The following is a 56,010-nucleotide window of genomic DNA, read 5'->3' on the forward strand; positions in this document are numbered from 1 at the left end:
AGACATCATGCAACCTAGCCAAGGTCACGTGGCTGGCAAAACAAAACAGACTAAAGCCAGGCTGCCGGCGTCCAGAGCCTGTTCCTGCACAATCCATCCTGTTCCCGAACTTCATTCTCCTGCTGGGCCTGGTCCCAGGACTCCAGGCAAACCTGTGCTGACTGGTAAGGGCCAAGAGGACCCCTGGGGTCCCAGTCTCAGGGCTCCCAGGGCCAACAGGGACACCTCATTCCCCAGCCCTGTCGTTGGGAACCTGTGCTTGGGCTTAGAGAGCTGGTGAGACTTGAATAGAAACTGGGATTTCTCAGCAAAATCTGCTAGGTGCGCTTTTCTGGAAGAACGAAGGCATGTTTGGCCATTAGTGAGTCAGCGTTCTCTAGTACCCGGCCCATCTAGCAACAGCATTGTAGGACCCTTGTCCACCCCCAGCCCTGGAGAAAATCAGGGCTCCCAGCACAGCTGGGCCCTGCAGGTAACCCACTCAATACAGACCTGGCGTATAAAGACCGGAACGTATGACTGTCAGCCATTAAGAAATCATACTCTGGGCCTGTGCCATGGTTTAGTAGGTTAGGCCTCTGCCTGTGGCACCAGCTTCCCATATGGGCACATGTTCGAGTCCTGGCTGCTCTACTTCTGATCCAGCTCCCTGCAAATGTGCCTGGGAAAGTAGTGGAGGATAGCCCAAGTCCTTGGGCCCCTAGCACCCACGTAGCAGACCAGGAAGAAGCTCCTGGCTCCAGATCAGCCCAGCTCCAGCTACTGCAACCATTTGGAGAGTGAACCAGCACACAAAACTCCTCCCTCTCTGTCTGTAACTCTTTCAAATGAATAAAATATCTTAAAAAATTCACAGTCTGAGGAACCATTATTAATTTTGTAAAATGGGTAAATGATACTGTAATCACGTTTTTAAAGTCCCAAGCCTTTTTCCCAGAAGGTGGAGGGGCAGATGACAGAATGGACAATGTGGACACTCTTCCAACGTGGAAACCCTTGTGGGTTCATAGTCCTGTTGTCTCTACCTGGGACTGGTTTTAATTCCAAAATAAAAAGTTTCAAAATGCAAATAAATCAAAACTACTCTCCATGCATCCCAAGATGCAAATGACCCAGCCAAGCAGGCCCCCCACACCGCACCGGGAAAACAGGTAAGAAGGCTGGGAACAGAGCCAGCTCTTGGCGGGCTCAGGACCCTGGCTTTAGTCTCGGGCGTGGTCTTCGGACACTAAGGCTTCAGGTCTCAGTCTTGCCCTCCGTGAAATGGTCACGCAGGGCAGGTGAGGCTGCCGACTGTGCGCGGCCGGGAGGGTGGGCGGACAGGATCATGATGGAGGAGGAGGAGGAGGAGGAGGAAGATCACCCTACCCCCTGGGGGGGGGGGCGGGACCCTGGCCCCCCGGGGAGGTTTTCGGGCGGAGGTCGGGGAGGAGCGCTCCCGGGGGCGGATAAGTGGGGCTCGGGGCCGGTGCAGCGGGGGCCGGCGCCTCGGCAGCCCCTCCCCCGCTCTCCCCTCGCCGCCGCCTCCCCTGCGCCCTCCCCTTCTCCGCCTCCTCCCCACCACCTCCTCCCGGTCCCCGGCAGCCGCGGCTCAGGGAGCAGCCGGCGGCGCCGTGGCCGCGCAGCCTTTGTTGTCGGGCCTCCGGGCGCGCGGGGCCCAGCGCAGGCGTAAGTGACCGGTGGCCGGGCCGCGGGGGACTCGGCGGGGTCGCGGGTAGCTCCCTGTGGGGCTGCTGGGCCGAGCAGCCCCGCCCTCCGCGCGCGGCGGGGGTTGGAGAAGGGCGCGGGGGCGCAGCGAGGGGCGCGTGGGCCCGCCGCGCCACCGACCGAGGCGGGCAGGGGCGCGGGCCGCCGGGCGCCGCAGCCTTGCGCCCGGGGACGTGCGGCTTGGGTGCGAATCCTGTTTCTTCGGGCAGAGGCCTCGCGGGGACGGAGGAGGCAGAGAGAGAGGACGGGCAGTGATGGTCATGGAGAAACGGGAGAGGAGCCGGCCGCGCGCCACCGTCACCACCACCACCACCACCACCATCGCTGGCCGCCACCCATCCCACTCCCAGCCTCACCTCCCATCTCATGGCCCTGTGCAGCCCAACTTTATCAGATGATTTCCGTGTCGTTGGGTAATACTTTGAAAAGGCGGCAGAGTGCGCCAGATTAGGAGTAAGTGCATTTGCCGGGGGACTTCTGTCTTGTTACCAAGTAGCTGCCCCTTGTCTTCCCATCAGGAAAAAGGGCACAGGGCTGCCTCGCCGCCAGCCTGAGATGGCTGGGGTCGCATCCGGCTTTTTCTGTTCCTGGCGCTGGCAGGGTTATGGAAGCATGATTGATGTATAGAGATATAAAATAGGATGTGTATGGTACAGATAGGAGTATATGCATATATTTTTAAGTGGAAAACGCGGTTACAAGACAGATTTATGTAGGTACACGAGACTTTGAAATCATGTCTGGTGTTTTCATAATATGCATTTTTTTCAAGAACTTTTCCAAGACCCCATGGACTTCAAACTTGTTTTGCGCCAAAATGAACTTACTTTTTATTTCCGTTTTCACGGACTTTTTAAAAGCAGGTGTCCATACATCTACCTTGCACACGGTGACGTAGAAGGGTAGAAGCCGGACAGGTAGCTTTGTCGGGACGTCACCCAGCAGAGCAGAGGCAGGGACTTCCTCAGAAGTGAGGAAACTGGCTGTTTAGTGCCATGTGCTGGGCCGAGGTCTTTATTGTGGGTGCGTGCAGGGTACCCTGGGTGTTCCTCACTGAGTGTTTTCAAAGCTGGCTTTTACCTGGCCCGGTTTGGGGGGGGGGGATGCTGTTGGATCAGAACAAGAGCATGAGAGATCACCCGGAGCGTCTCCTAATTTGGAAATAAAACAGCAAGCCAGGCCCTAGACCCTCCGTCTTTCCCCGTCCTGGTTAGAAAGTGAATTTTGAGCTTGCTTGATCTGTGTGTTAGTCTTAAGACCAACTAGGCAATCCTGAGCTTCCTGGCAAACTTGGAAATGGATCTCCCTCACAAGTCCTGGGGCAGGGCTGTGCAGATGCCCGGGGTATGGTCTCTCCCTACTAATGCAATGCACGAAGCAAAAGCGATCGTACTAAAAATGATATAGACTGGAGACAGCAATTGTCTAAGATATTTCACACATTGCTGGGTCCTCGTCTGTCATTAACTGAAACCTCTCTACCTGGTGACATGGGGCCTTAGTACAGAATGTGGAAAATTACTCAGAAATAATTTCTTGCCCTAAAAATATTCCAAGGCCTCACATTTAAGGCAGCCATTGTTAGCCTAACACAATGGCATTTCCAGAACAGAGACTTGGATTGCCTCACTCTTGTTTGTAACTGTGGAGTGCAAGGAGACCACCAGCCTCCTTCAGGAAGTTTTATACCTTTGCTTGTATCTTAGTCTGTGGGGGCTGCTATGACAAATATGTTAGGCTGGGTGATTTTAAGAAATTTACTTTTCTAGTTGGGAGGCTGGGACGCCACGGTCCAAGCGCTAGCAGATTGGGCGTGTGGTGAGGGCCCACTGTTTGGTTCATAGATGGTGCTGTGTGTGTATATATGTGTGTGTGTGTGCGCATGCTCCCTTAGGCTCCTGTACAAGCACAGATCTGGGAGGTTTTGAAGGAACAGGAATGTTCAGACCATATCGGGTTGTTCTGAGTCCCATTGCGATAGCTCACGTGAATTCTCCTAGCCCTTGTGAGGCTTTATGTCCCCATATATATTTTACTGTAATTCAGAAATCATGTACTTGCTTCCACTGAGGTGTGATTTACATCCGTGAAATGCACCATTCTCGATGGATTTACCCACGAGGGAACGGATATTTCCATTGTGCCAGAGCTGCCCCTCGTGCCCCTGCCCTGTTAGTGTGCTCTCAAGTATAACTGCTACTTGGTTTTATTGACATAGAAAAATAACTTACTCTACATTTATTTTAAATTAAATGAATCATGTATTTTAAATTTTCTCCCATAAAATCCATTGGCCTATTCCTTTGGCATTTATGCCTCAGTGTGAGTCTGTGCTCCATTGGGACATGAGTCTTGTCTCTGGAGAGGCCCATAAAGCAAGTAATTAAACGAGCAGAGCCGTTTGCTGTGTGCAGACCCAGGGTTACAGGGAGTCCTCATCTAACCCGGTTTGGTTTGTTCGGAGAGGGAACCGGAAGGCTTCCTAGAGGAGGTGAATTTGCAGTTGGGAATCTCTGAATGAGTGGCAGCTCACCAGCTAACAGCTGGGGTGGGAGGGAAAGGAGAGTGTATTCCAAGTGGAAGGAGCATCTTGAATCGTGGGTCACAAACAACAACAAGGAGGGGTCCAAGAGCCTAAATAAGCTGGGGATGACTGGAGTGTGGAACAAGGAGGCAAGGGACTGAAACACAGCTGGGGAGGCAGGAAGGAGCTGGCCAGCCTCGCTGGGGCTGGGGCTTGGCTCCAAGGACAAGGACAGGCTTTGACGGTGAGTGTGGCAGAGTGACATCCAAAGACTCAGCTCAGTGCTGTGTGGCGTGGAGATTACAGGAGGGAGAGTGGGGGAGTGGGGGAGGTGGTCTGGACGAGGGAGTGGCCATGGGAATGGGGAGAAATGAGTGGACTTGGGGTTTCTTAGATCTTACAAAATGGCGGCACCATTGGGAAGCCAGGGAAAGACTGGAGTTGATGTAGCATCTTGGATGTATTTCTTTCTGGATACGTTCAGTTTGGGTTGCCGGTTGGCAGGTAAGACTTATAGGTAGAAATATCTACTAGGAAGTGGTAACAAATGTTGACTGAGCGCATTCCGTATGCCAGGCTTGCTGTGCTACGTGGATATAGTCACGAACAGGAAGTGGAGCCTGCCCCTGTGAAGCGCCCAGGTGAGAGCTGCGACCTGACAAACCGCCAGGTGTAAGTGGTGGCTGAAGACTTCGACGTGAAGGAGATGGCTCAGTAAGAGCTCAGTGGAAGAGCAGCAGCCGGGCATAAGATCCCGAGGGACCCCAAGCAACTGAGAGAGCACTGGGGAAAGTGGCAGGGAAAGTGACAGAAGTTGGGGGTTAGAGGTTTAGGAAATGATCCTCCATTCATATAGTGCTGAGAAATTGAGGCCAAGAGATGGTCTATTGTGCTTCTCAGAGTGGGGTTCCCAGACCAGCATCAGCTCCCAGGAACTTGTTAGAAATGCAGATTCTCGGGCTCCACCCTGGATGCACTGAATCTGAAACTCTTGATGGTTGAACCTGGCAGTCTTGTATGTCAGCAGGTGTTCTGATGCCACTGAAGTTTGAAACCATAGAAAGAGGTCACTTGTTAGAAAACTTGATGAAAATAATTTTATAAAAATTATAGGTGTGTAGGCAAATTTTTAACATCCTTAAGAAGACGGTCAAAAGCTTTGTTTTATTTTTTACTTGGAAATTTCAGAAGTTTTATTTTCTTTTGTATGTTTGGTCCCTCCCCTTTTATATACTAGTTGACCATTTTCTTTTCCCAAAGAAACCTTTTATTTAATGAGTACAAATTTCATAAGTACAACTTTAGGAATATAGTGATTCTTCCCACCATAGCTGCCCCACTCCCACCCCACCACCTCCTCCCTCTTCCATTCCCAGTCCCATTCTCCATTAAGAAAAAACAAAACTGTTCCTCAACAATCAAGACATGTGCTGTTCAAGTCATTGCTTCTCAAAGTGTTGGCCATTGATTTATGTCTTGTTTTACCCTGTTCTGTCTCGGTTTTGAGGTAGTGCTTTTGTTTGCTTTGAAACAAGTCACTTTACAGGGTCTCAGAACAGTGGGGCACCTATGTCATTTATCCTGGTACATTGCCCTCCACTCTGAAAGTGAGGAATTGAAATATCCAACCAGGGGCTGGTGCTGTGGCACAGTGCGTTAAAGCCCTAGCCTGCAGCGCCGGCATCCCATATGGGCACCAGTTTGAGTCCGGGCTGCTCTACTTCCCAACCAGCTCTCTGCTATGGCCTGGGAAAGCAGTAGAGGATGGCCTGAATTCCTGGGGCCCTGTGCTGCGTGGGAGACCTGAAAGAAGCTCCTGGCTCCTGGCTTTGGATCAGCTCAGCTCTGGCCATTGTGGTCATTTGGGGAGTGAACCAACAGAATGGAAGACCTCTCTCTCTCTGTCTCTACCTCTCTCTGTAACTCTTTCAACTAAACAAAATAATTCTTTTTTTTTTTTTTTAAAGAAATACCCAACCAAAGTACAATCACAAAGTTCAGGGAATCTCGGCTCTGAATGGCAACCTGCGGAAACACCTAAATGTTTAATCAGCTCTTCCAAAAAGTTGCAGACCTCTATTAGGGATGTATTTGTAATTATCTGTACTTGTCACTCCTGTGAAACAATTGGAAGTGGGTTCTTTTCATCTCAAGTGATTCAGCAACATAACCGTAATTGTTGTTCTTCTAATGTGCTTATGAAGCAAGGAACTCTTCTTAACTATGCCTTTCCGTGGCCCTTTTGTTGTCAGCTTCCCAAGTATTTTATTGCCCTTGACAGGAAGAATTGCAGCGTAATAGATTGCTTAGCTATCAACAGGGAGAATGTATGGTCAGTGAGGAGAAATGGATCTAGATATAACTGTTATTGCTCTCTCTGCTCAAAATGAAAACATTGCTGTTTATAATAGAAATCAGTAGGTGGTTCCAGTACTCTGTATAGAAACAAGGACGAAGGTCTTTAAGTGTTGGGTGGATGGATGGACAGGTAGGTGGGTGGGTGGGTGGATGGATACATGGATGGGTGAGTGGATAAGTAGACATGGATCACTAGATAGATAGATGAAAGAAGTGGGTAGATAAATGGATAGATGTGGATACATCCATCAAAGGGCAAATAAAAGATTATATAGGTAGAGGGATGGGTAGGTGAATGGGTTGAATACGTAGGTGGATGAGTGAGCATACGGATGAGTCAGTGGATAGATGGGTGGATGGATGGTTAGATGGTAGATAGATCCATGGAAGAGTGGTTGGGTAAAAAAGATGGTGTGAGAGAGTTCTGCCTAAAAAAGGAAAAAGTCTTAGAAAAAAAAAGAGTTCCCCTGAAGAGAGGACAATGAGACAAGCTGCCCTGAGTTGGAGACTTGGAGGTTTTAGTGATGCTGCCCTTTAGTTCTAGGGTGGTCTTACACAAGTTTGCCACCATCTCTGAGCTTCCTATCTTGGTCAGGATGGCCTCATTCTCCCCGCCTACTGCTAGATCTGTGGTCCTGCTCAAATTGTCTAGTGATGGTAAATGTGTTACAACTGTAACCTTTAGAGAATGCAAATAGTTCTTATGATACATTGTGTGGTTAGGTAATGGATTATAGTTTGGGATCATATAGATATATGTTAGGACTTCACTTTTACCCTCCTTTTGGGATGTCCCAGTCACTCCACATGTGCACAAGGCATTGGTAGTCTCCCTTTTTGGGGAGAAGAGTCTACTCCTGTCTGGAATAAGCAATATAATGATCTTTGGCTTAATGTGGTGTTCCCAGACATGTAGTCTGTATGTGTTACTAGCATGTCAAACCGGTGATTCCTGTGCTATGACAAGATGAGAGCATACACAAAGTTAAATCTGATGTAAAGTGGATTGGACATTCCGCCTACCTGTTTAGAGGCTGGCCAACATGCATATTGGAGTATACATATACATATACAATATATACATATTGGAGTACCTGGGTTTGAGTCCTGATCCCCCTTCCTGCTGACACAGACCCTGGGAGGCAGCAGATGATGGCTAAAGTAGTTAGGTTTCTGCCACCCACATGAGAGATCTGAACTGCATTTCTACAAACATGGCTTTGGACTAGTCTAGCCCTGAGTGTTGAGGGCATTTGTGGAGTGCACCAGTGAATGGCAGAGTTCTGTCCCTCTTCCTACCCTCCCTCCCACTCTTCTTCCCTTCCTCCCTCCCTTTCTCTCTCTCTCCTTCTCAAATAATAATTTTAAAAACATTTTAAAAATCACTTTGATGTGAGAGAAAATGGTAGATACATTATAACAGAGGCGACATTCAGCTGTCTGTAGCAAAAACTGCAAAGGCAGGGGTGTGCCTTTGGCAGAGCAGTTAAGACTTCACTTGGGATGCCCGCATGCTGTATCAGAGTGTCTGGGTTTGGGTCCCAGCTGCACTTCTGATTCCAGCTTCCTGCTAATGTGCACCCTGGGAAGCAGCCAGTGATGTCTCAAGTCCTTGGATCTGTGCCATCCACGAGGGAGACCAGGGTTGACTTCTGGGCTCTTCGCTTCAGCCTGGCCAAGCCCTGGCTGTTGCAGGCATTTGGGGAGTGAACCAACAAGTAGAAGATTTCTCTGTCTGTTTCTGTCTCTCTACTCTTCAAATGAAGAAAAAAAGCAAGCAAGGGAAGGAAGGAAAGGAAGAAAAATTGTGACAACAGGCATGTGAATGACTAACTTTTGGACAACTCAAGCTGAAAGTATCTAAGAGTAGGATACATAAAATCAGTCTAAAGTTATCCACCATTGAGAATACAAGGGATCTGGCTAAAAAGCCCATGAGAGCATTTCAGGCATGGAAAGCCAAGACTCTGTGGCAAAAAATGACGTACATGAAAGATCTCTGTGAGTGAGGTCCTGGCGGAAAGAACAGGCCATCAAAGAAGGAGGTACCTTTCTCTGAAGGGAGGAGAGAATTTCTACTTTGATTATGGCCTTGTCTAAATAAGGTATGAGTTTGTGAACTCAAGAGGCTTCCATAGCCTTGGCAGCGCATGACAAGAGCCTCAGGTGATTACTGATGTCATAAATAAGAGTGTCAGTTGTTAAATCAACAATAGGAGTCACTGTTCACTTACTCCTCATGTAGGATCTCTGTCCTTAATGTGTTGTACTATGCAAATTAACAGTAAAACTAATCTTCAAACAGTACTTTATATTTTGTGTGTCTGTGTGGGTGCAAACTGTTGAAATCTTTACTTAGTATAGAGTTGATCTTCTGTATATAAAGATAATTAAAAATGAATCTTAATGAAGAATGAGATGCGAGAGGGAGTAGGAGGTGTGATGGTTTGGGGGTGGGAGGGTGGGTATGGGGGGAAGTACAACCAAAAGTTGTACTTATGAAATTTATATTTATTAAATAAAAGCCTTCTAGAAAAAATAAAAAAGAGAATACAAGTTTACTTCAAAGAGTTTGTAGAAAATGGAATTAAAAGGCAAGTTCATTTTGGTGCAAAAAGATTTGAAACCCATGCAATAGTTTTGTTTTTTATAGGCATTTTCCATGAACTTTTAAAAGAACCTCAGATATCATGAACATTTTCTTTTCCAAGCCAAGGGCAATCCAGTGGCACACAGTGAGATGCTCTCCTGTGCTTACGATCCTGTGAAGTGGGCCAGCTTATCTCCTTGTTGACGGAGAGCTTTCCCAGACATTTTCTGCGCACACAGATTCTGTTCAGTGGTGTTGCCATTGCCGCTTTCACAGGGGAAAGAGGAGTGCCGAGCCTTCCTTTTTGAAACCACAGAGCCAAGATCCCAACTCGGGCATTCTGACAAACACAGTTTTCTTTCCACCTGAGGATTCTCCATAATGAAGCTCCCAGCAATGTGTGTCTCATATCTCAGAGATGTTGGCCTCTGGGTCTTGTTTATGTGTTAGTTCTTTTAAAGAATCGTCGGATGGTGGAAATGGGATCAGAACTGCAAGTTGCCAGCATCGTGCACACAAGACTCCAAGGAAGGTGCACTCCCTGCGTGTACCAGCAACCCTGGAATAAGCGTGGGAACCTCCTCCTCAAGCTCAAGTTGAGTGTTTACAAAGCGGCTAAGAACTTTTCCCGAGCTAGCACGCCCTGTGAGTCTCTAGGCCACATTCATGGTACACACCTTTGCATTAGGGACATCCAAAACGTAAAGGAGGTGGGCTTTTTGGCAAAGCAAAGTGGGTGTTCTCAGGGATGCAATTTACAGTCAGATCCTGTAAATCTGTCTCTCTGAGCTGATTCACAAGAAGAAAACAGATGCATTCATTCATAATCAGTTTATTCATACCTCTTAGCATGTGTGGAATGCCTACAACATGCAAGAAGCCAAAGGAATCAGAATTTTTTCCAATTATCTTTTTGCTTTGTGTCCATTTAAACTTTTACAAAAAAGAAACTGGGGTAGAAATTCGATAATAAAGAAAAAGGAGTTTTCAAGTTGTAGGGATACTGATGGAAGCATCACTTTGACTTTTATGTTAATTATTAGCCTCAAACACTCTTTCAAACTCGCTTCACAGCTAGGAGAATTTTGTAAGAGCTTCTCTGCTCTTGTCACAGTAGCCTGCAGGAAGCCTGGTACTTGGAATTTTGTTTGGAAGGTGACAAGTCTTTGTGTATCTTTCTGAGACAGACTTTTGTTTTTTAAGATTTATTTATTTTACTTGAAAGAGTTACACATGCACACACACAGAGAGAGAGATGGGAGAGAGAGAGAGAGAGAGAGAGAGAGAGAGGTCTTCCATCCACTGGTTCACTCTCCAGTAGACCACAATGGCAGGAGCTGTGCCAATCCAAAGCCAGGAGCCAGGAGCTTCTTCCAGGTCTCCCACATGGGTGCAGGGGCCCAAAAACTTGAGTCATCTTCTGCTGCTTTCCCAGGCCACAGCAGAGAGCTGGATCAGAAGTGGAGCAGCTGGGACTCGAAGCAGCAGCCCATATGGGATGCTGGCAGTGCAGGCAGCAGGTTTACCCACTACACCACAGCACCAGCCCCCATAACACTCTTGGAATTGGTTTTCAAGCTATACCACAACACTTCCGATTGGAGAGTGTCTCCATCTAGGGAGAGTGGGCTAAAGGCAGCAGTGCACAGAAGTTGGAAATGGGCCACGGGCATTCTAGAAGAGTCACACTCCAGAGTGACATGAGTCCAGATCTGCATTTGAGGCCTGATGAGACCATTTCGCATGCTGGTTCATGGAGTGAGCCATTGTCCCATCTGTACCCTGTATGTCCTTAAGAGAGACTCTAATAGACACTTGGGAGGATATTGTAGGGGTCAGCTGGCCTCTAAGAGAAAAGACTTGTTACGCAGTAGGCACCATGCTAAACATGTCCCTGCTTCTTTTCACCTAATCCTTACAACACCCTATGAGGGAGACATCCATTTTGTGGATGAACGAACTAAGTAGGTACAGCACCACCGAGTGTCTCCAACAGATAGTAAGTGAAGAATCTATCCGTCTAGTCTTTTCTATTCCATTAGCTGACTGCCTGCTTGGTTTACCTGGGGTCCAGGTTCCTCAAGACAGTGATCCCTGCCCAGTGTTGGGCAGCAGGCTTGTGACACTTCCAAATAAAATGTGTTGAACTCCGTTATCTATTAACTGTCTGTTGCTACCATACTTGCCCAATCACTGAACACCACAGATGGGGATATCCAGCTGTGGTATTGTCTGCTTGGTGGGGCTGCTGATTGTGTCTGTCTCCCACAGTGGCTGGGGCCCAGGAGCCCTCCACCGATGGCCCCAACAAGAAGGCAGCGGTGTCCGTGAAAGAGGGTATTCTCTGAGCTCAGCTCAACATCCCCGACCTGTGTCCCTCACCTTCTCCATAGCCTCCTGATCATACCTTGAAATCTGACCCTGAGTGACTTTGTTAAGCAAGGCTGGTGAATCCTGGCTATATTTCAGGGGAGGTGGAGGGTTGAAATTAAAGCAAGAAACAGCATTATGTTGGATGAGCAGTGTGCTCCCGAGGGGCGTCTGTGTCTGTGGATTTGGAGGACAAGCACCTTACTTCTGTAGGGAATGTTTCCAGTCCTTGCTGTTCCCTGCCAAGTGACCGCCTGGCCAGATGACTGCCTCTGGGCTTCCTCATGGTTCTTTCTAGAATGGTGCCTATGCTCATCATAGGAGGACTAGGATTTCCCATGGCCCCTTGTTCGGGTTGGCTGCAGGCTCTAGCAATGGCAGGGGCATGTTTTGTTGGGCAGTGACTGGATAGAGTAGGAGTATAAAGAGGAACCCTGGCCCAGACCCCAGGTCACATCAACCCAGCACTGGATTTCTGGAGTTGAGAAGCAGGTGACAGAATCAGCAGGGATTCGGGGAGATCAGTGCTCACATCCTGTCTCCAGTGCCTTCACTCTCCTGTGGGAAGGAGAAAAGCTGGAGGAGGGCATGTGGATGACTTTGGCTGTAACTGTGTTCAGTACATTGAGGGAGAAGGGGGCATGTTTGTGTCAATTTGAACCTGGCTCCCACGTCCCCTGACTGAATCTGGTTCCCAGTTGAACACAACGACTCTTAGGGAAACCCATGTGTTCTTGGGACAAGTGTCCACTCTGGCTGAGTTTGTTCTGCATTGTGCAGGACAACCAAATGTCAACCTTGATGAGAGAACATTTATCAGTGATCCCATGCTCTAATGTGAGAACAGAAATAAAAGCTCACTTTAAATTAACTAAAACAAATAAACTGAATCTCATCCATATTTAAACAAAACCTTAATGTATGCACTTGCTAGGTTTTCTTCTCTCCTACATCAAGAAACAAAGTAGATATAACAAAAACCAAAAATATCTCGAATGTTTACTGCTGATTGCTGTTGACATTCAGTGGCCGTGACCAGCAGTGGAAAGATTGGACGACAGCTGAAGCTCACAGAAAGCAGGCTCTACATTAGCAGGCTTTGTCTCATCAGTCTACTCGCCACATGGACTGCTTTCTAGAATATTCTGCCTTACGCAGTATTCCAGAGAAACCTGATGGAGGGATCGGAGGGAAGGGCCTGGGAGTTCTGACTTCACTTCTATGTAAGCGCCTGACACTTGCAGGACATTCAAGCATTCTGAGCCTCGATTTCCTCTTTTTTAAAGGGAGGAGGCAGGGGCCGGCACTGTGGCACAGCAGGTTAAAGCCCCGACCTGCAGTGCCGGCATCCCATATGGGCACTGGTTCAAGTCCCGGCTGCTTCACTTCCAGTCCAGCCTCTGCTACAGCCTGGGAAAGCAGTAGAAGATGGACAAGTCCTTGGGCTCCTGCACCCATGTGGGAGATCCAGAGGAAGCTCCTGGCTCCTGGCTTTGGATTGCAGCCAGTTGGGGAGTGAACCAGTGGATGGAAGACCTCTCTTTCTGTCTCTCTGCAACTCTTTCAAATAAATTAAAAATAAATCTTTAAAAAAAAGGGGGGCAAGGTACATGATTGCTGGAACTCCTAGCCTTGCACCAGTGTGGCTCTGTGGTTCTGTTCTTCATGCCCCTTTTCTTGTCTCTGCTCAACGTCCTGAACTCCACATCCATTAACTGTATGTTGTTACCATAATTACACAATCACCGAGCACCACAAGACGGAGACTAAAGTCACTACTATTTATGCTAAACTGTTTCGTTATTTTGGAGGGAGGGCGGGAGAGGACTTCTAAGCAAGAAGCTCTAATTACAGTAATGCAGTGCAGATTATAGCTCTCTTTTGCCCTGTTTTATTGATGATCATAGCCCAGGAAAGCCAAGCCAAGATTTTTCTTTCTGGGTTTCCATCGCTCATTTTCCACATATACAATAATGGGCACGTGCTCCTGAATGAAGAGAATGGACTGAGGCTGTGAGCTTCCATTTACAAAGGATCGGCATTGGGAGGACAGCCCTTGCGTGCACTCTGCACAGCCCTCACCAGTGAGAAACACACTTTCTGTTGCTGGCTTGGGCTCTGGTCATCTGCATCTTTGGCTGAAGACCTGAAGGAACAGTCTGCCCCAAGCGCTATGCCAGTGCCATGAGGATACTCCATCCTGTGCCAAGGGAGGAGCAGAGAAGCATCTTCATAGAGTGCAAATCTTTCTTGAATATTTTTTGCAGAAGTATTAACCAGATACTTAAAAACCTCAGATTTATCCTGGAGTAAGAACGCAAACTTGTACAAAAATATAGCATGAAACAGCAGGCTTCAGAGACATTTCAAGTAAGTAGAGACTGCTTTGGGGTTACTATTCTACCCCTCCTGTTCAGGGCACTTTGATTGAAAACATTGTTGTTGATGGTCATTGCTCTCATGTATTGGGTGTCACGAACTGTTCTAAGCATTTTTATATGGACCTCTGTGTAGATGAGAAATCTGAGGTACACAGAAATTCATCATTTGTACAGAGTTTACACAGTTTCTAAGTGGCAGAGCTGAGACTTGTTAAAAGATAAGATTCCAACTATCTGGTTCAAGGCTCTGAATTTTGGGTTCTAGAACCTGGCAACACTTCACTCTATGACAGAGTAAGCCTCCCATTGAGCCAAGCAGAGGTGAGTGTCATAGGCAGATATGGGCTTGTGGAAAGTAAAAACCAAAACCAAAAAGAGGATTTCAAATGTACCTTGTAAGGTGGGGACCGGAGACAGAACAATAGAAAAAGGACTGGTTGATGTCAGGCTATTTCAGGTGACGTCCTTTATATAAAGATCAAAACAGAAGGAACTTTCTTACCATGCCAATTAAGACTGACAATGTGTAGGAAAACTGGCTGTTATCTCTGTAATCCTGATTTCCAGGAAGGTCACATACAATTTCTGGACTTGTACCACAGGAATTTAACATGAGTGACTTGATGTTTAGACTGTGGGGCCTAGTGCAGGAGCTTAATCCCCCAAAAATGGCTTCCCATAACTTTTATTTAACAGACTTAAACTCATGTGGCGCCTGTCTTTCCTCAGTCATCCTACCCAGCATCTACAGCCACAGGGGATGGCCTGTCCACATTAAAGATAGGGTGAGCAGATCTGAAGCAGGACAAGAGAGCTTTGCACTTGGGGCTCTCCAAAATTGCTTCCAAGACACAATGGTGGACTTATCTCCAAAGCTTGCTTCTCTGGACTTTCAGAGAAGCCCAGGACAGAACAGAACCTCCTAGAACTGATGCACCTAGAACCAAGCAGGCTGTTCACCCCAATACCTCCTGCCCCCAATCAGCCAGCCCAACCCTGCCAACTGTGGATGGTCTGCCTGACACTGAGCCAAGAAGGCCTCATTCTGTGCTAGGAACATATGTTCTGTCTTGTAACTATCACATCGATTGAAAATATGCGTAAAGAGAGATACAAGCAAAAGGCCAGGGTTGTCCATGGGGAGCTGACTTGGGCATTCAAGGAAGGATTTCTTGAGACAGTAGACCCTGACCCACGAGAGGGAGAAGGGACATTCCGAGCCTGAGAAGGCATGAGGGAAGGGCCGGGATCGGAATGCACAGTGTATGGCTGGAATCTGGAAGTGGATCATTTTGGCTGCACCATCATCAGATTGTGTTGTACGAGCAGGGGAAGATAAGGCTGTGAATGGAAAACTGAGACTTCATATTGATAGCTTTAAGGGATTTGAGTTTTATTAAGTAGCCACTGATGAGCTATTAAAAACTGTGGAGGAAGGGAAGCAAAGGATAAGATTTATGCTAAAAGAAACCTGGCTAATGTGCTTTTCTCCGGAGGCAGGAGAGAACTTCCACTTTGCTTATGGCCTTGTCTAGATACTAACAGAGATTGTGGATTCAAAAGGCTTCCATAGCCTTGGCAGCTCATGTCAAGAGCCTCAGGTTATCACTGACATCATACATAAAAGTGTTAATTGTTAAATTAACAACAGGAGTCACAGTGCACTAACTCCCCATGCAGGACCTCTGCTCTCAATGAGTTGTATTATGAGAGTTAACTGTAAACTTGTTCTCTAATTGTGTGTGTGTGTGTGCATGCAAATTGTTGAAATCTTCACTTAGTATAGAGTTGGTCTTCTGTGTATAAACTTAATTGAAAATGAATCTCAATGGAGAATGGGACTGGGAATGGGAGAGGGAGGATGAGGTGGGGTGGGAGGGCTGATATGATGGGAAGAATCATTATATTCCTAAAGTCATACTTATGAAATCTGTACTCATTAAATAAAATGTTTCTTTGGGAAAATGAATAAATAAATAAATAAAAGCCATTTTATAAATTAAAAAAATAAAGAAACCTGGCTATACTCTGGCCATAGAGTAGAGGGGACTGAAAGAAAGGGATAGATTGATTACTAAGCCATTAAAATCATTCATGCAAGAGGTGATGAGTTTCTAAACAGGACAAAGGCATGGAACAGGGAAAGGAGTGCAGGTTTAACTCAGGGTGTATTGGAGAGGTGGAGTCTTCACATATTGTCATATATTGGAAAGGGAGGCAGATGTGACTCTTAAACCAAGGAGGAAGATGGTTCAATGAAAACAAATGGGGAAGAAGTGGTTGTCTGTGGTGGAATGAGAAGGTGAGAAGGTCATGCCAAGATGGCCACTGAGGTGAAAAGGTCATGCCAAGATGGCCACTGAGGTGAAAAGGTCATGCCAAGATGGCCGCTGAGGTGAGAAGGTCATGCCAAGATGGCCACTGAGGTGAAAAGGTCATGCCAAGATGGCCGCTGAGGTAAGAAGGTCATGCCAAGATGGCCACTGACAACAGAAACTGTCTGGCAACAGGCTTCGGAAACCACATGACAACAGAGCCTGATTGACAATAGGCTGTGATTGGATGGTTTCAGAAACTGCCTGGTAACAGAGCCTGACTGGCAACAGGCTGTGATTGGATGGCTTTGGAAACTGCCTGGCAACAGGCTATGATTGGTTAGGGCATAGACCGCCCCTTGACTGGATTGGCTGCTTTGACTATATAAGCAGTTGTAGCAACTGAAATAAATGAGTCTGCTGGCTGCTTGCCTCTGGCCTGCTTTTACCCGACTCCCGGGGTCTGTGTGGTGACTCCGCGCCTCTTGCCCCCACCATGCTCCTCCTCTCAGAACGAATCCTCTCAGAAGAAATCAACTTCAACAATTGTTCTTACCCTGGCCATTAAGTAGAAGATGAACACAAGGTAACTCTGAAAAGTGGGGAGAATGAAGTAGTTCCTGCAGGGCTTTCAGGACCTGAAGAAGGACTTGGTGGTGAGCTGCCTCATCTTCTTTGGCCTTTTGTATCCCAGAGTCACTAACACGTTAACCAGGAAGATCCAACTACCAATCCCATGTGAGGATTCTGTCCACATGGGGGACAGCAGGGCCTAGCAGTGCCACCCACCAGCCGGAGTCCACAGACCTCAGCCCACTGCATCTGCAACAGATGTGGAGTTGCCAGGGAGGACTCAGCACATGAGGCTGGTCAGGACGATGCCTTACAGAAAGGGGGAAAGATGCAGCAAGATCATTGTCTGTACTGAGTGCCAATCTCCCATGGCAGCAGGTCCCTCCTGATAGGCACTGCACAACAATGGGCTGCAATCTGATGGGAGCCATATGATGTACATGCCTCAGCAGTACAAGAAAGTGCACTGCATAACCAGCACAAGGCAACGTTTTCTCCAAATGGAGAAGAATAATTTCCAGCCATGCTCACCACCAAACTTTCTTTTTTTTTTTTTAAAGATTTACTTATTTTGCTTGAAAGAGTTACCCAAAGAGAAGAGAGGCAGAGAGAGAGAGAGAGAGAGAGAGAGAGAGTGAGAGAGAGAGAGAGAGAGAGAGGTCTTCTATCCCCTGGTTCACTCCCCAATTGGCCACAATGGCCAGAACTGGGCCAGATGAAGCCAGGGGCCAGGAGCTTTCTCCAGGTCTTTCACGTGGGTGCAGGGGCCCAAGAACTTGGGCCATCTTCTATTGCTTTTCCAGGCCATAGCAGAGAGCGGGATAGAAAGTGGAGCAGCCGGGTCTCGAACTGGTGCCTATGTAGGATGCCGGCACTGCAGGCGGCAGCTTTACCTGCTATGCCATAGCACCGGCCCCAGGACCCAACTTTCTTATTAAGGGAATGTTCCAGACCTAGGGTAGAGATGGTGCCACCTCAGAGAGATGGAAGGTTATACAATGAATGCTTCCCAACATAACCCAACACCCCAAATACCAGGGCTTCCACCAGAATCACTCATCACACAAAGGTGCTGGAAAATGTCAACTTAAATGAAAACATCTACACAATATATGCCAAAACCAAGTGAGATAGACGTTAGGAGTGTCTAATAAGGATTTGACGGCAAACATTATTAAAAATACCCTGAGCAATTATGAATACACATGAAGCCAATGAAAAATAGAAAATCTCAAACAATAGCAGATAAAATGACAAACTAAGTGGAAACTTTAGAACTGTAAACTACAATAAATAAAAGATCTCAGTGACAAGGAGAGGAAAAAATCAGTGAACTTGGAGAAGACTAAAATTTATTCAATAAGAGGGAGAACATGAACTAATAAAGAAAAGATTAGAAGCTCTGGGCCCTGTGGAGTTACAACAAAAGATCTAACATTCCTAATATCAGAATCCCAGAAAAAAGGATTAAAAGGTCAGGGCTGAAAGTACTGAAAGAAATAATGGCTGAGACGGCCAGCACTCTGGTGTAGGCGGGCTAAGCTTCTGTCTGCAATGCTTGCGTCCCATATGGGTGCCGGTTCTAGTCCCAGTTGCTTCTCTTCCAATCCAGCTCTCTGCTGTGGCCTGAGAAAGCAGTGGAAGATGACCCCAGTGCTTGGGTCCCTGCACCCACATGGGAGACCTGGGGGAGGCTCCAGGCTCCTGGCTTAGGATCGGCCAGCTCTGTCCATTGTGGCCGTTTGGGGAGTGAACCAGCAGATGGAAGACCTTTCTCTCTGTCTCTCTCTCTCTCTAACTCTATCTCTCAAATAAATACATAAATCTTTTTTAAAAAAGAAATAATGGCTGAGATTTTCCACATTTAATAAAGATGCAAACCTTTTGTCAAGTGGCTGAAAAAATCCAATCAAGATAAACCCAAAGACACATGTACCAAGATACATCATTAAACTTCTGAAAAAATTGAATGGAAAGAAAAAATCCTGAAACTAGCCAGAGAAAATGATGCCTGACTTAACAAGGGAAACCAATCTGAATGATAGCAGATGTCTCATCAGAAACCATGGAGCCAGAACAAAGTGGCACAGTAGTTTTTGGAGTCTTGGCAGAAAAAAACCGTCAACCTAGAATTCTATAGCCAGTGAAAAGACATCATTAATGAAGGGGAAACAAGATATTCTCAGATGAAGGAAAATTCATACAATTTGTAGATATACCTTAAAAGAGAAACAAATTGAATTACCCTAAAGAAATAAATCCTAAAAGCATTATTTAAAATTTTGTTTGGTGGTAGAAACAAAAATGATAACATCCAATGTGGCTCTCAAATATGTAAAAGAAATATTTAAAACAATTATATTACAAATGGGAAAGGTAAATAGCCATAAAGAGAGATTTTTTTTATTCCTCAATGAAATTGGCACAATGTCAACACCAATAGTTTGGATTAAGCTGTGTCTTCAGCAGCCACTGAAAAAGTATCCACAGAGAGACATTCTAAAACACTGTAAATAAATAAAAATGAAATTCTGAACATGTTTAAGCAATTCACATGAAAGAAAACAGAGGAACAGAAAACTGAAAGCAAATCAATAGACTTTGGTCTTAACATTCCACAATTACATTAAATGTAAATGGTCTAAAGATACCGAATAAAAGACATTTGATTAAAAAGCATGATTCACTTATATGCTGTCTACAAAAAAAAAAATCCTTCAAATATAACAATTTAAATAGACCAAAAGTAAAATGATGAAATGTTTATGCCATGCTAATGTTGATTTTTAGAAAGAATCATTAAAATCATTAAATTAATATCAGATGAAGTAGGGTTCAGAGCAAAGAAAGCTACTGGTGCAAAGAGGGACAACAGATCATGATACAAATGTCAACCAGTTCACCAAGAAAATATAACAATCCTGCATGATGTGTATGAAACACATAACAAGGGTATAAATAAATGTGAGTTGAACAAAAGGTAATACAGTTGGAGACTTCAACATCTTCTATCAACAACAGATAAAACAACTAGACAGAAACTCAACAATACAGAACTCAACACCATCAATCAATAGTCTAACCAACATTTATAAAATACTCTGTTCAACAACAGCAGAATACACATGCTTTTCAGGCACACATGGAATATATGGGCCATAAAATGAACCTCATTAAATATAAAGGAACCCAAGTGTTGCTGCGTTAGCAGGGAGTTAGACTCAGCATCAGAGTAGGAATTGAACCAGGTACTCTGATGTGGGATAGGGCCATACTAGCTATCATCTTGATTACTAGGCCAAATGCCAACCCCTTAGTGGTCTCCTAAAAACAAACAAAAACCAGCTAAACATGCTTATCACCGAACTCAACAATTGTATGCCTGGATCACACTAAGGAAAACTGTCCACCAAAACACTTTATGTACACTGTTGTTCATCACAGCATTATAGCAACCAAGGGCTAGAGGTAGTCAAAATGCCTCACAGCTGGTGAGGTGCTAAGCGAACAGACACATCCATACCATGGGACTCTGGATATTAAACATTGAATAATTGTTTAATATATCCTAGTGATTGGATGAGACATGTACTCAAGAAATTGTTTATCTTAAATTCAGATTTTAACTGGACACTGCGTCTTTCTGTGAGCTAACTCTGGTAACTTTGTCTTTTTCCGTTTGGCCGGCCCTAATCTGCTTTCCCTCAACAACAGGTGGTCGGTTCACATCCCAGGGGTGCTGAGGCTGCTGAATGGTTGTGGATTGGAAGTACACTGCCTGGTGCCAAGGAGCCAGAATTCCTGGGCACAAGTTAGGCTGGCTTTTCAGTGTACTAGCTGTGTGATGGGACAGACCACTCAGCACCTCCAGGCTTCAGCTTTCTCATCTGTGAACTAAGGAGCAGTGAGGTTGAATGAGTTCCTACACATGACAACTCACAGAGTGTAATGTATGTGCCAGCTTGCCACTCTGTAAGGTTAGCTTGCTTCTGTAATGAGATACTGGAGTATTGAGTACTGCAGCATGAGGCAGGCTTGAGATGCCTGGATTGGCTTCAGACTTTTCTAGGCTAAGAGAACTGACATCCAAGGGAAAGGAACATGGCATACCAAAGTGACACCTGCACTCCCATGTTCACTGAAGCACTACTAATCCAAGATAGTATAGCCAGGATATGGAGTCAACGTAGGTGTCCACCAACAAATCAATGGAAGACACAATGCAACACTATTCAGCCATTAAGAAAAAAAACATGAAATCTTGTCATTTGCAGCAGCATGAATGAAATTGAAGGATGCTATGTTAAGTGAAATAAGCCAGGCATGGAAGGACAATATTGGACATTCTGTCTCATAGGTAGAAACTAGAAAAGTTACATGACAGAAATAGAGAGTAGCATAGATGTCACCAGAGGCTGGGAAGCATAGGAGAGAATGGAGGTAGAGAGAGATGGGATGTCAGGTACCAAACTACAGTTAGATAGGAGGCCTAAGCCCTGTGTTGTACAGCACAGTAGGTGACCATAGTGTACAACAACTTATTATATATTTTATAAAGAACTGGAAGAGAAGAGCTTGAAGGTTCCCTACATACAGAAATGCTAACTATCCTGATTGAATATTATATTGTACATAAGTATCAAATGTTCACACCATACCCCATAAATATGTACAAATATATGTGTCAATTAAAAATAAGAAAAAGAACCTCTGATCATCTGTTGCCATTGGTACCAGTCAGTGAATGCCACAGTAATGCTGCATAACAAACAGTCCTAGAATATAGTAACTTAATGGCAGCAACCATTTGTTCTCATGCTCATGGGTCCGCAGGGTCACAGTGGTTCAACTCACCTAGGCCAGGCTCAGTTGTGAGATTCTTCTGTAGACAGTGGACGGCAGGACTTGGCTCCCAACTTCTGGTCAGGTAGAGCTTTGTATCTGCCCCCTTGTGTTCATTTGGAGGCCAGGCTAAGGGTCACAGCTACCTAGGGCTTATTTCCTCAAGGCAAATCTCCGGAGCATGCTTCCGACCCCTGCTTACCCATGTCTGCCTACATTCCCCAGGCAATGCAAGGGGGCATACAGAGTGGGGAAGTGTGCCCCATCCCCAGTGAAAGGGGTGGGAAGTGACTATTTGCTCAACAGTAATCCATTCTTGCTGGGATTTGGATGTGGGTTAGGCCAACCTTTGGTTCAGGATGCTTGAAACAGCCTAATCCTACCCACTCAGACTTATCCTAATGCTGTTTTGGTCTCTTAATCAAATCTCAAGGCTGGGGGTATGGCCCAAAGCAGAGAAGTTCCCAGATTCCGCTAGGATTTGCCTCATCTGCTTCCTAGAAGACTGCCTGGCCTCGGGTCAGGTGCTTGCCACTGAGGCCAGGATGGTCACCTACCTGATGTTTCTTCATGGAGAGGAACACCTGTTACTTGCTCTGCCAGGTCCCATCCTCACCTCCACCCTCACCATTTTGCCATCCCCTCTTCCCCTGCTGAGTTGTATGGACTCAGCAGCAAAGGGTTGGCATCTGATGGAGTTTGGCCACTGAGGAACCAGCAGGAGATCAGAGTTGGGAGGAGAATGGGGTTGGATGTTTGCTCTTTGTGGAGTAGACTTGGGCTGACTGTGTCCTTCCTGCAGAGTTCTGCCCTTTTCATGACAACTTTCATGCCCTTTTCTCATCCATCAGCCATTCCACCTGCAGGTGGTAATAGGTCTGCTGTTACTAACCTGGATTTCTGAACTTTCTTCTTTGTGGTTTCCCAATAACCCTGGCCACATTTTTGTAGAGTCCCTATATTAAACCGCCTCCAAATTACCTTAATTTGAGTGTGGCATCTATTTCCTGCTAGAGCCTTGGCTGATAGAACTTTAGATTTAAGATTGGTCTGTAAAAAATAAAGGAACCCTCTACACAGGCCTTTTATGATTAACTACCTTCCAAACCTATAATTCATAGTATGTATGTGTATACGTGGTTTTGGCTTCCCTCAGCATGATAATTCCATGAGATGCCCAAATTCCTATGGGTTTTGTTCATGGATACTGCTCCAATGCCAGCGCCTATAAAAGCATTGACACATAGAAGGTGTTCCATAAACATTGAAATAGCTCTCGAATTGATGAAAGATGAATGGCACCACTTCTTGTACAGAGCTTGTTTGCCTTGTTTGAACAGGGAAACGATATGGTTGGCCCTCCAGATCCATGGGCTCAGCATCCAAGGATTCAACCAACTTTGGAAAAAAAATTCATAAAACTGGATCTCTACTGAAAGTGTACAGACTTTTTTCTTGTCATTATTTCCTAAACAATGCAGTGCAATAGCTGTTTACTTAGCATTTACAATGCATTATTTCATTTTATTGTATTACAAGTCAGCTAGGGATGATTTAAAGTATAAGGAGGAAGTGTGTAGGTTCCATGCAAGTATTATACCTTTTTATTCAAGAGACTTGAGCATCTACAGTATCCACAGATATCGAAATCCCTTATGGATAGTGAGGAAGTCTGAAGAGTGATTGAACTTCATTCTTTGTTGTAGAAAACAGTAAAATAACTAAAAGGGGCATTATTGCTAATTTGGAGATTCCTTTAAATTGTGGTAAAATACACATAGCATAAAACTTACTATTCTAACCATTCTTAACGGTTCAGTGGCATTAAGTTCATTCAGAGAACATTAAGTTCATTTGAGAACTTCTCCATATTCCCAAAGTGATACTCAAAGTCCATGAAATACCAGTTCTGCATCTCCCTCCCCCAGCCCCTGGAACCATCATTCTACTGTCTATGAAGTGATGACTGTAGATGCCTTGCTTACATGGAAATACATAGCAAGTGTCTCGATGTGACTGACTTCTCTTACTCTGCACGTGTCCTTAAGATTCATCCCTGCATAGCATGTCAAAATGTCCTTCCTTTTTAAGGCTGAGTGCTATTCCTTTGTGTACAGAGCCCATATCGGGTTTAATCCATTCACCTCTGATGGCCACTTGGGTTGCTTCCGCCTATCGGCTATTGTGAATAATGCTACTGGAAACACCATGCGTGGTATGGATACCTGCTTGAAGATGTTCCTGCTTGCAATACTTTTGGGTATATGGCCCCCACGTAGAATGGTTGGATTACATGGGAATTCCATGCTTACCTTTGGAAGCTGCACCATTTTTCCTTCAATGGTGCACAGGGCTGCAGTTTTCCCACATCCTCATCGACACTGTTTATCTTCTCTTTTGTTTGCTTGCTTGTTTGTCGTAGGAGTAGTCCTAATGACCATGAGATGCTGTGTTGTTGTGGTTTTGCTGTGTCATGTTGAGCACCTTTTCCATGTACTTACTGGCCATTTGCTCATCTTTAGAAATATATCGATTCAAGTCCTTTGCCTGTTTTTTTTTAAAGTTTTATTTATTTTTGCTTGAAAGTCAGAGTTACACAGACAGAAGGAGATGCAGAGAGAGAGAGAGAGAGAGGTCTTCCATCCACTGGTTCACTCCCCAATTGGCTGCAATGGCCAGAGCTGCGCCGATCCAAAGCCAGGAGCTAGGAGCTTCTAATGGGTCTCCCATGCGGATGCAGAGGCCCAAGGACTTGGGCCATCCTCTACTGCTTTCCCAGGTCATAGCCGAGAGCTGGATCAGAAGTGGAGCAACCGGGACTTGAACCAGCGCCCATATGGAATGCCAGCACTGCAGGCAGCGGCTTTACCCACTACGCCACAGTGCTGGCCCCCGTTTGCCTGTTTTTTAATCAGCTGTTGGTGTTGTTACTGAGCTGTAGGACCTCTTCATAGATTCTGGATGGTAAGCCCTTATTGGATACATACTTTGCAAATATTTTCCCTGGGTTACCTTTCTACTCTGTCGACGATGACCTTTGACAACACAAACGTTTTTTAGTTCTGAGAAAGCCCAATCTGTTTTTTTTCTTCTGTTCCCTCTGTTGCCTCTGTCATATTTGGAGAGTCTTTGGAGCCTCATTGGGGGCTCCACCTAGCAACCGCTATGGACCCAGCAGAGCAAGTGAGACGCAGTGTTGTATAAATTCTCTGTAGCGCTCCTGGCTCCTGACAGGCGGGGGATTGCCCCAGTGGCGAGGATCTTATCCCTGGATTCATCCTGGGGCCTTGCAAAGTGCTGCAAGGCCCAGAGTGGGGCTGTGTAAATGGTAGATAAGTAAATAGGAGAGTAACTGAATACAGGGCTCCAGGAAGGAAGAAACCTTCCGTCAGAGCCACAAGCACTTCAGACCTGGTTGTTTTCAAAGCTTTCTCTTCCCTCATTGTCCTGCGAAGTTGATGCCCAGTGGGACCTGGCTGTTAAGTAATTGCTTGCAACCTAGCAATATGGTTCTACAGTGCTCAGGCAGTGGCCTAATTCCTTTCCTTCTTTAATGAAAGGGACAAGTCACCTGCGGGGAATCAACGATTTACTGAGTGACCAAGGATTGCTTACCTCCTTAATAGAAGCCAGGAGAGTCCAGCTACCAGCTGCAGGTGGGGAAGGAACACTTTCAGTTCCTTCTGAAAAGGTTAATCTCATCAGCCCGGTGTGCCCTTGCTGATTTAGAGCAAGGCTCGTTCTGCTGTTCTCCCAGCAAACTCCCCGTGCAAACACATTTGTAATGAGCTTCATGCCTGCCACTCCCCCTGTGAGCTCCAAGGCTCTTGGGATGCAACTTCAATGTGAAATCAATGTTGGGGCCGGCGCCGCGGCTCAATAGGCTAATCCTCCGCCTGCGGCGCTGGCGGGTTCTAGTCCCGGTCGGGGCGCCGGATTCTGTCCTGGTTGCCCCTCTTCCAGGCCAGCTCTCTGCTGTGGCCTGGGTGTGTAGTGGAGGATGGCCCAAGTGCTTGGGCCCTGCACCCACATGGGAGACCAGGAGAAGCACCTGGTTCCTGGCTTCGAATCAGCACGGTACGCCGGCAGCAGCACACTGACTAAAGCAGCCATTGGAGGCACTGACCAGCAGCCAGTAGACAACCAATGGAAAAGGAAGTCCTTTCTCTCTGTCTCTCTCTCTCTCTCTCTCTGTCCACCCTGCCTGTCAAAAAAAAAAAAAAAAAAAAAAAAGAAAGAAAGAAAGAAAAAAAGAAAAAAGAAAGAAAGAAATCAAAGTTGGGAGATTTCAGTCCACAATAAAAGACTATCCGCACAATGGAGCATGAGTGGCTACTAGTTATCCTATCCTAATTTTTCATTCCTTTTTAAGACTGCCAGTGTCACCAGCAGATAAAGGGTAGCGGCATCAAAACTTGGGAGAAAATAATAGAAGATACGAAATTGAGAACACCCTGTCCGTGAACTTTTTGTGCGAACTGGAGAAAGGCTCTCGTTATAAATCATAATTTGATTTTAGCTGTTGGGACATCCCAGTCCCACTTGTACATCATCCGTGTCCTACTGGAGCAAGTTGGAAAACTCATGACATTCAAGAAAGTGCAGGGCTGTCAACTCAGACACCTTGCGGTGCCCCTCCCCCTCTCTCTGCCTGACCTTGTAGAGGTTCTGCAACTGATTTTAGCCTCTGTTTGCTCACATGCAAAACGGTGGTAGTAAGAAATGCCTACAGATCCGTTCTATGGTAGAAGGAAACAACATTTGCAAACATGTAGCATATGCTCAATGAACACCAGCCTCTTTCCTTCCTTTTCTGTTTGTAGTGTTTGAGGGGTTGAATTACTTGTTGGATTGTCGATTAAAATTAGGGAGGAGTGGGAGACCAGATGACCAGAAAAATTATTCACTTGTTTCCCTTTTTTTTTTTTAACAAGGTATCATCCCCATTAGCCATTATTCATCCATCAAACATTTGTGTATGTCTTGACAGAGGGACTGCTGGTGGTAACGTATTAAAAACCAGGCTTCTTCGCAGAAGCTTGGCTTGGTTTACAAGTCTGCTTTTCTGTCCATGACATTTGCAAAGTAACTCAGATCTTTCTAGTTGGTTGGGATGAGTTGTGCTGGCTGCATTGGCCCATGTCTGAAGTCTCTCCGTGTGTCAGCTTTCTGGGATATCAGCAGGAGCATCTTAATTTTTTTCCAGAATCTTGTCTCACACAGATAAGATTTCTAAGTGCAGGCAGGTATAAAATGCACCAAGTGGTGAGATTCGTTCAAACAGTGAGAAAGTGAACACACTCACATGTATGAGCATGGGTGGTCCCACAGAGAAATATCCACCATGAGTGGGCCAGAGGATTGCCCAAAGTATGGCATGAAGAGAGAGAGAGCTAGAGAGAGCGCTAGAGAGAGAGTGCTTCCCAGTTGTTGGCCTCTTTGATGAGGTAGGGGGTGATGCCTCTGCATGTGTGAAGCTGCCTGGGAATTCTCTTGCCCCTCCACAAGTTCCACGAGGAGCTTAACATCTATATGTTCATGGTGTTTCCTCCTTTTAAGTCCTGGATGAAGCAGGTGCATCCTGGGAAAGAGGTGTTTCGATTGACAGGTTGGGGGATATCATTACATTTGGAGGCTTGCAAGGAGTTCCAGCTCATGCAGACCTAAAGTAGCTACCTAGTCAACACCACATTGCATGGATATCATTCAGGGCTGCAACCCAGAGCCCAGCATACCAGCAAGAGAAACCTCTCAAAGGCCCTGCCTGGCACCGACCAGCAGCCAGTAGACAATTTTCGCCTCATCTCATGCAATGTTCCCTCTTTCTGGAGGCCCACATTAGAGACTGATAGAGCTGGTGCTGTAGCATAGCGGGTAAAGCCGCCGCCTGCAGTGCTGGCATCCCATATGGATGCTGGTTCAAGTTCCAGCTGCTCCACTTCTGATTCAGCTCTCTGCTGTGGCCTGGGAAAGCAGAAAATGGCCCTAGCCCTTGGGCCCCTGCACCTGCATGGGAGACCCAGAGGAAGCTCTTGGCTTCTGGCTTTGGATCCACGCAGCTCCATTGTTGTGGCCAATTGGGGAGTGAACCAGTGGATGGAAGACCCCTCTCTCTGACTCTCCCTTCTCTCTGTGTGTAACTCTGACTTTCATATAAATAAATTAAATCTTAGAGAGAGAGAGACTGAGGCAAGCCAAGGGACATGGCTGGTTTCACTTTTCCCTCCTTTGTTTCACAGGGGACAGGAAGTGGATGGAGTGGCTTTCTCTGGATGCTACTTCCAGGCCCAGAGAAAAAGCAAAGAGAAATAAATGGTAGCATGAGAAGAACCTTACAAGGTTAAAGCCTTGGTAAGAAATTGTCAACAGGCTGCACTGGGGACCCCAGTGGCCGCGAGGAGAGTTGGAATTCTGTTGCCACAAGAGATAGAAGCACTTCCTTGTGTTTTTTAATCACGGCGTTCTCTCCTTGTGCTCCCCAGTCTCAGTAGGGATATTTATAGTTCAGGCTGCCCGCGGGAGGACGCCCCCCTTCTGTGCTGTGCACCCGTGTCCAGCTGACAGAAGAGAGCGGAGGCACTGACTGTCCATGGAGCTGAGTTACACAAGATAGAAAGGCTGCCTGGGGCTTCCAGGAGGAGAGCTGGCTTCCTGTCTCCCTTGGAAAAACCCATCCTCCTCCACAGGGACATTCTCATCGCTCTGTTCTCTTCACTTTCAGAGACGTGCCAGAGCCAAGGTTGATGCCTTTTAGTTTTGTGGTTCCCAGGTTGGACCTCCCCCCAACCCCAGCACTTTGTGTGGAGGGATGTAGGGGGGTACCTGACTGCAACCGGGAAGCCGCCACCCTCCCACCCCGGGGCCTGGGTTGCCCTGTGCATTGCCACAGTGAGTGACAGCCCGCGCTTGCATGGCCCCTGCCACAGAAGCACCTGCTCACCCTGCCTGGCCTAGTTCTGTAAGGTCCTTCTCTCACTTAACCGAACGCCCACTGTGGACGGGACAGTTGCCAGCCCTCGGGGGATGGCAGATGACACTTAGCCATCCCAAGGAACTTGGTTCCAGAGGGCAAGAGGGCACAGGGCTTTGGGACACACTGCCCCCACAGTATGGCACCTTAGCGACTGAGCAGGAAACAGGAAGCAGGAAGGTCACTGTCACCTCCCTGAAGCCGGTCGTAAGGTGCTCTCCCTCAAACCAGAGGAGGAAAGGAGCAGCCTGCTCTCCAAAGACACAGAGAAGACGAATCCGTACCAGCGGGCCTTACCAAGTTCCCCTTGCTCGTTCTCCTTTGGATCCTGCCCCTCTGTCCAATCCTGCTTCTCCACAACCACCTGCTTCTTCCTGGAAACCACTGTGCAAGTGCACCTGTTCAGCCATCACTGCTATTCACTTCCTTAGGAAGGCGCTGTCAGTCCACCTTACAGTCAAGCATAGGTATATGTTTTCCTCTTCTGGTCACTGTCTTTGAGAGAGGCCTCAGCCATGGACTTTGCACGGGGAGGGACGAGTATTCTTCCTGCCCTGCAGAGTGACGTGGCGGGATGGGTCATAGCTAGGCACAGAGGATCCAGCAATGCCTTAGAGTGAAGGAAAGCTGGCAGAGGGGAACACTCCCGTGTAGAGCTCAGGGCTGCGAAAGGGCGCACCCTGGAGGCAGCTAAGGACCCGACCAGGCTGGGGACCCAGGTGCTTGGGGAGAGACATGAGTTCAGAGAGCAGAGAGAGCAGGAATGAGGCATGGCAGCAAGCAGCACTTACTGAACAGGCCTTGGACTTGACCCTGAAGGCTATAGGATCTGTCCAAGGCTCATAGCACACATGAGTTTATTTCTTAAAAATGTATTTTACCACGGAGGTGTGAAGGGGAGGTCTTAAAAATTCATGGAAAATGCATAGGAGAAAAACTATGTGTGAATTTCAAAATTTTGTACCAAAATAAACTGTATCTTTTGATCACACTTTCCACAAACTTTTTGAAGTGTGTTTGTACAAAAACACCGAAATGAAGGTGGCTGTTTGGCACAGCAGTTAAGCCACCATGTGGGACCCACACACCCTTTAGGATCCTATATATTGGAGTGCCCAGGCTTGAGGTCCTAGCTCTATGTTCAGTTCCAGCTTCCTGCATTAGCACACGTTGGGACCCAGCAGGAAATGCCTCAAGTATTTGGGTTCTTGCCACCCAGGTGGGAGACCAAGATGAGTTCTGGGCTCCTGGCTTCAGGCTGGCTCAGCCCTGGCTGTTGCGGTCATTTGGGAAGTGAGTCAGCAGATGGAGATCTCTGTTTCTCTGCCTTTCAAATAAATAATACATAAATAAAATTTTAAAATAGAAAAACCACAAAAACAAAAGCGTAGAATGAACCATCTCACACCCATTCTCCAGGCTCCTAAGTTATCAATCTGTAGCCAAGCTTGTTCATTTGTATTTTTCCACGGCTCCTCTCCCACTGCACTGGTGGATTGGTTTAATTACATCAACCCCCAGGCATCATACCATTTTATTTGTCAGTAGCTCAGGAAGTAAAAGAAAAAGACTCCTTTTGAACATGCTCATTATTATACTTGAAGAATGAACTACAGTAATGCAGTAACATCCACTGATGATCAGCCAATTGTCACATTGCCCCAGTGAGCTCAGAAGAGGCTTCCAGAGGTATTGTGCTGGATCATTGGGCTGATCAGCCCCTTAGGTCTTGAGAAATCAGTAGTAGGCCTCCCTACCCCCTCCATCTCCCTTCCCCCACCACTCGCCCACTTAGCTGTTGAAGAGACCAGGTGAGTTGTCCATTAGGGGTTTGGTTGCTGAGGTTTGAGCACAGATGTGCTGTGGCCCAGGGGTGCGGGCCAGAGCCACTCCCTGGGGAGGGTGCAGAAGAGAGAGAGCCCTGAGTTGGCAAGCTGGCTGGAAAAGAGGGGGTGTATAAGGAAAAGGCAGTAACGATGAGGAGGAGGCCACTGGACAGGTCCCAGAAATGTTTAGGGGGACCTGGAGCTGTGGACGATTGATTGCAGGGAGAAAGTCGAGGAGAGACAAGGTTGGCTGGTGACATCCCGGTTTCTGGCTTCATTGGATTTATTGAGAGGCAAAGGGATAATAGTATTCACACTTGGGGCCGGCACCGCAGCTCACTAGGCTAATCCTCCGCCTGAGGCCCCGGTACTCCAGGTTCTAGTCCTGGTTGGGGCGCCAGTTCTGTCCCGGTTGCACCTCTTCCAGTCCAGCTCTCTGCTGTGGCCCAGGAAGGCAGTGGAAGATGGCCCAAGTCCTTGAGCCCTGCACCCATATGGGAGACCAGGAAGAAGCACCTGGCTCCTGGCTTCGGATTGGCACAGTGCTGGCCATAGCGGCCATTTGGGGGTGAACCAACGGAAGGAAGACCCTCCTCTCTGTCTCTCTCACTAACTCTGCCTGTCAAAAAAAAAAAAAAATACACACTTGGGCATGAATACAAGCAACCTCACAAGGGACAATTGCCCCCGCCCCAGCTGGGGTTACCCCGTTTAGAGGATATAGGTGGTGCTAGCAACAGTTCCAGAGGAGGAGGGTTTGGGATGGGGCTGCAGCACACAGAGAGGTGTCCTGGTGTCTGTTGTCTGGTGCATAACAACGAGGGAGGCTCAGCTGCACAAAAGGAATGGGTGTGCCAGGTCTTCATCCACGTAGAATCGGCATACAAGGTGATGGGATGTGGGCACTGCACATGGCTTGGGTGTTGCTACCTCATTGAGTCCCTGCCTAGCCCACATCAGATTGGTTTGGGGCTCATTGAGCTTTGAGGCTAACAGAGATCTGTGCAACCCAGAAGAGAGGTTTCCGATGGGAACTTAGTCTTAGAGGTTGTGGATTTCATTAGAAAGCCTTCAGGGAGGGGCCGGTGCTATGGTGTAGTGGACTAAGCCTCCACCTTCAGTGCTGGCATCTCAAATGAGCACTGGTTCGTGTCCCAGCTGCACCTCTTCCCATCCAGCTCTCTGCTATGGCCTGGGAAAGCAACAGAGGATGCAGCCCAAGGGCTTGGGCCCCTGCATCCACGTGGTAGACCTGGAGGAGGCTCCTGGCTCCTGATCAGCCTAGTTCCAGCCATTGTGGCCATTTAAAGGAGTGAGCCAGCGGATGGACGACCTCTCTCCTTGCTCTCCCTCTGTCTGTAACTCTGCACATCATTTGTGGAATCAGTTGGAAGAAGCAAGTCTGAAACCAGATGATTTAAGAGCTATTATCATGATCTAGGAGAGTTTGCAGGGGAAATAGCAACTGATTAGACAGGAACAGAGAGGAAGGGAGGCGTGCAAGGTGACTCAAGGTGTTCAGCTTGAGTGTCTGGGAGCATGAAGTTGCAGGCCGATGCTGTGGCACAGCAGGTTAAGCCACAGCCTGTGATGCCAGCGTCCCACACTGCGGCACGGGTTCAAGACCTGGCCATTCTGCTTTCTGAGTTCCAGGATCCCAGCTTCAGCCTGGCCCAGCCCAGGCTATTGCGGCCATTTGAGGAGTGAACCAGTGGATCTCTGTCTCTATAACTCTGACTTGCAATTAAAGAAATAGATCATTTATTTATTTATTTATTTATTTTTATTTATTTGACAGAGAGAGGGAGAGACAGAGAGAAAAGTCTTCCTTCTGTTGGTTCACCCCTCACATGGCCACTACGGCCGGAGCTACGCCGATCTGAAGCCAGGAGCCAGGAGCTTCCTCCTGGTCTCCCATGCGGGTGCAGGGCACAAGCACTTGGGCCATCCTCCACTGCCCTCCCGGGCCACAGCAGAGAGCTGGACTGGAAGGGGAGCAACTGGGACTAGAACCCGGCACCTATATGGGATGCTGGTGCCGCAGGCGGAGGATTAACCAAGTGAGCCATGGCACCAGCCCCCAAAATAGATAATTTTTTAAAAAAGAAATTTGTGGAAATGCATGTAGAACATGCATATCCCAGGAGTTTGATAACACAAGGGCGCTTCAGACTGCTCATAGAAGCATGAAAGCAAAGCACAAGGTGCATTTTCATGATTGTTTTGAAGATCCTATCTATGTGCGATTGTATTTTTTGTTACAAGGGACCATGAAGCTGTGTCATTGGTAGTAGGAAATGCAAGCCATGAGTTCTGTGGAGGAATTAGCAGTAAAGATGTAGGAATCCCTGGAGGGAGCTAAAGTGTGTGAGAGCCCCAGAGGGGATGCTGGGAAGTGTGAACACACACTTGGGAACACAGAAATGATGGCGGGGGGTGGGGGGGGTGGAGGGTGGGCTTGGTGGGGGAAGACCTTCCGCAACCCCACCACCCGCTCTGCACATGGACAGCACCTGCCACGGGTCTGCCTAGCATATCACTTTCAAGTATTTGGCAGATTATTTCGTTGTGGGGGAGACCCCGGCTCTCAGCTTCTTCCAAGTCTTTGAATTCAAGGAGGAGATGTAGATAGAGGTGAGCAGGAAAGGAAGATTTATTTAAAGACAAAGGGAAAGCACACACTCAGGAGGGCGTGTGGGCAACCTCATGGGAGAGGGGTGATGCAATTAACAAAGTTCAGGGTCATCCTTTTGTAGGATGGGGAGTGGTGCCTGGGGCAGGGCTGACTGAATATTCACATATTTGGAGTGGAGCTTTCATACTATGATTTCTGTGCCCCCGCCCCTTTTTTTTTTGGAAATCCCAGAATGCCATGGTGTCTAGCACACACACACACACACGCACGCACACAGGGCTGTAGTGTACCTGTTTAAATCCCAGAAGTCTGGTGCATGGTGGGTAGTGGGTGTGCCAAGCCTGCAGCCATGTTGAATATTCCTAGTATAAGGTTTATTTTATTTATTTGAAAGAGTTACAGAGAGAGGTAGAGCCAGAAAAAGAGAGCACGAGAGAGAGAGAGAGAGAGAGAGGTCTTCCATCCACTGGTTTGCTCCCCAGATAACAGCAACAGCCAGAGCTGAGCTGATCCCAAGCCAGGAGCCAGGAGCTTCTTCCAGGTCTCCCACATGGGTGCAGGGGCCCAAGGACTTGGGCCATCCTCTACTGCTTTCCCAGGCCATAGCAGAGAGCTGGATCAAAAGTGAAGCAGCCAGGACTGGAACCGGTGCCTATATAGGATGCCAGTGCTGCAGGCTGGGGCTTTAACCTGCTGCGCCACAGCACCGGCCCCTAGTGCCAGCTCTTAAGCAGTGAGACCCTGGCAGGTGCCCTTTGCACAGGAGAGGGTGGAGTTTGAGGCCGCATGCGGTGGCTGCAGCTCAGGTGCTGGCAGACTGCTCCCTCCTTTTCTCTCACTGGCTCCCTGCTACGTCAATTCACGGAAAACTGATCTGAGTCTCCACAGCAGGGCCCCAGACTGGATCCAGCCCCCAAAGGGAGCTCAGTAATTGTGGTTTGAAGGATTTGCGTGTAGGAGGGAGAAGAAAACACTCCATGAGTCTGACAGGACAAGCGAGGGTTAATCCTGGCCTGGCTTCCCCATTTATAGCAGCTGCATTTTACCCTGGGGCTTATTATGCTTTACTGAGAAGGAAGCCTTGAAATGCAATCAGCCAAGCAGATCTGAACACAGAAGCAAGTGAAAAATAAACAGCCCATGTCAGGAATGACTAATCAGAAGCCAAAAATATACAGGCTGGTGGCTTTCCTCGAGGTGTGTAGGTCACCTTCCAGGTGCTTATCCGTGAAGGCTCCTGGGGCTGTCCAAGAACTCCGGGTGCTCATTTATCTGCAAGAGACGGCCAAGTGTTTCACGGATATAATAAACGACTCTCGGTGCAGGGAGCGGATCTCACCTCTTCCAGGAATGAAGAAGGCACAGTTGGTACTTGATGTCCTCCTCCAAATAATCTGTCATTGTGACATGCCTAAGTCCCCATGTCCATCTCTACAGCTGTGATTCTGGAAAAGTCTTCAAGCTGAGCCCAGAAGGGGAGCACACGGCTTTGAGACTGCAGTGGACGGAAGGTGTTGGACTCATGGTCCCCAGTGTAATGAGGCTGCCTCCAGATGATGATTAGGTAAGGAGAGTGGAGCCCTCGTGAATGGGAATTAGTGCCCTTATGAAGGGGACCCCACAGGGCAGCCACCACCTGTCATGTCAGCATCCCATTTCAGCACTGGTTTAAGTCCTGGCTACTCCGCTTCTGATCCAGCTCCCTGCTAATGCACCTGGGAAAGCTGCGGAGGCTGGCCCATGTGCTTGGACCCCTGCACCCACATGGGAGACCCTGAAGAAGCTCCTGGCTCCAGCTTTGGCCTGGCCTAGCTCTGGCCATTGTAGCCAGTGAACAAGTTGAATACAAGATCGATCTCCCTCTCCCTCCCTCTCTCTAACTCTGACTTTGAAAAGAAATAAATACATATTTTAAAAAGGGGGGACCCCAGAGAACTATCTTTCTGCCACATGAGAAGATCAAAGTCTGCAAGCCAGAAGAGGGCCCTCACCAGAAACCAACCATGCTGGCCCCTGATCTCAGACTCCAGCCTCCAGAGGGGGGGAAAGAAACATCGCTTGTTTCCAAGCCACGGGCCTACGGCACTTTGCAAGAGCAGCTGGAATGGACTGAGACCGAGGGCATCCACACCAACCACCTGCACTCACCCTGGTGATGGAGAAACAGACTCCAAGGCAACCTGCAGATGGGAGAATGAGCTTTCCCCGAGTAGCATTGAGCGCCTGGCGCTGTGCTGGCCGCTCCTTCACTGAAGCTTCATACGAATTTTCTGGATCTTGTTGGAAGCATGAATGCCTCACTCAGGGAGGGCAAACCTTCCTAACGCCCCGCAGCTAGTTACTGGCAGAGATTTGAGCTGGGTCCCTGATGCCCGCTGATGAGGTTGGAAGGGCAGGCGATGCTGCAGTAACAGCTCCATGGGAGGCAGGCCGGTGTGGGGGGCTGTTGGGGGACAGAGGGTTCCCTGAGGGTTCCCCAGGGCTCTGCTGTTTCTCACCTGCAGGCAGGCAGGAGTGGGGGCCCAGGCCAGTGGAGGCTGGCTCCACCTCCAAGGGCCCAGAGCGGAAGAGACAGAGACTGACTCACACCGGCCCTAAGTATCAGCCCCGAAGCACACACCTCACTCACCACATCCCATCCTTGGGGGAACAGGGCAGCCCTAGGGCTCGGCTAAGGGAACCTCAGGGAACAAGTACCACCCGCACTCTTGCCACTGCCCCTGCAGCCCCCAGAGAAGCAGAAGCGCCCCTGGATGGCAAAGTCTCCCACCCCCTCCCAGCACACGCTGCTTGCTGCTGTCACGGGCTGCCTCCTCCCTCTGCCTGACTATAAGGAACTCAAGGTTTTTTTTGTTTGACAGCAACTGCACACCTACTCGGGCAACATTGACGGACTCGAGGCTTAAAAGCTGATATACAGTGACTAAGATGGCAGGCTATAGGGTGTAATAAAACAGTGTTTGAGGTTGCCAAGATTCTTTTTTTTTTTTTTTTTTTGACAGGCAGAGTTAGACAGTAAGAGAGAGAAAGACAGAGAGAAAGGTCTTCCATTTTCCGTTGGTTTACCCCCCGCCCCCCAAGTGGCTGCTACAGCCAGCACGTTGAGGCTGGTGCGCTGCGCTGATCCAAAGCCAGGAGCCAGGTGATTCCTCCTGGTCTCCCATGTGGGTGCAGGGCCCAAGGACCTGGGCCATCCTCCACTGCACACCCAGGCCACAGCAGAGAGCTGGACTGGAAGAGGAGCAACCGGGATAGAATCCGGCGCCCCAACTGGGACTAGAACCCAATGTGCAGGTGCCGCAGGCAGAGGATTAGCCTAGTGAGCCTAGTGTGAGACAGAGAGAGAGGTCTTCCATCCGCTGGTTCACTGCCCAGATAGCCACAACAGCCAGAGCTGGGCTGACCTGAAGCCAGGAGCCAGGAACTTCCTCTCGGTCTCCCACACAGGGGCAGGGGCCCAAGGACTCAGGCCATCTTCTACTACTTTCCCAGGCCATAGCAAAGAGCTAGATCGGAAGTGGAGCAGCCAGGACTTGAACCAGTGCCCATATGGGATGCTGGCACCGCGGGCGGCGGCTTTACCCTCTATGCCACAGTGCTGGCCCCTGCATGCCACTTGTATGTTACTTTAATTTGAAGTACAATTAGGGAAGTGAAGGGACTTCTCAAATAACGTTTATAAAATTGTATCTGTGCGTGTGATTGTGGAAGCATTTTAAACATGCACGATAATGGTAAATGGTATTGTGATAATGTATAAATGTGGTTGCAAGTGCTTTGATGCACTCTTGGTCCAGAAGTGGAGTCATTGTTCCTCTCCCCTTGTAGCTGGGGAGAGCACCGTGACTGCCTCAACCTCCAGGGTGCCAGAAGGCAGAACAGCCTGATGCTCTCCTGGGATGTGCAGCTTGAAGGCCCTTGACTATTATGTAAGGAATCTGAGTTGTCGTCCTGGACACACACACAACACTGAACTCCAAGGAGCCAGCCCACGTGGCTCTACCTTATAACCTTATCCCTGTTGCTTCCTCAATGCCCCACCTCCTTTTTTTTGTAAAGATTTATTTTATTTATTTGAAAGACAGAGTTAGAGATAGAGGTAGAGACAGAGAGAGAGAGAGGTCTTCCTTCTGCTGGTTCACTCCCCCAAATGGCCACAATGGCTGGAGCTGTGCCTATCTGAATCCAGGAGCCAGGAGCATCTTCCAGGTCTCCCACATGAGTGCAGGGGCCAAAGGACTTGGGCCATCTCCTACTGCTTTCCCAGGCCATAGCAGAGAGCTGGATCAGAAGAGGAGCAGCTGGGACTAGAACCAGCACCCATATGGGATGCTGGTGCTTCAGGCCAGGGCACTAACCTGCTGTGCCACAGCGCTGGCTCCTCAACACCCCACCTCCTAATATCATCTCATTGTGGGTAGGCTTTCAACATAGGGATTTTGGAGGAATACAAACATTCAGTCCATGACAGAGACCGATAGCAAGGACCATCCAGCATAACTCAGCCAATCCCTAGCGTCTTGTGAGAAAAGAATGAGTGTTGCCATTGTAGGCCTCTGAATCTTGGGGTGGTATGTTATACAGCCATAGGTAACCAGAGCATGCATCATGTATCACGAATCATGAATCCCACACACTCATGTACATATCACTTAGCCCCAGTAATTATCAGCCCAGGTCTAATTGCCACACTTCCAATCCCTATGCCCTGTCCTATCATTCCATTTGTATGTATTTTTTTTTTAAGATTTTATTTGTTTATTTGACAGGTAGAGTTACAGACAGTGAGAGGGAGAGACAGAGAGAAAGGTCTTCCTTCCATTGGTTAACTCCCCAAATGGCTGCAATGACTGGAGCTGCGCCAATCTGGAGCCAGGAGCCAGGTGTTTCTTCCCAGTCTCCCATGCGGGTGCAGGGCCAAAGCACTTGGATCATCTTCTACTGCTTTTTCCCAGGCCACAACAGAGAGCTGGACTGGAAGAGGAGCAACTGGGACTAGAACCGGAGCCCATATGAGATGCCGGTACTGCAGGCGGAGGATTAACCTAGTGCGCCACAGTGCCAGCCCCCCCATTTGTATGTATTTCAGCATTTATCTAAGAAGATAATGACTATAAATTTATCTGTACAGTCATATCACTTAATGATGGGGATATAGCTTGAGAAAAATGCATCATTAGGCAACTGTTTTGTGGTTATCATAAAGTATACTTAGGCACATTAAGATGGTTGCAGTGTTACCAGGTGATATGATATCATGGACCACCGTGATATATGAAATATGTGGTTGGCTGAAGCATCCTTATGCAACACAGGACTGACATACGTATATATAACCAAATGTTATCTGCTGTGGGTTCAGTTATGTCCCCCAAAAGGATAGGCTGGAGTCCTAACTCCTAGTACCTGGGAATGCGGCTTTACTTGGAAATCAGATTTTTCACCGATGTTTTCAAGGCAAGATGGGGTCACATTGGATTAAGGTGGACCCAATCCAATGACCAGTGTCCTTCTAAGAAGAGGGAAACTTGGACAGAGACACCAAGAACTCCGTATGATGATGGAGGCTGAGACTTGGAAGATGCTTCTAGAAGTCAAGGCCTGCCAAGGATTTCCAGCAATCACTGCGGCCTGAGAGAGAGAGAGAGAGAGAGAGAGGGAAGCATGGAAAAGATTCTCCCTCATAGCGCCAGAAAGGATGAACTGGGCTGACAGCTTAATTCCAGATATCTAGTCTCCCAAGAGGCTTCCAGATATCCCAGTGGCCCTGGAAAATGGATCCCTCATGCAGGGACCATCCTACCTTAACTTGGAAATCAGGTGTATTCTTTGCCTTCCATGTGTTACCTGTCATCCTTGCCAAGACTTAAAGATGGAATGGAATTACTACTTTGTGCCTAATCAAAGTAGAAGACCATCAGCAGTGTGAGCCTGTTACTCTAGGTTCCCCTTTTCTCCCTAAGGTCTTACAGCCTTATCTAAATAAGCCATGGATGCTGGGATGCAGATGGGAGAACCTGGTGATCAGTGGATGTTGTGGGACCCGAGTGTTAGTAGAGAAAGAGAACACGAACAAGCTTCTATCTCAAGCTGCACTGTTTTGACTGGGGCATGTGGCCTCTGGGGAGTTGGTTCCCTTACCTGAGCCTTGTTCACTCTGCTTTAAAAATTAGGTTAACCCTTTCTATTCCAAGACATGATTGTTGGGAGTAAGTGAGATGGCTCATGGCAATGTCATGCCCAGCACGTTGGAATATTCCTTCCACCTTCTGAGAGAGTTTGGCTGCTGAGTCTCTTCAGCTCCTCCAAGTCTTGCTGTAGCTGCCCCATCTTTGCAGGAAAAGTAAGTCCAAGTAAAAACATCCTACTTTGAGAAGCCTCCTTTTGATGAGTGGAGGGCAGGAGATGCAGGCCCCGGTGTAGTGTGGGCTTAGGGTTATTGGGGGGGACTTCTAAACAGATGTCCTGACATTCCACCCTGAGAAAGATACTCCCATAGTCCTGAGCTTTGCATTTATATTTTCCAAAATACCAGTGGTAACCCATTGGATCCCTGATGCTCTAGAGACCATTAATGTGTTGTGGGTGTTCCTCTCCAAGACTGAAGGGCCCAGGGTGGCACACGGACACTCAAAGAGATGGAACGAAGGGGTAGTTCAGGTGGGCATGTCCTCAGAAGCTGCCTTGTCCTTTGAGGTTGTGATGGCTTGGTTAACACTCAAAACTAGGGCCTAGTGTTGTGGCATGGCATCCGCTGGTTCACTCACCAAATGGCTGCAACAGCCAGGGCTGGGCCAGGCCGAAGCCAGGAGCCAGAAGTTTCCTCTGTGTCTCCCACGTGAGTGCAGGGGCACAAGCACTTAGGCCATCTTCCACTGCTTTCCCAGGCCATAGCAGAGAGTTGGATGGGAAGTGGAGCAGCCGGGACTTGAACCGGCTCCCATATGGGATGCTGGCACTATAGGCAGTGGGCTCTACCCACTACACCACAGCGCAGGGCCCTGGCATACAGTAAATTCTTAGTGAGTGAGGGTTGTTACCATTGTTGCTACCAAATTTTGCATTCAAATGGAGTCACTTCACCTGATCTTTGGAATTATTTTCAATGTTGTGTCTAGAGCATCAAGGATGCTTCAGGAGTATTGGTGAAAGAATGAAGGAATGGATTGGTGGATGGGTGGATGGATGCACAGTGGATGAGCGCTCAATGAGAAGCAGGATGTGAGAGCCCAGCCTTCCCCAGGCGACCCGGCCATGGCCCTCTGTAGGCTGCCAGAGCAGATCCAGGTCAGGTCGTCATGGCTCTGGGGTCCACCCTCTGCAGCTGCTTCCAGTTCCTCACAGCTGTTTATTCTTCAGAGCCTCCCGGAGGGAGAACGAAGGGCAGCCCACTACCCACATTCTGCTCAAGGACTTTGTTTCCTACCGCTGCTCTGACCTAATGCCACAATGCAGGGACTCAGCACAAGCGCATTTCCTCAGTTCCAGAGGTCAGAAGTCGGAGGGTCTCATGGGGCTAAGAGCAAGGTGTCTGTAGGGCTGCGTCCTTTCTGGGGCCTCCATGGGCAATTATCTTTTTTTTGCTCTTCTAGTTTCTAAGGGCTGTCAGCGTTCCTTGGCCAGTGGCCCCTTCCATGTCCAAGGCCACTGATCCTTGGTCGGTCTCTCTCATCCTGCAACACTGACAAAGCCTCTTCTGCCTCCCTCTTCCCATTTAAGACCCTTGGGTGATGACATTGGGCCCAGCTGGGTAAGACAGGATTCTCCCTCTATTTTAAGCTCAGCCAATGATAAAACTTAAATCCATCTGCAATCTTAATCTTCCATTGCTATGAAATCGAACATGGTCACAAGTGTCATGGATCAGGACATGGACATCTCTGGGGACAATTATTCTGCCAACCATAGGCCATTTCTAATGAATTTTCCTTTCAGGTCTACTGAGGGTGCACAAAGGGTTTCCAGGAAAAATAGCAACCTCCGTAATCATGCTGCTTGGAATTTTCTTAGCTGTATGTTTCTCATTCTTTGACTTCAATCATAAAAGTTACAGTTCCTGGAGATTTCCAAAGAAAAGGTGTACTATTAAGCATCCAGTTATTCATTCAATAATTTATTCAATAGATATTTATTGAACACCTATTATATTGAACAGCTGCCATGGCTCTTTACCATGAGCCACACCACTGAAGCTCCATTTTCATGAAGCTGACATTCCAGTAGAGAAGAAAAATGACAAATAAAATATTAGTAAGCTAAAAATGATTTGGAGAAGCAAAACGTGTTATAGGGAAAGCAGAGACGGGATCGTGAGTGAGGAGTTCAGTGTTCAGGGATGTCATTTTAATGAAGATGACATTTGAATGAAGATTAAATAGTGGGACCACCATGAGAGTTCCAGGGACTAAAACTTTCCAGACAGAGGGATCAGCAAGAGCAAAGGCCCTGGGGCAGAACCAGTTTGGAAACAGGTAGGAGGTTGGTGCGGCTAAGAACAGTGAATAGAAGGGGGTACTGGAAGACGAGGTGGACAGATGGATGGGACTGGGCAGGTGGGACTTCTAGGACTGTGTGTGTCTGCCAAGAAAAACTATGGGAAGTGTTTGCTTTGCTTGGACTGAACTGGAGTTGGGCATTTTAACCAGAACCACATGTTTGGACTTGAGTTTAGCACAATACTTGGATTGCAACGGAGAGGTGGGGGTTTGGAGGGTGAGGATGCTGAGAGTGGCAGCCTGGGTGCAGCTGGGAGACGACTTGGGGGTGGCAGTGAAGATGGAGAGAAGACGCTCCCAGGCCAGCTGTGGAGGTAGAGCCGTCAGGATGACCAGCAGCCTGCAGATGCCACGGGCTGTGGACAAGCGGCAGAGAGGCTGGAGATGGGGGAGCCCAGGGAGAGGGGGTCTCTGTGGATGCTGCTTCCCTTCTGGGGGAAGCTGTGCACATGTCTGAGGTGCTATGTAATAGCCACGCGAGGCTTTGAGAAGGAAGCTCGGTGGAGGATTCCAGTGCTTCCAGGAGTGGTGTGGGCTGGAGGTGCCATCCACACTAAGATGGTATTCAGACCCAAAGTCTGCGTGGCTTCTCCTGGGGGCAGAGAGGATAGAACTAGAGACCCTTTCAGCCGCCATCACCTCTTCACTGTCTGCCTAGACTCGGACATAGGAAAAGTTTCATCTCCTCCTCACAGGGTCTCTCCCCACTCCTCACCGGGCAAGGCCACGCCCACAGCCCAGGTCCTGACAACACAAATATTCCTGGTCAGGAGATGGTCCCTCCTGGGGCAGGGACCAGCATAAAGCCAGACAGCTATTTGCTGCAGGTGCAAAACGCAAAGTGGTGCCAAAATAATCCAAAAATCAAGATAAGTAATATTTTAATGCAAAGTGTTTTTGCCCAAAAAGTCTCTGATGAGAAAACTATCCAAATATTTAATGAAAGGCAGGGTTATTGATGTTGCCAGCCCCATAGGAACCGGAGATAACGCCATCTTTATGCAGAAAGGGAGGCACATTACACCCTCCAGCCTGGACCTCAGCCTGGTCCTATTCCCATGTCTTCTGGGTCCTAGACCATTCTGCACACTGGACCCAGTTGTTGCGCACATGACTGAACTGCAGCCCAGGGCAAGCGAACTAAACCTCAGGGGGTTGGGCCTAAGGTTGTCGCAACAGTGAGAGAGAGGGAGAGGGAGAGGGAGAGAGAGAGAGAGAGAGAGAGAGAAAGAGAAAGAGAGAGAATGTCTTTCATCTGCTGATTTATTCCCCACATAGCTTCAACATTTTTGGGGTTGGACCAGGCCAAAGCTGGGAGCCAGGAACTCCATGTGGGTCTCCCACATGGGTGGCAGGGGCCCAAGTACTTGGACCATCATCTGTTGCCTACCCAGGAACATGAGCCGGCTCTGCAACATGGGTGCCGGCATTGCAAGCAGGCTTAACCCACTGTGCTCCATCGCCAGCCTGGAAGCTGTGTTTTCTACACTTCTATGATGCTGCTGTGCAGTGGGAGCTGAGTCACCGAGTTCAACGCTGCCTTAATAGGCCTAATCGTGGTGACTGGTAGAGTCTGGTGGGCCCCTGAAAAGCCACCATCCCTCCTCTGTGGCTTCTTAGCAGAGAGAGGAGGACGTGAGCAACGACACTTCTATTTCTTCCGCACAGGAACTGGAGAAAAGCCAAATGTCAGGAGACTTCCTGCCCATCCCAGATGTACAATTCCTGGAGCGCCCCTTGTGGGCACAGGCTGCTGGGGGCTCACTCCTGGCTCACCCGACCACCCACCTACACAGTCCAAGTCCTGCCTCTTCAGGGCTGCTCAGACGGCATCCTGGGCTTCAATGTCACCTTCTCCACGGGAAGCCACCTTCTTTTGTAAAGGGGTTTGTTGGAAGCCAATTCAATGCAGTGCTCTTTCTGGGGCCTGGAACATGCCAGGACCTCAGCAACAGAGCCTGTAGTTTCTACTGTTGTTGTGTAGCTGATACCAACATTTATAGTGTGGTATTGAGGATGCAAGCATGCGTGCCTTCCACTGGGTCTGTAGATTCTGCAGGTGCATTTGTCACACAGGTAGATTTACTGTGTTGGCCTGGGGGGAGCCATATTCACTTAGTCTGCCGTAGGGATTTAGTAGGCACCTCTTGTAGGCCAGGCACACTTCACGAGGCACTCATGGGGCTTATGGAGAGACAGGGAGTGAGTCAAAGAACAAATATTTTTGGTTTTTTTAAAGATTTATTTTATTTATTTGAAAGTCAAAGTTACACAGAGAGAGAAGAAGAGGCAGTGAGAGAGAGAGAGAGAGAGTGCGCGTGCGTGAGAGAGAAAGGTCTTCCATCCACTGGTTCATTCCCCAATTGGCCATAACGGCCGGAGGTGCGCTGATCCAAAGCTGGGAACCAAGAGCTTCTTCTGGGTCTCCCTCATGGGTGCAGGAGCCCAAGGACATGGGACATCTTCTACTGCCTTCCCAGACCATAGCAGAGAGCTGGATCAGAAGTGGAGCAGCCGGAACTCGAACCAGCGCCCATACAGGATGCCGGCACTGCAGGCAGTGGCTTTACCCTCTATGCCACAGTGCTGCCTCAGGACAAATATTTTTGTACAGTGGTACCCAGAGGTCTCAGCTTTGAAGACCACTACTCATAAAGCAGTGATTGCCAATCAATAATCAATATCCAGGCTGTAAAGTACAAAAGAGTTTTATATGGGCTCCTGAGAATTCGGGAGACACAGATTCAAATAAAACCAAAGGAGTGCCCTGCAGATGAGAGAGAAAGCAGAGGCTTATGAGTAGGGAGAAAAAAAAGCTCTAAATCCTCAACAGGTAATCAATAGTGTTTAAAGACAAATTTTCTACTAAAATTGGAAAAGAATGCCATGGCCGTGTGGGCTTCATGACCAGGAGAAGATAAAGAAAAGAACTTGTTTATGCAAAAATGTCCAGACAACAGGAGTCTGATAACTTGGATTTTTAAAAAATATTTATTTATTATTTACTTGGAAGGCAGAGTTACAGAGAGGCAGAGGCAGAGATATAGAAGATCTTCCATCTGCTGGTTCACTCCCCAGTTGGCTGCAATGGCTGGAGATGTACCGATCCGAAGCCAAGAACCAGGATCTTCTTCCGGGTCTCCCACGTGGGTGCAGGGCCCAAGCACTTAGACCATCTTCCGCTGCTTTCCCAGGTCATAGCGAAGGCTGGGTTGGAAGTGGAGCAGCCGGGACTCCATCTTGGCACCCATATGGGCTGCCGGCACCACAGGCGGCAGCTCACTATGCCACAGCGCCGGGCCCTTTGGTAACTTTCTGATACACATTTTGAGTCTCTGGATACAGTGTGATTGTCTGTGTCGCCACTGGCAGCCAGCTTGTTTCAAGTCATTTTTGCTGTTGCAGCAATGAGCTATAGTTGAGAACGCATTTCTGTCTGCCGGCTTCCATCGTAGGTAAGCCAGGACAGGTGCCTGCAAGTACATCCAGGAGCCGTGGAGAAAGAAGCAGATGGATGCGATGCACTTTCTCCTGAGGGCCCTGAGCGCTCCCCAGGGTGCCCCACCTGACCCAGCACAACAGGGCACACAGACTGGGCTACAAGACCACGCAAGGCTCTGACATACACAGGATTCTTGTGTGCCGTGGGGCCCAAAGTGCCCAGTTCCTAAGGGTGCAACCCGCAGCCAGCCTGTCCATCGTGGTGTTAAGCAATTGAAGTTTGCACGAAGCCTTCTGTCTGTTGCTGAAGAACATTCAGGGCCATGTGGGGGCCCCAATCACTGTTGGGCCATGAACATCATGGATTCTTATTGTGTTGGTGAAGATTCACAGATTCTTTGAGATGATCATCATGAATCCATTCCAGAAAGCTCTCAGAAGGAATCCTGACAGCCAGTGGATCACCAAGCAAGTCCACAAGCACAGGGCAATGAGTGGGCTGACATCAGCAGGTCGTGACAGTTATGGCCGTGGTAATGACCACAAGTTCCACCATGCTGTGGGAGGGTCTTGTCCGGCAGCCTTGGAGAAGGTGCAATGGAGCCAGCACTGTGGCTTAGAGAGTTAAGCCACCGCCTGCAATGCTGGCATCCTGTATGGTCAGCACATCCAGTCCCGGCTGCACCCCTTCCAATCCAGCTCCCTGCCAATGCACCTGGGAAAGCAGCAGAAGATGGCCCACATGCCTGGACCACTGCTACCCATGTGGGAGACCTGGAAGAAGCTCTTGGCTCCTGGCTCCTGGCTTCAGCCTGGCCCAGCCCTGGCCACCATGGCCATTTGGGGAGTGAACCAGTAGATGGAAGATTCATGTTCTCACATTCTCTCTCTCTCTCTTTCTCTCTCTCTCCCCCCCCCCTCCATTCCACCCTCTCTCCCTCCCCTCCCTCCCTTATTCCTGTCTCTCTCTGTGTAACTCTGACTTTCAGATTGATAAAGGGAAGAACGGGCTAGCCAATAGAGAACATGACAGCCTTTTTTGCTTAATTGAGACTTTTATCTCTGTGCAAGGTGTTATCTGGTGATGTGCCTGAGATGCTCATGATTGGCATTTGCGATTGACATCTGGGAGTTGCATACCTTTGGGCTCTCCACACATGTGGCTATGAACTAGTATCTTCTGGTTTGCCCGAGTTCCCATCTTTCCAGGATACTCTAACCACAAGTGCAACTGTCAAGTGTGCAGTCTGGGGTAGGACGCTGCAAAGAGCAGAAGTTTCACCTGTGGCCCCTCCCCAGTCACTCCTGTCTTATTATCTGCCTGACCTCTGGACGCCTGCAGCCAAAGAGGGAAGGTGCCCAAAAGTCTGTGTTCGCAGTCAGCAGCAACAGCAGCAGGTTGGTCACATAGCAGCCCCCTGGGTCCATTCTAGATAAACAGGGCTCTCCCATTTCTCTCTTCACAGGATGAAAGCTATGAGTTGCAATTTTAGCCTGAGGTTTTGCAGTTTTAGCCAGAGGTTGAGGGAAGCGATGTTTGAGCACAGTCATGCTCGTGAAGGAGTAACCGCAGCATAATCTGGAAAATCCCAGGCTGGAGAACCACAGTAGAGACACTCTTGACAGTTCCAGCAGCTGCAGGACCGTACGGCTGCAGAGAAGTGAGAGAGGGGGGAGCGTGGCAGGGGGTGAGGGGACTGGGCTCTGGAATTTTACTCTGGATGCTGAGGGAAGCTGTTGGAAGGTTCTGATCATCCTTTTTTTATGTACACACTTAGTGGAGATAAATAGGACAATAAAGGATTGGGTGGTGGGGAGTACCACTCCAGAAATTCTTCCTGAGGGCACTCAGGACTCTGCCTGGCTCCAGGGATCTTGTATCCTAACCCCTTGGTTCTTCCTCCAGCCCCAGAAAACAAATCCTCTGTGAAAACAAACCTGGACCCTGGCCAGAGTCCGATGTTGGAGGTAGGCACCATGCTGTAAGGTGGGGCTCCAGGGACAGCACCCTGATACCCAGGGCCATTATAGCCATCTCCCAGCTCTTAGGACCCTGCAGATTCTGCCCCCAATACTCTCCTTCTCCCAGCAATTCTGAATGCTCGGTGCCTGGTTTCTTTCCTGCCCTGCCATAGCTACTCAGTGCTCTGATGTTTGTCAGCTCTGCGCTTGGAAGTGGGCGCCAGGAGACACCGGGCAAGGCCACAGAAGCACAACTGGGCAGAGGAAGCAGGAAGGCATCCCGCTCACACATGTGCACTTTCCACTGTGCCAAAGCTGATCCCAGATGTTCAAGGTGCACAGTAAGCGAAACAGGCAGAGGTCCCTGCCTTTGGGGCACTGACAGACCAGTGGCAGACAGCTGCCCAAGCTGAGCCCTGCTCCTGTCTTGGTGCTGTCACCACGGAGGGAGCTGAAATGCTCTATTGGAGGTTTTAGATGCAGTCTTTGCCCAGCATGTTGTTTCAGCAAAATCAGTTCCAAGGCATCAGAGCAATGATGAGATAACCCTTCAGCATTCATTCCACAGACATGCGTTGTGTACCTGCTGTGTGCTGAGCACTATTGTCTGCAGAATGGTCATCACCACTCATTTGATTTTTTTTAACTTTTTAAAATTTTTTTTCATCACATTACCATAATTTGTGGGAAGGCCGTTGGAGTGAGGTGTCTCCCTGGGTTCCCACGTAAGCAACTTAGTGTAAATGGTCACATTCTTGGCCCCTCAGGAATCACCAATGAACCTCTAACTCGGGACTATCCATTGGAATGATCCAAGTAAGTCTACTGCTTCACTCTCACCAATTAAACACTTCTTCTGTTCTGCCCCCACATTCATCCTAAAACCTTGCCGCTGTGCCACTTCTTGGAGCCCCAGACTCTTGCCGTCTGGAGCTGTCCAATTCCTGAATTGCTGTCCCTCAAATAAACATTTTCATGTATACCTATCTTATCTTTTAACAGACATTTGTTCTGTTTTGTTTTGGATTTTTGTTTTGCTTTTTTTCTGGGTGTGTAAGAGCCACAAGCATAGGTAGTTGGCACCAATGTCTATATTTGTGCATGATTAAATGATGTTATCAGATCAAGGTGGGCCCGTACCTAACACTAAATTTGAAGGAAGGGCTTGTCAGTCTACATTTTAAAACTAGGAAAGGGATTCTCTAATGAATAATGATATTTACTGGGGATACCAGAACATTGCAATGGGAATATGCCTGCCACCATAAAGCAAGGGTACATTCAAAGAAGTTGAGGGAAGGGGAAAGTTTTAAAGGCAAAACTGAGGAGGATCACATGAGGCATTTGGAAACAATATCTTTGACCACGATCATTAACGACAGAATGGCATTAGTCTGGGGTTGAACTGATAGTTGCTAGGGAAATGTCCTTGCAGAAGTACCATTTGCACAAGATCATGGTGGGGTCTGTGCAACTTGTGGTTCTGGCAGAGTCTTGGGATAGTCACTCTCAGTCTATCATGTGGAAGAACCTTTCCTTCATAACTTCCCAGTTTATCTATTTATTTATGTTAGGGTTGATGCAAGTTATTTCTTCTAGATTCTGAAGAGAGTGGAGACCAAAATGGCAGGTGTGATGAAGGTTTCCCATGGGGCCACCTTTCATTGCCTTCTGGTTGGAGTTCCTGTCTCGACAAAAACACAGACAACTCCAAATCTCCTGTGAGACAAAGAGCTGGAAGATTTTGCTCCTGTTCACAGTTTCATTTCTTTCTTTCCTTTTTTTTTGGGACAGGTAGAGTGGACAGTGAGAGAGAGAGACAGAGAGAAAGGTCTTCCTTTCCTGTTGGTTCACCCTCCAATGGCCGCCGTGGCCGGCGCACCGTGCTGATCCGAAGGCAGGAGCCAGGTGCTTCTCCTGGTCTCCCATGGGGTGCGGGGCCCAAGCACTTGGGCCATCCTCCACTGCACTCCCGGGCCACAGCAGAGAGCTGGCCTGGAAGAGGGGCAACCGGGACAGAATCCGGCGCCCTGACCAGGACTAGAACCTGGTGTGCCTGCCCCACAGGTGGAGGATTAGCCTATTAAGCCACGGTGCCGGACCCACAGTTTCCTTTCATTGACAAGGGTCTTCCTCTTGGGGGGCAGGGTCTTATGTGTCCCCAGGGAGGGCCCAAGTCTCTTCACCTCATCATTTGGCTTCCCAAATGAGCCCCTAACATTGGATTTTGTGCATAGTAAGCATTGAATGAATACGTGTAAGCTGAATTTTGCTTACCTGTTCTTACCGAGCATAAGAGGACTCGGCCTTCAATGACCTTCTAGAGTCAAGCATTTGCTCCTTGGAAATTATGCATTCCATTCTCTGTGTCTGTAGTGTGTTTCTCCCTTTCCTCCCAGCCATTTCTGCTTGGTCCCCTATCTTCCTACTGAGGGACTCAATCTGAGGTTGCTTTTTATAACCTTTCTCATTCGAGTTGATTTAGCTACTATTGGACCATTTTTGTTCCTTCCTAAAGTATTCCGTTTAATTACATGTTTTTCTTCTGCCTTTGGTTCAATGTGCTAATTATGTGGTATTTAGTCCCTCTCAAGTTTATTATTAGACTTTTCATTGTTCCTCCATTTGCTAAATTGCAGAGAATTTGTATTTTTAGGGCTCTCTCCATTCATGGTGTCATTACTTGAGGAAAGCCAAGGAAATATTGGAAAAAGCAGACTTGACTTGGTATTTCCGACTCCAGGTATAGCATTCTGCGTACCACCCTGAAGCTGGTTAATTCTGTTGTCTGCAGCTCGTGAGCACCACATCCGTCAAGTTACCCTGGTGCGAGCTTTTCCCGACTATGAGTGGTTGAGAAGCTAGGGGGATTGAGATACTGAAATATTTCCTCAATGGCTTTCAGTTTCTTCAGTATCGCTCCTGCTTTAGAATCTTGCTTTGAAGAGGAACACAAAGTGATCTGTGTGGCTAAGTGAGGGCCTGGGTCAGAACCTGTGCTCCACTCCGGCTGTGAGGCAGCAGTTAGCCAACAGGTAGGCAGTGGCCTTCCGTTCAGTATCAAGGGAGCCCCTCTTGCTCACCTTGCTGCTTTTTTGGCCATTTCACAGCTTGTTAGAAGCTGTACCATAGACCGGTTAGGACTATGCCTCCTCTCGCTACTGTCCTTATTTGATTCATTTTTTTCATTCATTCAGTCCACACACATCTGCTAAAGGGCTGCTCTTTCAGCTGCTCAGCATAGAGTTGTACAGAAGAGCCCGTGTCCCTGCTGTCAGCATTTACATTACAGCGGCAGGAAGTGTACTTTAGAGGAAAAACAAGGGGCGCTATGATACATCAAGTGGTAAGGTGGGTGGGAGCATCCTTCCCCAACCTCTAGCACCACTGCTTGTGCGGAATTGTGCACTAGATGGCCATGTGACAGTGACCTTCCCCCACTGAGAGGTACAGGATATTTCCTGCCACTTGCAGTGGACTCCCTGCGCCTTGGCTGCATGACTGTGGGGTATCAGTGAGCATCGTGCGAGAGAGATTTAAAATGCATTTTCAGGGTTTTGCCTGCTTCTTGTACTTCTGGCATTGTCGTGAGACTACGTCTCTAGTCCCAGAACAACGAGACACCTATAGAGCCAGCTAGGATCCAACATGCAGCTTCAGACAAGCCTAGCAGGCCTGGTGACAGAAGCAGGACCATTCAGCAGACTCCAGCCTGGGTCAAAAGCCTGCAGACCCTGAGCATGAGAAAAAAGGCTTGCTACTGGAAGTGACTGAGTTTGAGAGGTGATCTGTTGCACTGCCTGATGACAAAAAGAACTGATTAATAGAAGTGGGAGTGAGGGCTTAAGAAAAAAAAAAAAACAAAACAGAGTGAGTAACAGCAAGTGCCCATTGCAAAAAGGAAGGGCAGGTAAAGGGAGTGATGCTTTCTTGTGGACAGCAGTGTGGGCTGTCTGAGACATGGCGACGTCTGAACAGAATCTCGGGTAACTCCCCATTGTTGAGTAGCTGCTGTGTGCCTGTTGCTACAATGTGGTAGCTAATATGATCATGTTTAAGATAAGGAAACTGAGGGACAGAGTTTGGGGCTTAGTCACCAGAGAAACTAACCACTGTGATTTCCCCAAAGTGTCACGTTTAGAAAGAGGAAGCATAGGCCCCTCTTCTGCTTCAACTCCAAATCGGCACATTGCAATGCAGAATTAGCACAGATCCTACAAGTTAAAGGCCACGGTCCCCAGCCAGACTGCCCTTCCTCCAGATGCTAGGTGCACTTCAGGGGTTCCCTGGCCACCCACACTGCTGACCAACTGTCCGTAAATTCAGGAGAGCCAACAACCCTCTCAGGTTCAATGTTCACTAGAAGAACGCACAGAATTCAAGGAAGCGTGATGGTTACAAGAACAGTAAAGGATGCAATGAGAAAGACCAGCCAAACGAGAGGACCGATGGGGTGGGTTTGGAGCAGCACGGGGCTGCCCTGCCCTCTCCTTGTGGAATCAGGACCTGCGTCTCTCCTGACACACTGATGCAGTCTCCCTTGGGCCTCAGTGTCCTGAGTTTTTATTGGGGTTTAATAGGTAGGCATGATTGATGGACTAATTGGCCAATGACTTGGACTCTATCTGCTGGCCCCCTCTCTTCCCTGTGACTGACAGTCCCAATTCTCAATCATATGGCTGGTTTTTATGGTGACCAATCCCATCCCGAAGATGTCTAGGAGCCCACCATGACCCATATCATTAGCTTAACAAAGGCATCTCTGTCACAAGTTCCAAGGTTTTTAGACTCTCGAACTTGCAAATGAAAAATGTAGTAATTAAAACTCCTTGAAGAGTAAACAACAGAATAGATTCTGCAAAAGAAAATTTTATAAACTGAAAGAAAAACCTGCAGGATGCACAACTGAGAGATGATGAAATGGGGAACAAGAGAGGCCTGAAGATACACAGGGTAAAGAGGAGAAAAGGAAAAAAAAGGAAGAAACAAGCAGGATGAGAGAGAAGCAATGATAATTTATTTTCTTTTATTTGACAGACAGTGAGAGAGAGACAGAGAGAAGGGTCTTCCTTCCATTGGTTCACTCCCCAATTGGCCGATACGGCTGGTGTTGCACCAATCCGAAGCCAGGTGCCAGGTGCTTCCTCCCAGTCTTCCATGGGGTGCAGGGCCCAAGCACTTGGGCCATCCTCCACTGCACTCCTGGGCCACCACAGAGAGCTGGACTGGAAGAGGGGCAACCGGGACAGAATCTGGTGCCCCAACTGGGACTAGAACCTGGTGTGCCAGCGCCGCAGGTGGAGGATTAGCCTGTTGAGCCACAGCACCGGCCTGGATTGTTTTCCAAGACACCTATTGCAGGTCCCATCAGTTGGACTTGTGGGGAAGATGATTTCTGACCACACCTCTGTGGTTTTCACACCGAGTGCCTGCATTCCAGAGCTGCCATTCTCAGAAACTGGAAATCAGGACGGAAAGACGGTGACTTCAGGGATTCTTCTGTTGATGTGACTACAATGTTGTTTCTGGTTATAAATTTAAACAAAGCCCCGGGAATGTATATGTGTGCTTGTTTTTCAGAATCTGTAATTTCCTGTAAGTTGAGATATTTTTAAAAAGAAAGCAGCATATGTCAATGGAAGAAAATTAAGGAGTTTTCAAAATAAATAAACCCAAAGAAAACATAAACCACTCGTGATTAAAGGGTTAACTACTGTTATAACTTTGTGGTTTGGGATTCTGAATGCCTCAATGTTTTGATACGAGCAGAACACCAGGCAGGCATTAAAAAGTATGTGACAAGTGTAGATGCTGATTAATTTTTGATGGTTGGGTGAACATTTGTTTAATCTTTGGTTGAGACTTTTGCACTTCAAGCAGAAGGAGAAAAAGCGTGAAATGGCATTCTCAGCACTTTTCCCCCACGCTCTCGACCCTGCTGCAGTGAGCTGCGATTGACAAGGCAAATGTTGGGCATGAATGTATTAACCTTGTTTCCTTGGGAACCACCTAACAGAGGAGAATGCTGGTCACATTTAGCAGCCTGCCATGTGTAAGGCAATTAGTTCCAGGATTTGTCAGATGACAGTTCTATTTTTGAGCATTTTCTTATCAATTAGGAGAAAAATATCCGACTCGCAGAGATTTCTCAGCAGTTTGGGTTGTGACTTAGTTGATAAGGAACAGGAGGCAAATTCGAGCAGCCTCGTGCAAAGATCACTATCACTTGCTCCTCTCGGTGCAGGGTCTTCATGGATCAATTCAGGGTTAGGTAGAAACAAGCAGTGAAGAGGCTGCTGTTTGGCTTGTGCTCCTCAGAATGAAAACAGACTTTTGGCAGACATCTGTTCAATCCTCAAAGGCGGCACACACAGGTCCTGAGCATTTTGCCCGGGAGATTAATAGTGACGTGGATTATAAAATAGTTCTTTTGTGTTAATCATATGGATTCCGGAAAAGTTGGAACAAGAACAGTGGAGAAAATCACAGCAGTTGTAACTATGTACTGTGTGCCAGGCTGCATGCTACACTTGTACACCCATGAGTCCTCCAACAGTCCAGCAAGCACTGGGGACAGACCTGGCCACAGCAGATTGGCTTTGCAGGTGGACATGATAAAAAGGAAGCCGTGAAAGTGGTGAAGCAGTCATAAACAAGAAGTTGTATGGGTGTGGATGACATTTATTATCTAGACTTACAACATACATCCATCCATTTTAAATTAAGAAAACGGGCTTAAAGATGTTAAGGGATCGGGTATTGTAACTAAGCAGTTAAGATGTCCATGTTCCGTAGCAGAGTGCTTGCGTTTAACTCCTAGCTCCAGCTCCTGACTCTAGTTTCCAGCTCTTGAAGGCCCTGGGAAGTAGCAATGATGGTTCAAGAAACTGGATTCCTGCCAGTCATGTGGGAGACCTGCATTGAATTCCTGGCTCCTGGTTTTGGCTTCCCCAGCTGTTGTAGGCATGTGAGGAGAGAACCAGGGGATGGGAGCACTCTTAACCTCTTTGCCTCTCAAGTAAATAAACAAAAATTAAACAAGAAGATCTTAAGGCTGCAGAGGTAGTTAAGGGCAGAGCACAGTGGGAGCCTGGCTCTGTCGATAAGTCTTAGTCTATCTCCATCCCTATTGTCAGAGGTTGGGCCCGGACCAGAGAGCTTGGGCCCTCCCCAGGGCTACTGAATCACACTCTGCATCCCAACCTGATCAAGGTGGGGTGTTTGAGAGACTGAGCTCTATACCCAGGCAATCCAAGGACAACCGAGTGGGGAAGTGAATACCACAGGACACCACTGACACAACATAAACCAACTGCCATGTGAGTGGTTAGACAGAGAGGGTCTGGGGTTCTGGTGCTGGGCACTTGGATGGTCAGGGAAATCTACCCACCAGAGGTGAACCTGAGGGCCTGCTTAGAACCCAGATCCACTAACACTTTTAATACATTTGCAGCACTTCTCTCTTCCACTGAGGTTTCTAGACTTCCCCGGCACCGTCTTTTCCAGGAGCTCACTATTTTGCCCCTGATCCGATGATTGCCTGCCTTGATTAGAATGCAGTCCCAGGTTGTGAGGACAGCTCAGGTCACAGGACAGCCTGACCGCAAGCTGCAGCAGTGAGAGAGCATGACGGCATTGTAGTCTCAGCCGCTATGTGGAAGTGAGACCACTCATCATCCATCCGTGCTGTGTCTCCTTCAACGCCTTCTAGTGGAAATTAGGAAAAGTGGATCTCACAGGAGTACTGTTGTGCTTAAATTCATAGATGACCTATACTTTTAAGGGGAAAAAGATTCACAGAGTATTTGGACACTGCCTTACTCTCTTCTGGCTGCTGTCACAGAACCCTGTCGATTGAGCAGCTCACAAACAACAGAAATTGAGTTCTTACAGTTCTGAAGGGTGGCAAGTCCAATGCCAAGGTGTGGTAGATTTGTGGTATAAATGTTATATAATGGCATAAATATTAAGTTCATTTTGGTGTCAAAAATTTCAAAATCCATGCATAGATTTTTTTCATAATATGCATTTTCTATGGATTTTTTGGGACTCCTTAAACATATGGATTCTTAAAAATTTGCACCAAAATAAATGCACCTTTGACTTCATTGTCCATCAGTTTTTTGAAGTACCCTCATGTGGACTCAGCCCATACATATGCGTACTCAGATACGTGGTTTTCTTCTAGAGTCATGTGGAACAGTCCAACATCATTTGAGCTCAGTTCATAGTCTCCAAACCCATGGGACTATATATTATAGCATTTAAACAGATTTGACATGAACAAATATCATAGAGATTGCCAACACAAAGAAGGTGAACTTGGGCTAGTCCAATTCTGTCATTCTGTGTCACCAACTGATGTTTTTAGTTGCATATAAATGTTAGGACAATACAATAGAAGGCAAACTGCAATGTGTAATGCTTTGGTTGGGTGTGAATATTTCAGTTGTGGAAGAACAGTGAATTTGAGTAGATTTGAAATGGAAATGTATTCTTTTGTAAACTTGTTCATTGTTTTGAAACTAGAGAAGGAACTAAGGAAACAGGCTATTACTCAGCGTAATTGTGTTGTATAAGGAGAAGCTGTTCAAAACTTCCCACTAGGATATGAGATGAGCTAGAGACACCATTCTGTGGCGGTCACCAGAGGATCTCAGCAAGAGCAATTTTGCTGAAGTGGTGGGAATGAGAACATGATTGGAGTTAAGAGAGAATGGAAGAGGAAGAGAAAACAAAGGGTGAAGACAACTCTCCCAAGGAACTTTGCTGTGCACTGAGCAGTGGGCAGTGACCCCAGGGACTCCAAAAATGTGAAATGCTGTCTTATACTTGTGTACTGATGAGAGTGAGCCAACAGTGCAGGAAAACAAGCATTAGAAGAGACAGAAAGGGAGCCAGCCCTGTGGCATAGTGGTTAAAGTTGCTGCCTGCAGTGCCGTCATCTCATATTGGCGCCAGTTTGAGTCCAGGCTGTTCCACTTCTGATCCAGCTCTCTGCTATTTCCTGGGAAACCAGTG

At 47.8% G+C, this 56,010-nt stretch overlaps 1 pseudogene; it reads left to right on the top strand.

Annotated features, from left to right (window-relative positions):
* Positions 1 to 4,778: 4,778 nt before the first annotated feature.
* Positions 4,779 to 46,149, top strand: LOC133772434 (large ribosomal subunit protein eL15-like; annotated as a pseudogene).
* The last annotated feature ends 9,861 nt before the right edge of the window (positions 46,150 to 56,010 follow it).

Source organism: Lepus europaeus, chromosome 13 (genome assembly GCF_033115175.1).
Source record: "Lepus europaeus isolate LE1 chromosome 13, mLepTim1.pri, whole genome shotgun sequence".
NCBI lineage: Eukaryota > Metazoa > Chordata > Mammalia > Lagomorpha > Leporidae > Lepus > Lepus europaeus.